The sequence below is a fragment of the Aptenodytes patagonicus genome, chromosome 8 (assembly GCF_965638725.1).
Source record: "Aptenodytes patagonicus chromosome 8, bAptPat1.pri.cur, whole genome shotgun sequence".
In the NCBI taxonomy this organism is placed as follows: domain Eukaryota; kingdom Metazoa; phylum Chordata; class Aves; order Sphenisciformes; family Spheniscidae; genus Aptenodytes; species Aptenodytes patagonicus.
This window is the reverse complement of record NC_134956.1, coordinates 23,010,528-23,082,616: the sequence shown is the minus strand read 5'-3', so window position 1 is coordinate 23,082,616 and position 72,089 is coordinate 23,010,528. Positions and strand designations below refer to the sequence as shown.

Genomic DNA, 72,089 nt, shown 5'->3' with positions numbered 1-72,089 from the left:
GCTTTCTTGCTGTTAGTGCAGCAAATTCTGCTTTTATTTCAAGGTTGCAAACACACACTTAAGTATGTTACTTAGTAGGGGTCCTAAGTTATATTCAAATGCATGAACTGTGCCTTACACCTGCATGTGTTACCTAACTGTTCAGACTTTGGTCATCAAATTTATTGCACAGATACCTAAAAAACCTGATGTACAACTGCTCTGTATTGTTAACTAGAGAAAAAGTAGTTGTGTTCAGGGAGGATTTTTGAGGAAACGGAAAAATTATGCTGCTTTGGTACAAACTTGTTGAGCCACAATTTGTAGCCTGTTAGTGTGAGGATAAAATTTAGGAAAGAAAATCTAAGTGCTCTGTAAAACAAGTTAAGACTAATTTCTTACTCTGAATTGGAATAACGCACTTAATACTATATAAGTATTTCTAACTAAATGAAAGATTTTATAGAGCATTAAAAATTCATAGCACATCAACTGCCTTAAAAATGCATTTCCTTTCTTTCTACTCCTGTGCATTTTAGTCAGCTTGTCATTGACTGTGACTGGTTTATTATGGCCCTCTTATTTCTGAGCAGTCATTACAAACACCCTTAAGTTTAAGTGAATGCATTTGTGATGGTTGCTGTGTGATGACTGTTTTACTCTGTAAATAGACTATAAATTATGTATGGAGAATTTATGAATTAATCTATAGTATATATCTCATACTCATAAATATTGTACAGTACCTTGCAGGCTCTTTATAACTTGTTGGTGGAGATCTTTAAGTGCAAGGTTTTTCATGCTGTTCTCTTGTACCAGAAATAAGTGGTTTTGATTTTCTGCAATACTATTTTCGTTCATCTTTCAGTACTGCACTTTGCAGTGTGCAGAGCAAAATTGTCAAATGTGTATAATGGAGCAAGGGATGTGCCTTGCTTCACCTTTTTGTTTTGGAAGGGAGATAAATCATGAGTTTCATACCTGTGGAGCTATTTTTTCTTTCACCAGGGTCCTCTGAATAATACACATTTTCCCCAGGCAGCTAATTATGGGGTGAGATTAATACGGTAGCAGATTGTAACCACGACTGAAGATCTCAGTAACTAGCTATTAAAACACTCTACATGTCTGTTGAGTGCAGCACTAAAACCTTCTGTTCACTGAAAATAAGACTTGGATGCAGTGGTATACATGAAGGAGTATTACAGGTAGGTTGGTGATACTTCAAAAAAACCCCACTAGCCAGTGTTTAGCTAGCCTCTGCGTCAATTAATTTTCTCTTCAGTTAATTGGGCTAAGATAGTTGTAGACTGTAACCTTTTAGGAAGCAATTTAGGAGAAATTAGTGATATCCAGAATGAATTTCCATGCAACATTCAATGCAGTATCTGCCTTGATAACACCCTGTGTAAGTTACAGGTCTGCTGTGGTTTATAGTCATTGCTGAGGTGAAAGTCGGTAGCTGGGCTGGAAACTGTTATTCAAATACCCTGAAAAAAAACCAGCAAGAAAATACTTTCCCTGTGACATTTTCAGGTTTGTGTGATGTGATGCTGGTCCTGCCGTCTGTTCTGTTCCAGAGCCGAGGCTCAGTTTGGGAAGTGGTATTTGCAGTGATTTGGTGATTGGTACGTCACACTCAGCACTTTCCCCTGCAGCAAGTTGAGGCTCAGATAGCTGGGGAAATAGGTGCGACGCCTTCCTTTGCACAGATGAGAAACTGAAGCAGAAAGATTGAGAGAGCTTTGAGAAAATCTGTGGAAGAGCCAAGAACAGAATTTTAGTTTCGTGATACCTAGCCCTGTGCTTTGGCTAAAAGGTGAAGCTTCCACTCAGAATATTGCAATTCGCAAGCTCCACCACTGAGTTCTTTTAGTAAGACTTCCTTTATCATACACCTTTAGTAAGACTATTTTAATTAGAGGAAAATATTGAATAAATATGCTCATAGAAATACATTCTAGTCAAAACTGAAGGAAAATATTGGAAAAATCAACTTTCTTGTCATTTGTGGTGTTCAGTCCCTTTATGATTGGTGTTGCATCTTGGAAATACCTCGTTAGTCCCTTTCTGTTCTCGTCCTCCATCGGACAGACACCAATATTTCTGTGCACACACACCACCACCCCCCCCCCCCAATGTTCTGGATCACAGATCACCACAGCATTGCACTCTATACTTGTGTGTGACTCCAACCACTGATGGTGGTAATAGTGATCTCAGATACATAGTGGGGAATACCATGAAATCACCCATAAATAAGCCCAGTTCTCTGAATGAGACTGGTAGTTGTTCTCTGTTCTTTCTGCTCCAAAGGTTGACTCTGTGAAAGCAGCAGTGAAAAGTACATGGTTTATTATAGAATTGTGTGTTAATGGTGATGCTTTGTGGTGATTTTATTTTCTGGTGAATTACTGTTAGAAAAATAGTGGATAGACCTCAATTCACTTTCTTTGCTGCGAATACGGTAACTCTCTAGGTAGTTTCTGTGACTTTATGCTCGTGTCTGAGAGTAAAATCCAAGCTATACTGACAAATATGGAAAGGATATTATTTATCCTGTATGAAAGTATTGCATATTGAGGTATGTCAGAAAAACAACTTATTTGGGGAATGTGGAAACAGCAAATGTTTGAAATAAAGCTAGAAGGAACACAAGATACTTTCAGACTTTTGTTGGGTGGGCACACTTTGTTAAGGCTTCTTCGGCTGGTCTGCCAAGTTGGAAACTAGGACCAAAGGTACGTGGCTCTGCAAGAACAGAACAATACTTTGTTGGTATTTTCTCTTATTCATCTCAGTAGTGGTACAAAAAATGAGTGATTTGGTGATATTCCCACGATGGATGGTTAGAGCTCATTGGATGTGTTTCTCACACTCCATCTCTTCCTGACAACCTGTATTTTCCTATCTGTTTCTTTTGTTGGCTGTGTAATCTCCAGCTCTGTGGGGCTTTCCTAATTCTTCATACTCCAGAGTTTGTCATCAGTCTGGCAGTTCTTAGTTAGAAGATATTTCATTTATCCCATGTAGCAAAAATGCTGTACGCTCCGCAGGGACACTGCTGCGCCAGTTAGTCTGTGGAGGGAGAGCAGGGTCGTGCAGAGCTCTGCAGGGAGGCTGCTGGGGAGTTGTGCCCGCCCGAGGCAGGACGGGTCACCCCAGCATCCAGCAAGTGCAGGAGCTCTCCTGTGCATCAGTACAAGAAATTGGAGGGCATGAGGCACGCTTTTTGGGGGGAGCTGTATACACGAGAACCGTAATGTGGACGTCACTGTACTCTTCCCATCATCACAGTAATGTACAAAATCCCCCCAGGCATGCATATTGGAGTAAGTGTATTGATGCATGCCAGGTTACATATTCATGAGTAGCACCGTAAAGATTTGTCATACCCATGATTTACTCAGAAAGTTCGTTGTTGAAAATGGAGCAAGGCAAATATTAGTAATACCATTGTTCTGGGGGGTTTTTTTTGCAGCACTGGTAACTAAGCATCTTAGAGGGATGTGGTTTGGTGAGGGTGTTAGCAATGACTGTGTATTCAAGTCCATATACTTCCAGTATAAATTTCTTGAACATACAGAATGGTGGGGTTTTCTTCTGGTAGACGGTGTAGTCTTTTGAATTTGGGACTTCTTTAAATCAAGCTCCTCATTCTGCAGTAATGCCTTGAATAGAGTGATTGTTCTTCATACTCTTTTCAATTCCAACTGTAAAATTGATCTTTAAGTAGTGCTTTTCTCAGGGTGGTGAATTAACCATTAGTGCATAATGGAGGAAAATGCTTCTTGAAATACGGGGGGGGGGGTGTTTATGGCCATTAAGCAAGAAAAAGTGCAAAAGGCAATTTTTGTGCCTTGGGGATAGATCTTCAGTTCTGTTCAAGAAAGATGGCTTTTGGTAGGACCTAAGGCTATTGTCAGGAGACCCTATTATTCTGGCTGTGCAAATAAACTGTGATGTGCCTTTGTGAGATTCACACTAGGACTCGAGTAAACTTTCATATAAATGTAACTGAGGCAAATTTGTCTATTTTGCTTTCAGCTTACTGAACAAATCCTTTGGTTGTTTGCAGAAAGCAGTAATTTTGCTTCCAGCGTGTCTGTTTACTGAGAAATAATAAACACTTCTGGGTAGGTTTATCTTGCCATACGATTCTCCAGGTGCCAATTTTTTCATATAATTGTGATCTTCTGATACCTTTACTTAATTTCTAAAATCTTTCTATTTATGTATCCTGAAAAATAAATGCCTATCTGCAAGTTCTGCAGTGGACAGATTTAATCACCAGTGAGAAGTGGTAAGAAATGGCAAATCAGTGCTTATTTTAACCAGACTCAGGAGGAGAGGCTGGGTGCATCCAAGACAGATTTTCCCTGTTAGTCACTGAATCTGTTGGTGCACAAAGATGAATGTACCCATACCAGACCCAAAGGAGTGCCGTTAGAAGGCAATACAGAGCAATCGGTCTTCATACTGCAGAACAAATGGGAGCAGCAGTGATAGACAGAGAGGAGTGAGGATCCGTTTTCAGCTCTGTGCCTCAAGACATTTGGGGGGAAGGATGGCTGGATAAATGCATAACCTCAAGCTAAAACACGGTTCTCCATTAATTCCTTCAATCGAGCTTTAAACTACATTTCCAACCTACAAGATAAAACCCATTTCAGCTTTTTTTAATACTTTAAATAAATACTCTAAAAATTAAACATCTCCTTAGAGACCCATGGAGAATAAAAATCAGCAGTTCATTTTCAAATAATGTGTTAGCTTCTAGTTTTAAAATTCTTACTGATTCTAATTGAACTATAGCTATTTTCCAGAGTACAAGTCAAAACAGGGCCATCAACTCCATGTATTGATAATAGAGACAGGTTAAAATGGTAGAGTAGAAGATAAAGATTAGATAGAGAGCATGAACCTAGATTTCTATCTTGTGGCTAAGAATTTTCAGAAATTCTTTCACTGTTAGAAAAAGCCAGGGGATTAAAAGGGTCCATACATACTGCATGAGAATTTATCCACTGGGATTAGCGCACGTAACTTTGGACATGAGCCAATATCATGTATTTGGAAATCAGTCTGTTACTGGTCTATGGGAAAAATGACTGCTCAACCCTGAAACAACGTTTGAGGAATCTTGAAGCATGTTGAGTAAAGAAAGCAAAAAAATTTCTTAGTCTAGTATTGATGAAATACTGCATTTTTACTCTATTTTTTTCTAAAACTTACAATAATGGTCCAAAGCCATGCTGTATACAAAATAGCATTTCTAGCAAAAAGGTGTGTTGGGCTGTGCTCAGAGACCACTGTAGTATGTTATCAGAGCCACCTTGATCGTACAGAACACTTTTGCATAATAAGCATTTTAGCTCTGCTGTTTCCATCGTGATTTTGCTGGCATCTTCAGAAGACAATCTTAGAGGAAAAACCTTTCAACAAGCTGCAGTTCAGAAAGAGAATAAATAGCTTGCTCTTGTTACATGCTGGCTTTTTTCAGTCTCCCTGTTGCCCTGCAGCTGGAGAAAGCTTGAAGGTTGGAATTAAAGAACAGGTGCATGTTGAGTGAATATGGCTTGGGAAAATAGGAAATAGGACGTTCTCAGGGTCTTTCCTGACCCCAGACAGAAGCAAAAGAAGCAATAAAACACAATTAAATCATGTATTGATTTGTGTATCAGAGAGGAGTTTTGTCTTGAACTACAAGCATGATTTCAGACTCATTTCTCTTGTAATTCAACATAGACTAAAAGAGACAGATGCTTTTATAAAACTGTGGCATTCTGGTTTTAATGCAATCATACTTTTAAAATGTTATTTCATTAAATGGCACTTTGACTTTTAATAATAATGTCATGAATAATTTAAAAAGAGAGTATTTCTCATTTTCAGGGAGTATGAAGGAGAGGTTATTCTTGTCCTAGGCTTTTGTTAAAACGGAGTGAATTACTCTATGGGTGACAAATTCCAGACAGCCTGGAAGGCTGAAGGTCTCTCTGTATTTATAGAACAAATGCATCAACGCAGAGGGGTTCGAGCTTCCCCACAAGGTCCCATCAGTGTCCCCAGGGGTGTCACGGAGGAAAGCGAGTCAGTCTCTGATGTGTCTGCTGAGAGACAGCAGGAGCCCCTCACAGTGCCAGGGTGCTCCGGTGCCTTTGAGATGGGGGTGCTCACCACATGGGGGGCTGAGCCCATCCTTCAATTTCGCAGATGATGAGATACGAAACTGCAAATTTCAGTTAGTCCTAATAACAAAGGAATATGGTGCTTAAACTATTTCCCTGTCCAATTAACCAGCTGTTAGATCATCCATCACCAAGTGCTTGCTTTTAATAGCAGCGGTAGTTGATCAACTGCCAAACAACTTGGGAAGAAAATGAACTGCCTGAGCTGCAAGAACTATTTCTGGAGGTGAAACCTAATACCAAACTCAGTGCCAATTCTGGTGATGAAATCAAATGACTTCTGCTGGCCTCAGTGCATTTTGTGTCAGGCTACAGTATCTGGAGATGTTACAGGAAGGAATAGCGCTAGTGGGTGATTCCTGGCCATGCTCCTGTGCGTGATTAGTACTGGTGGCGGCTGCAAAACTGGAAACCCAGCCTGCAGTGGAACAGTGTTTGACTCTTCTGTGAATGGTAGTTAATGGCCAGTCTTACACTCTTTGTCCTGGGGTAATATAATGTAGTGTTGAGCGCACAGCTTGTGTTTATGTCCTGCATAAACACGGCTGCACTGAAGCTGGATGTGGTGCTGGAAACACATCCACCTAATCTGTGCTTTCCAGAGACAGATAAGATTGTAAGACAGCTGGACATAAGGCAACTCCTTTTTCTTCTGATAAAGCTTTTGAAAAAAGTTATCTTATTGTGGAGAGATTTATACTGTATTGCTGAGGAAGAGGCAGTGCTAAGTTTAATCATGTTTTCCCAATTACACAGAAATTTAAACTGCACGATCTTTCCTTGCTGCAAAACCGTTGGGAAGCTGGTGTTGGTCTGGTGACCGTCTCAGAGTCATGGTCACCTTTTCTGAAGGCAGTGATGCATCACTGATGCAATTCAAGTCACTGCAACAGAAGATGAGAGAAATTACCCCGTTCAATATCAGAGCACTAATAACAATTTGGAGAAATGTAGGATGCTTGAATGAGGGCCTGGGGCTGGGAGGTAAAAGTCTTCCCATAATCAGAGGATCTAAAGAAATACAATTTTCCTAACTTTGAAGTTGTTTTGTCCCATAGTGTCTTGCCATGCATACTAGGGAGGAATACAAGGCGAGGTGTGGAGAATGATGGGCTTTCCATTGCTGCAGATGAAATACTTCAAAGTTGACGTACGGTTTGGCAATGTGAATGCTTTCCTCTTGGTCTGTTTCTTATCCGTAGCACATTCATTTAATGCAGCCTACACATCGCTTTCTCTTTTTGAACTTGAGAGTTGGGACAAATTCAGCCCAATCTATCTTTGGCATTAGAATATGAATTCCCAGATGATAAAAGTTTTCCCAAATGAAACCATGGTTCCCTTGGCCTAAATCCAACCAGTAACACAGCCAGGATAGCTATCCGTGGAGGAAAGACGCCAATGGACCAGGCTTCCCCTCAGCATGACGTGCCCTGGGCGTCTGCCGAGCTGCAGCTTACAGCCTGCCCGGTCCTCCCCGGCGGCTCTGCGACCCACCGTCAGGCCTGGGCTGGGCCAGCGCGCCTGCGCTGTGCCGGCAGGGAAGGAGCACGTCTCTCCCGTACCCTGCCGCAGCACAGACCCCAGCCACCCAGACCCTCTATTTGGCCCTGCCGTTCCATAACACGCACAGCGCTCTGCTTGGCAGCACGAAAAACAGAGTATCAGTAATGAGTGCATATTTTTTAGCCTGCATTTAGACCTCTTTTGCTTTGAAGGACATCAGTGTAATGAGGCTTAATGTGTTTACCCTATGATGGGAGGGTTTGTTTTATAATCTTTAAAATGAAGACTCTTTGAGGTATACTTTTAATCCAACATCACTCTACTCCGGGGAGAGAAATCTAACGTGATTTTACCACCAGACTTCTTGCTATTTAGCATACTATTTTCTGCAGCTCAAAAACTAAAAGCTGAAGGTGGCAGACAGAGAGATTGAAGCATATGGTATACCAAATAAAATACTATTTCAGGTTAGTCTGAAACAGATAAGACAGACAGTTATCTTGGGATTCTAGCAATCCTCTGTATTGGAAATTCTATAAAAACCTTCCCTTGTAGAGGAATATAAAATAAAAGTTGATGACACAGGAATTTCTTTGTGCATATTTTTATATATAACTTACACATACAAATGACTTTTATTGAATATAAAAATAAGGATTTGTAGGATATTTGCATGTCTTACCCAGCGTTGGCCAAGAAGTGCTGGTGGTCTGCACTAGTCCAGAAAAGGTATATTGATGGCATGGAAACACTTGAATTTAAAATATTTTTACTTCTTGAAAACTTTAGTCAGTTTATAATACCACATTAAATTCTAGCCATACTTGTGTTTCTAATCACTCTTAATGAAACTTGATAATAGAAAAGTTCTCCACTATGGTGTTGTTGAAAGTATAAAAAAAAAAACCAAAAAACCTTGTTCCCTCTTACGTTATGATTTAAAAGTCACTCCTGTCTAGTCCACAAGCTTTGTCTTTACTAAGTTATGTCAGGAAATTTTTGCTGCAGGTGCTACTGGTTTGGGCTTCTGTCTGCTTCAGCCTCTTACATTTCTTAAATAATAAGTAAATCATTATTAGTTAATAGTTAAATTGAGTAGCGTCGTTGAGAGAAGTAACATGCAAATCACATCATCTGTCTCTGAACTGAGCTGCAGTCTGTGCAGTGATGCTGTTGCTCCAAATGCCACATCCCCAAGTGTTTAGCTTATCATATGTGATGGTAAATTATTCCACTCGCACAATTGCAGGTGCCTCCAGGGAGTAACAATGATAGGGTGAGCGGCTGCTCATACAGATAATACTGAAATTATGAAAAATATTAAATGCCTATGATAAAATCTTGGTGCCTACTCCTTGAGATAAAAGCAGCCAGTATAGTGATGAGGATATTCTTTTTCTTCACAACCCATTTTTATTGTCAAAAAGGAAATGCAATAATAAAATTTAGATTCCACTTGTATTTATTTAGGAATGTTACATTGTTGTACTCTCTTCTTCTAACATTTTCTATCTGCTTATTCAAGAAATCTTTTTCTCTGTGATCTATAGAGTAACCTACTTATGTTTCTCAGCTTTATTAACTATGTTTCGCCTAGGATCTTATCTAGAAAAATTATTCTCTTGTTTTGTATTTCAGTCTCTTCCATGCTTTCTTTATGCTTTATATTAACTGTAACTTACTATAAAATATTTGCAGATTGCTTTGTGTGAAAGATGCCGCTCAAAATAACTGCTTCATTCGTGCTTTTATGAGGGTGATGCTGAAGTTAAATTCAAAGTCAGGTTGGACAGGGCTTTGTGCAACCTGATACAGTGAAAGATGTCCCTGCCCATGGCAGGGGGTTGGACTAGATGATCTTTAAAGGTCCCTTCCAACCCCAGCGTTTCCATGATTTCGTGATTTAATGGCTGGTTTGGAGTATGTTTCCCTTCAGTGGCATAGGAGCCCAGCTCCAGTAATACAGGCTGTTCGCTCCTCTCCTCACCCACATATTCACGCAGCAGCACAACTTGGCTCTTTCTAGAATAACTGATTTTGCTTCATCTCATTGGCTTAACCCATTGTCTGACCTCTGAACCGTCATAATTAACTGGAAACCTTATAATCTTTGATCAAGATCTCGATCTATACTTTGCAAGCATATTTTTGATGCAGAAGTTCTTTTTTGCCCCCTTTTTGATTAAATATACTTTTCACTTCTTTTTGCTGGCCTGCTGTATGTTGGAGGAAGATTAAGCCTCCAGTCTCTGTCATGACATTTAACCTTTACTCATGCTAATTCCATCAACTTTAACAAAATTATCGTATTTTCCCCCATGCTGATAGACAGTGGAGGCACTTCAAATTATTTAAAAAAAAAAAAAAAAGAAAAAAAAATTATGACCTTCAATTAACTTTATTCTGCTAAATTTTACGTTTAAAATGATTCATGTATACCACAGGATTTCACTTGCTATAGATGTGGAAACTAGCCGCTGTTAAATGTATTTCTACATCATCAAACAAAGCAACTTGAATAGATAAAATAAAGCTGAGATTCTAGCTGAGTCCCAAGGATATTATAATGAAAGTATGTCTTATTTCCTGGTTCATTTTCTATATGTGTAAATACATTAATAGTTTTGTTATAAATGTACAAGATCATTAAAAGATGGAAATGTTGCTGTTCAACCTAGCAGAGGAATGGTAAATGAATGTTTTGTGGAAGATCAGAGAGAGATGGAATAGCAACAGAGAGTAGAAAAACAGAATGGATGCATTTTACCGGTGGAATTGGTTGCTCTGCTGAGATGGGAAGAGAGCACTGGGGAGCTCAGTGCAGGGCTTGTCCATGGGGCTGGCGTGCAGGATGGACTAGTAATACTGTGCACCATTAACTTGAACGAAGAAACAACTTCTGTGAAAACATTGCTTTTTGTTAATTAAGCTGCTTTGTACCCAAGGAACGGTGAATTGTTAGCTGCTCATATTCCCCCGAGAACGCTGTTTGTGATCTCTGGAGATGCTGGAGATGAAGAGCTGTTTATTTTCCAGGGTTAGATTCATCCGATTATTTCAAGTAAATGTAAAAAGATTAAAAAATGGTGAACAGGCTCTGAAGTCAAATAGAAAAGGAAGCAGTTGTATTGTCTGTAGTATCCTTCTGTCATAATGAGTAGGATTAAATTTACACAGACCCTTCTCTAGGCTTTCATTTTCATGATGGCCAGATGCTCCCAGTGTTACAAGCTTTGTTATGACCAGCAGAGTCTAAAAACTTGCCATATGTATTGCTGGGTATTATGTACCTAGTTTTGATGATTGACTTTCAGCCATTTCTCTAGCTCATTTGCTTGTAGCTCAAGTCAGCCTTCAGCGTGTTGTAGACAATGCAGAAAACTTCAGAGCAAAAACCATTACAGTTGTAAACATTTAAATGCTTAGTTTCACAGTTCACTGATCTCAGGCAACCAGCTGCTCGTTTTCATCTGCCTTTTTCTTTTGTTCTGTATTTGCTCTGTATTGGGAGTGACTTTCGTATTGATTGCATCAGATCAGGTGGAATTTTTACTTTAAATCCTAACTAAAAGTTTAAGATGACTTCACTATTTTTTAATGGGATTCTTGTCAATTATACTGAATTATTTATAGAACAGTTCAGACTAAAAAGAATTCCCTCTGGGAATTTCTAGTGTTTTAAGCAGATTTCCAATCTGCTGTTTCATTAAGCCATAGATCCAGTGGACAAACAAAAGGTTGTTGCTCCTTCCTTAGGAAGCCACATGTTTAACAAAGCCTTGCATTCATTTACTACGGCCTGTTTTACCAGGGCCCAAACTTGACAAGCCAGTGAATGAATACCAAGTTCCGTATCTTCTTTCTCCTATAGGCCTTTGCTGTCATTAATCCCTAAAAGTCAATTGACTTTGAGCATAATCCTCACTTGATCTGAAAACAGATCCGGGCCTCCTTCCCAAACAGCCTGATCCTGTAAGGTTGTGAGCTACAGAGAAGATAATAAAATCTGTAATAAAAAATACCTAAACTGTGCCACGTCTTCCATGCCTGCGCATGTTGGAGGCTGAATGTGGGAGACACCATGCTGTCCCTCAGCACTGCAGGCCAGCTCAGGACTCACTGGTGTGACACCCAGTCCCAGCTCTTACTGGGAGGGAAGTTTTTGTTCAGCCTGGAGCTGTTGTTAAAACTCCTGGGAGGGGAGGCATGGAAAAGCGTGAGAAATACAGCTTTGGAGGAAGGATCCTGCCTTTAGGCTTCAGATTTCTTGCTGCCCTTTGGCAAGTCTGTACCTGCAGGACCTAAGGGGCCTCCTGTTGGGTTCTGCATAGTGGTAATATAATAATATACAGCCAGAAATGCTGTTCTTCGCAGTGAAGTTACAGGGGAGGCGCTGCACCTGGACCTGGAGGTTGCAGTGGCTGCGCCTGCTCCAGGGCAGTGGTGAAGGAAATTCTCTATTAAATGTGCAGCAAGATTATACAAAAAAAAAAAAGTAATTTTGTGAAAATGGCATACTACTTCTGTTAGATGCACCTAGCTTTAAGCAAAGCTCTTCCTCTTCCTCCTGTCCCATGACCTTTCTCTGTTTTCAGTTTTTTTTAATAACCATTGGGATGTAGCGATGTCTCTTAATTGCAGTGATTTTGCAGTTTTGAAGATCTGTGGAGCTTATGGGTCAAGATAGGGCTCCTTTGAAATGTCAGTGCAGCAGAATTATAAAATCAGTCCAGTAATGCAACCTGCATGCCTGTATCTATCATGTATTATTACCTCTAAGGTGCTGTCATGGTTTAACCCCAGCCGGTAGCTAGGCCCCACCCAGCCGCTCGCTCACTCCCCATGGTGGGATGGGGGAGAGAATGGGAAGGGTAAAAGTGAGAAAACTCACGGGTTGAGATAAAGACAATTTAACAGGTAAAGCAAAAGCAGTGCACGCAAGCAAAGCAGAACAAGGAATTCATTCACTCCTTCCCATGGGCAGGCAGGTGTTCAGCCATCCCCAGGAAAGCAGGGCTCCATCACGCGTAACGGTGACTTGGGAAGACAAACGCCATCACTCCCAATGTCCCCCCCTTCCTCCTCCTTCCCCCAGCTTTATATGCTGAGCATGACGCCATATGGTGTGGGATATCCCTTTGGTCAGTTGGGGTCAGCTGTCCCAGCTGTGTCCCCTCCTGACCTCTTGTGCCCCCCCAGCCTGCTCGCTGGTGGGGTGGGGTGAGGAGCAGAAAAGGCCTTGACTGTGTGTCAGCACTGCTCAGCAGTAACGAAAACATCCCTGTGTTATCAACACTGTTTTCAGCACAAATCCAAAGCATCGCCCCATACTAGCTACTGGGAAGAAAATTAAGTCTACCCCAGCCAAAACCAGCACAGGTGCAAAAGAATGAGGCCTGAAGGACCTGTCAGTATGCGCATGCCTTTAATTAGAAAGTTAGCCCAGCATTTGTTCCTGCAATGTGCCAAGCCCGACTCCCACACGTTAAACAAACAGTGACGTGAGTGTAAGGTGCCTTTCCCCTGCAAATTCCATGCATGGAAACAAGTAATGTATTGTCCCGATTCACAACCACAGCAGGGAAACCTGCCTGTTGTTATACAAACAGAAGATGAATGCCATTATAAATGAAATAGTGGTAGTGACACAAAAATAAATGTTTGTTCTGTTGGATAGTTTCTGATCTTTATGATGCACAAACTTCCCGTCACTATTGGAAGAGCCAAAATGAGAAGGCACCAAAAATAGGATGTAGATGTGAGACCTTGAAAAACACCACGTAAACATCCTCTGAGTGTTTTGACAACAGAGTTTTGATTTTACTTTGCAGGTAACAGATCCTGTCTGGTTTTGACCCATCCCATTTTAGCTTTGTTATTGGATTGTTATTAATGACAGAGCCGGGTTACTGGTCCTTTTAGCTGGCTGGGAAGACACTGGACGGGCACCAGCGTACAGCTGAATGGGCAGCTCTTGTTGATGCTGGTGCAAGTGAGCTCTCCGATCTGTAACATGGTAGCTTTGTTGTAGTGTGTTTGCAGGACAGAAATTACATATGTTATAATTACTTTTTTCTGTGTGACCGGGTGGCATATGGTATCTGTACACCACCATCTTCACCGTCATTCAAAAGTTTGTAAGCAGCATCCAGGGAGCTTGGCGTAATTGCTTCGGAATTCAGTAAGCTTTGAAGCAGCTGCCTTCTGTTAACTGCTGAACCCTTGTCCTGTAACAAGTGGTGGTTTAGTTTGAGGGTTAGCTGAGCCCGTGCCTTCAATGCCAAGGACCGGTGATGGGCAGCACTTGTGTTTGTGCATCATATGGATTGTGTACGGGAGGTCTGTGCATCCGCGTGCCACCACCTTGCGTGTATATTGTATATTTGTGCACTGAGGCTATTAATTGTTTTCTCCTTTGGCAAAAACCACTCGATTCTTGATGGATAGGACATACAAATCCTTAATATATGATAAGGTTTATTTGTTTATGGTGTTACAATAGTGCATGCTTTTTTGTCAGTCCACTCGTGGTGCTGTGAAGGGCACGTTTACAGATAAAAGAAAGGAAATGGGGTTTCTCTACTCAACTTTCAGTTAGGGTTTTTTTGGCGGTTACGTAATGTTGGGGGCTGTGAAAGGCTGTATTCCTTTTATACATCTCTTCTTTCAGACTCCTTTGAGCTCTGTACCACTTAAATACAACAGAGAGGGGCCAACTGCCCGCACAGCAGTGAGAGAGGTGGAATTCAGGAGCACGTGTGAGGTTTTGTTGGGAGCTTGGCAGTTCTCCAGAACAGCAAGCGTGAGTCTTTTCCCCCTTTACATTTGTTGGTAACTAAAAGAGCTTTGGCAAGAAACGCTGAGCAACAGTAGTTCCAAATCTCCAACTGGTTAACTGTTATTTTATTGATCAGATGAAAAGTTCCAATAAGTATGCAAAAAAAATCTTACAGAAAACAGGATGAAGACAGAAATCCAAGTTATTTGCTGCTGCATCCATGTAAAGCAATTGAATTTTAAGTGGAATTTCTCACTCTCTTACCAAATATCTGCAGCATCCATTTTTTTATGAAAAGGAGGTAAATACCAACCTATTTCAGATGGAAAAAAGAAAGTTCAAAAGATGCTGCACACGTATGTGTATTGGGAACTGCAGCATTCTGAGCAAGCGAAGTGAGTAACCTTGGCTTCAGGACAGTGGAGTGGGCAAGGGAGAGGGAATGCCGAGGGCTGGTACTGCAGCAGCGGGCAGGGGAGGAGGGTGGGAGCCTGGCAGCAAGGAAGGAGAGAGGCAGCAGTGGATTTGGCAGCCTGCCTGGATGGGCGAGAGATGGGGAGATAGTCCTCACAGCTGCTCAGAAAGTCAGCTCCTGCTCTCTCTAAAACTGCTGCAATTAAACCACACTCTGCAGTGCTGCTACAAAAGCGCTCTGAGTGCCGAAGTTTTGCTGTTCAGGACTCCCATTCTGAATAGACTATTTTGGTAATTAAAACCAGCTCTGACATGGATATATTTTTGAGTTGATACATCTGCATTAGCATTGCAATTTGGAGCAGGAGTGTGCTTCTGGAATGAATCTCAGTGCTCGCTGCTGCTCTGGTGGGTGTGCAGGAGGCGTCAGGAGCGCATTGACCAAGCTCCTTTCGGATGGAGCTGAATGGGATCTTTGCTCCAGGAGCACGGCTCGTGCTGTAACCACTTATGGCCATTCAGTCTGCAGGTCAAAGGTAGCACTAGTCTGAAGAAAAATCCTTTTGAAATGTCTGTGTGTGTTACGGATGGCAGGACCTCAGCACCAACTGTACTGCTGTACAAATCTCCTGATCTGCGCTGCCGGCTACTATAGACAAAAGCCAGTGATGTGCATGGGTGAACTGACCATTTTTCTCTCCAGAGTGTCAAGGCTTTGCAAGGGCAAAGCCTGAAGGCAGATGCAGTTTAAATGATCAGGAGCACTTGAATTCAAAGCCAGCTTTGCCAGCATCATTTGGGGCTGGGGCAGGAGGGTTGGGCTGAGGCTGTGGCCCTGCCTCTTGTCTGCTCTGCCCCAGAAGGCTGCCTTGCAGGAGAGGAGCTTTGCTGGGATCTCATTGTGTGCTGTTACGACTTTTATATTCAGCAGTAAATGGAAACAGAGCTTGATATTGAGTACCAAGGAAATGATCTTCAAAGAACTTTCTTGATTAATGTCCTATTTGTGTATCAATATCCCTCTGCAACCTCCTCCTTTTTCCTGAGATTCCCAATTACTTGGGCTGTGCCTTGAAATATTTTTCATAAATTATAGTCAAACACAAAAACAAGTTAAGAAAAATATCCTCAGCGTTCATTTGTTGTCACTGTAATCTAAGAATAGAGCAATGCAACAATCTGATCAGATCGAAAAAGTTTGTCTCAGTTTTGGATTCGAGTTAATCAAGCCAATACGAGAATATAAATCTTCATAACACTAGCGAAGATCCTCAGGAGGTGGCTGTCAGTTTGATAGTAAACCACAGCCAAATAATGTTACCACGTGGCACAAAACTCATATAAAAATAGCTGATTGCTAGAGCTTGTTTTCACCAATCCTTTCACATTTACGATCATCAGGATTAAAAATAAACTTGACTATTTTATGACTGATATCATCGTTCTCCTAAACAAGATGAGTTGTTATCTTTCTATTTTGGAAAAAGGACATAAGGGAGTAGCTGTTTTCTGGAATCCTCATCTTGATACAGGAGTGCTACTTCAATATTTTTCAATATGAAACCCATTTAGGTATGAGTATAAACTGCTGCACATTGTGCAGGCCTTCTTTATTTTTATATTTAAATATTTTGAAAAGAAATTTAATTTGGAAGTGGTGAGTCTATTTAATCAATACTGTTACAGATAGCTGCAGTTGTGTGTAAAATGTGTATAATTTTAAGTTCTTCACTCAAAGTGACACTGTTTATTTTTTCCCCGCTAAGTAAATCTACACATAATATCGCTTCCTATTATTAAGCTTTAAGAAAGCCCCAAACCCCTAGTAATTGCTGAAAGGTAGCAGGAAATTAATTAGGCTGCCATAGACCACTTTCCCCCGTCATTTGTGTTACTAATATGAACAACTGAGGATGATGTGCTTTCATTTCGTAACGCTCTTTCATGTTATGTTACTTAATTCATACATTTCTTGGCTGCAAAACTCTGTGTGGAATAATAAATAATACGGTAAGAATATGTAAATAGAGTGATGAAAGCGAACAGATGAAGCCAATGATAGCATCATGGTGCAAGGTCATGTCTCTGAGGTGTAAGATAGTGTGGAAAGATCTGAAATACAAAAGAATTTGGAGGCTGAAGGAGAGAAAAAGCATCAGCCCTTGCTAATGTGCAGACTTAGAGCATGGGAACAAAAAGCTTGTGTATATTTGTAATCTGAAGATGAAAGGAGGTGGGACAGATGCTCACCTGGGGAGATGGAAGGTGGGCAAAAAAATACCCTGTAGAGAAAGTGGTGGTGAATATGGACCAGAGCTCCCAGGACCCCAGCTGGCTTTTCTGTAGTCCCTGTGGATGGTACACCCAAGCCAAGTCTTTAAGAGTGATTTAAGGACAATGATACAGGTCTGCAGACAGTGATGGAAAGCAGTATGAGAGAGAAAGCACAAAGGTGCTTCTGATAAAGGAAATCAAAGTGTTCCTTTTCTGCAGGAATTTTGGGATTTGATTTTCCCCCTTATTCTGAATTCCAGCAGACTCTCGAAAACAGTAGTCCCAGCAGACCTGCTGACATCTCTCCAAAACCAAAGCACAAGTCTTATACAGTGCTATAGTATTAAGTATTTGATTGAGATAAGGGTGGCTTGATATCTGGCAGGGTTCCTGCTCAGCCTGTCTGAATGATAATTCTTGGGCATATCATTATAGCTACCTTTTAATGATTTTCATGAAGGTGTAGGCTTAATTTATCTCATACTGGGCTTTTCTGAACTACTACTCTTTGTGCAACTTCTGTAAATTACTAATGATATTTTCTTTAGCACAGGAATGTCAATGAACTAATCATTCAAAACAGTGTGATTAGGAATAGCTTTTTGGGCAAAATATGTATTCTGCAGGGCTACAAGAAATACCATGTCTCAGTTTGATTGGCTTCATGGAAGCAATGAATAGTCAGAATTTTTTATTAATTTGGATATTAAGTGGTGCAGGAATCTGACACAGAAGTGAAGCTGTACATCATAATAATCAAAATGTGGGTGTATGTGTTGGGTCTTCTAGAAATTTTGCTAAAATAGTGGCTAGGCTGTATCTTCAAAATAAACAAGTGAAATCTTAGATGCCTGAGCATTTCGATTTTATTTTTCCCTTTCCTATACTGTAGGCTGTAAAGTACATGTTGTTGCAGGTATTTCCATAGGTTATGAAATGTAAAACCTTTGTTTTCCTTGCGCAACACGTGAGACATGGGAAGATTTCCCTCTTGTTGCAGGCTATTTAAAGGACCAAGCTTCAGGCTGCGACACAAATACACGTGTGCTTCATGTTTGTGAGCTCTCCAGGCTGCACCCCATCCCGGTGGGAAGGGCAGTGGGCATCGGTGCAGGCTAGCTCTGGAAAACCCGCATCCATGTGCTCGGCTGCATTTGTCACGGCATGCTGGGGGTCTGAAGCAGAGACTCTGTCCTCCAGGATCCCAGGCTTTGGGATGTGGTGAGTCGTGAGTGGCTCATTGCAGAGGGTTCAGGGAGTGAAATTAAGCAAAAGCCTGAAACCTGTTAAGGGTAAAGAAATTTGGGTAGGCTCTGCCTGCTCCACGCGTCACTGAGGGCAGGGGCTGCTTGGTCCTGCATGTGTGCTGGGAACCGTGGGCACCGCGCCGGGAGCTGCTCTCCAGCCCCAGCTTTGGTGTAAGGCTTGGATTCATGCCGGGCAGAACTTCTGCAATTAACAGCTGCTGATATTGCTCTGCTTTTCCCTCATGTTTCTCTGTTTTTCATTGTTTCCCATTTTGGCTATGACTTGGGGAAAAATTTTTGGCAGGTCAGATCAGAGCCCAGTGGTGTCTCCTGTGAGGGCACAGCTCAGGCTGCCCCCGATAACAGCTCAATGCCAGGCATTAGGGTTCTGCCTCAAAGCGGCCAAAGCTTGTCAGGAGAGGCTTCGTAATACTCATACTTGAACAGTGGGTTAGTTGTGTCAAGGTCTTTTGTTTTTTTTCCAGCTCTTGCTATAATCCCGTAGTGGATTAAGCCCTTTCAGGAGTGGTATGTAATATTTAGTATTTATGAATATTTTTAAGAGCCCCCAGTTCCAAGGGGCTGTTTTTCTTACGCAGATGATCTTCTGCTGGGATAGGTCCGGATGATTTCTGCAATGTTATTTCTTACTTTAAAACGTCTGGAAAAATTGAGGCCAACATATGCTGGGATTTGCATTTTTTTCCTGCTTGTATTATTGCTTCACTAGACTAAGAAAATAGTATCTATAAATCCTTTTCTTTCATGAAAAGCAATGTACAGAATAGCTTTGGTACAGATGGGGAATGAAGGAGGAGGTGAAATATTGAAGTCCTGATAGATTTTGCTGTTGTATTTATCTTTTTTAAAAAACAATTTAACAAAAATCCTGTTTTTCCAGGATTAATCACCACTTGTCTTCAAATGGGGCTTGAAACGGAGATAATCCTGTTCTACTCCCAAGACAATAATACTGTGGACCCTAAAATGCAAAATGTAATGGGACTTTCAAAAATATACTCTTATTGATTGACTTGCATGAACAAGATGTGCTTCCTTAGTCTGAAAAAGAATTTGTCTTGTCACTGGAAGTTTTTCTTTGTGGTAGGTCATGCTTCTGCTAAGTTTTTATTAGAGAGATTACATTACTTTAGGCAAAAGTGTCCGAGTGAGTTGCCAGCACCTTTCCAGTGATTTTTGAAACTTGGGATCTTGAATTGGCTTTGAAAAAGAAATCTGAACAATTACTTAGATACCGAGAAACTGAGAAAATGTTGGCAAATAACTGTTCTTATCATCTCCCTTGTTCATGTAGCTTTTTCTGAAGGCAAATGCTGAAATGGAAATTATGCCTCTCCTCTTAAATAAGGCTTCGCTGCCTCAGCTGTGGCATTTCTCTGCTCACTCTAATCTTATCTGAGCTTGCAGAGTTTTTCCAACGTGTTTGTATGGAAGGGCCTGGTCAGTAAATGTGGCCCTTGCCTTCCCCTCTGTTCCTTGTCTTTTACTCCATCGCTCAGATTACACCCACTGCCTGGGGTCTCTTTTGAGCTGGCTGAGTCTAAATTAGTTCTTTTACCTGTCTTTCCTGTTCTTTTTCTGTTTTTCTCCTACATCTGCTCACTGTTCACTTTAACTTATTCTTCTGTCTCATCTTTCCTCTTCCTTTGCTGCATGTCACTGGTGGGGAAAAAAAATGAGGGAAGAGCACCCTCCAGGAGATCTGTGATCATCCCAGTGTCGTCTGGCGATGAGTTTCACGGCCTGTTCCAGAAGAAACAGATTTGTGGTCTTATAAGCTTCAGCCTTGAAGTTCATAGCTATGTATTTGTGAGGAGAGGTGTTTTGAAAGCAGACTGGGCCATGTAAGGCTGCTGTCTTTAAAAAAAACAGGAAAAAAGTAAGGGAGAGGCTGCTGTGCATGCACAGATCAGTGTGAGTTTGCTAGGTAAGTCTAATGTGTCTGGGACCCATCCAGTGAAATTCTCCAGGCTGGTTTCTGGATGATTTTCAACCCTGATGTCAGAGGTTCTTTGCCTTGCCTGGGGTCTGTCCTTCTGTAGAATAAACTTCCAACCCTTCAGTTTCTTGCAGCGTCCTGCAGAAAACTAGTTCAGTGATTAGAGCACCAAGTGATACATGATCTATGGACACTGCTGCTGGGGTGTTAATGTAAATTGTTTTATTTGATTGGACTATGCTTCACTTCTCAGTAACTGGCTTTTTTGTCCCAAATAAATTAGAAACTGTGCGATATTAAATATATTGGTTGCATCTTCTGCTATATCAAAGTTCCCTTGTTATAAAAAAAGTTGTATTTAAATTAAAAATTTATTTGGGCTTTAAAATAACATATATACTTTGGTTATCATCATTTAAATTATTTTTATATACAAAATAAGATTCTTACAAAAAGATATTACTTAAAAAGAATTGGTGCATGTGCCAAGCTTAACTGGGGTGAATGGGAATGTGCATGGTAACCTGAGTTCAGCGGGTGTAAAGTTGTTCTTGGACTTTATTGTCACACCAGAGGGAAGAATTTACCTTGCGTTCAGGAATGCTGTGTTGCTAAAGTTAGCAATGTCTCCTTAGATACTCATGTAATGCATTTTATCTTACAGCTGATTATTATAACCCCTTTTATTTTTTTTATACCTTGAAGAGCCCTTCTGACAGTTGCAGTTACGTGGGATGCCCCAGAGAGCAGTGCAAACGGCTCATCTCTGCCCCTGCCTTGCACACAGCCTTCGCAGCTCCTGCCCACCGCCTCCGCTTGTGTCGGTTGTGCGAGGGTGAGCTCTGCATCCTCCTGCCTCCCACCGCTCTTGCTGATCGCAGGACCCCACTCCTGACTCCATCCCGAGTTGAAAGCGTTTGCCCCACACATACATGTCCCAGTCATAATCTCTTAACACTTGCTTCTCTTCTGTAGCAGTCATACAGGCTCCAGAACACTGGATCAGTAAACCAGCATATCTTGTCCAAAGTCTTGCTGCTCTGTTTTGAAGCTTTTTAATTTTTTTTTCCCTTACCTTGAACCTACAAAGACTCATTAAATGCAAAATAACCTTTAGAGGCAGCAAGGGAGTATATATCAGGCATCCAAACCCTGTACATTTATTCAGTCGGAGGCTAAGTTTTCCAAATGATTATAACCCATGCTAGTCAGTTTTATTCCCCATTACTGCCAAAAAAATCTATTTATAGGATGGTTGCTCCCAATCAAGGAAGAGATGAAACGTCAGAGAATGTAAAGAGTGGAGGAGAACAGTCAAGATACATTGATAATTAATGCCTGAAGGGAAAGCAATTCACTTTGCATGGTATTCTCATTCAGTCAACTGCATTTCAACAAATTTAACAAATATGTGTACTGTATACTGACTGCAACTACAAAGCAGAAGCTAATGTCATTTTGCAGTTACTTTTTTTTAAAGCAAGATTGTACAAAGATTGTCCCACATAAGTTCAGGCTGTTACTACAATATATGTCTTGTGAAAATACCATAAAAGGTTTGGTATCATAGAGACTGCTCAACTAGTGAGCATAAGCTTTAAGGTGTTGTAACTGTGAAAAAGAGAATATAACACTAGGTTTCTACAGGTAAAAGCACACAAAAGAAGGAAATGCAGTTGCTTATACACCAAAAGCACTATTGACTTGGCGGTGCTGAACACAGTGTATATTTTATATTATGCACAACTTATGATGTAAGCTACAGTATACTGAGGCATATTTAATTGGGAGAAAAATGGAAAAATAGTACTGGTGATGTTCATGTTTATTATGCTTTCTGCCCTGCTGTGGTTTTATCTTGGCATCAGTAAGTTTCCTGACTCTGCTTATTTACAAGAAATGGGGAAGGTCTGTGCCATTTGTTCGCACTTCTCTTATATCCCAGTTAGATTCACTTTCTCTTACTTGAAGCTAATTAGTAATTTGAAGTCCTTGAAGTCTGGAGATAGTTTTGCAGAACCTCAGTTTGCAGGATACCACCTTATCCGTTTGTACTGTCCTGAAAACATTTTTCCCATTCCACCCCCCACCCCCAAGATTAAATAAAAATACATATTTGAGCTAAGCAAGTACTATGTCCCATTTATATTCAATACAAAGTTTCATTTAGATGTTCAAAAATGATTCAGGGGAGATTGAAAATGCGTCAGCTTGACTGCAGAGAGCAGCAGGATTTTATTGTATTGTCCCAAGAGCAGCTCAGTGAAAGAGCGGTAAATTGCACCCTGTTTCGCTTGCTGTTTTTCTTGCTCTGCATTCAAACCCACCCTCCCAATCCCCCCCAAACCACGGTCGTTCTTGTCTCCAGAAGCAAATTGTTTCCGTGTCTACTGCAGTAGATGCATTACATTTAAGCCCTTACCCTTTCTCCTGTCAGCTGCCTTTAGGGAGGGCTGCAGGGAGTCCCACCCTCCTGCAGGAGCACCGGTCATGATCTGTGGGGAGGAAAGAGGCCACAGTCCTTCCATCTGTCCTGCCCGGCTGAATACAGCGTGAGACTTTTATAAGCCATGGAAAAGATGGGAGAATTTTTTTCAGCACTTAACTGCAGCAGACCTGTGATACCCTGGGCTCCTGAAACCAGGGCTGGGTGCTGGTGTGACACCCATGGGGAACGCTGCAGCCGTCTCCTCCCAGCGCAGTGTCTGCTGGAGCATTTGCTGGTGCATCAGTGTGTCCACAGATATTACATGAGCTTTATGTCAACAACAGTGTACAAATATGTTACATAAAACATGGGGAGAAAGTAAATATTTCTCTTTTATTCAACCTTACTGGATATCTTTAGTGACTTCGTAATCTAAGTTTCTACGTAGTTTTGTCTTTTATATTCTTATTTTTGTGTTGACCCAGGTGCCATCATTTCCTCCCTCCTTTTTACTTCTCTCAGTCTGGGCTATGAAATGTGTTTTCAGATATTCATAAATAGTATCCTACTTTTCTAAATCTGGAATATTTGAAAACTATTAGAAAGCACCAGACAGACCTACAATTTCACCAGGGCTTGTACTATGCTGGAGTCTTTGTTTCCTTGATGAAGCAGGTAACATAGCCACCCAAGTTTTATTTATGACTTTTAACTTGTATTTATTATATTGCTGCTTAACGTGTGGGGCACTTAGAGGTTCTACCTTACAGAAACTCCTTCCATTCGAGGCAGAGTCAGAAAAGTGGAGTTTATGCAATAGCAGCCAGCGTTTTCTCATACAGATGCGGTGCAGCAAACACACATGCCCCCCATGCCCCCTTTGCTATATATAGGAAAGTGATACCTGGTGAAAGTCGGTTTAAGTACCCAAAAAAGCAGTCCTGTGTCCTGTGCAGGCTGCCCTGCTGGGTTTCAGAGCAGGCTCGCTTAGTCCCTGGCCGTCCAGAGCCAGCAAGTGGCAGGCAGTCTGAAGGCTGCAAACCCCGGCCAGCAGCACGGCAGGGAAGGGTGCAGAGAGTCCCACGAGTTTTGGAGGAATTAGCAGTAAATTGTTCAGATGCATCTGGAATATTCTTTTCCCCTTATTTTCTGTGTGAAAACTCATAAACCTGAGAAGAGACTAAATATATGTTTTTCATAGTGGGAATAGTGGCCTAAGTGGCCTGGCCTGTTGTTCCTGCGTGTTATCACTGAAACCAATGAATGTTGGCGTACAACGGTCTCTGAACTGATGCAGTTTTACATGCTGTTTGCCTTTGGCTTAGCATCACTGTATATGACTTAAATCAGGTCTATATATTTGCAGGATTGAGGCCATGATGCTGAGGGTCTCCCAAGTACCTCAGCTTGGTGGGAGCGAAGAGGCAGTCGTACCTTGTCGACCAGGTGGGCAGGGACCTGCTCACAGCCAAAGGGGTCTGGGGGCTGGTTCCCCCTCCCTCCCAGCAGCGCCCTCCCCGTCCTCAGGGTGACCCGCTGCTCACAGCGCCCAGGCACTGCCTTGTGCAGCTCTATGGATTTATGTCTTCTGTCACAAAATAAACTTTACGTTTGCACATTAAATTGCAGTTACACCTAGGGAGACCTGAAACTGTAATGCTTAACGTCAGTTGTTTGTGTCCTGTATTGTACCTTCGCTCTTTATGGAAGAGATGAAAGCTTTTATCTCAACTTACGTGGAGCAGTAATAATAATCTGCGGTAAGCCTGGCTGACCCAAGTGCCACTGTTAGCTCAGGAAGACGAGATAAAGGTATAAATCCGCCCCCCTGAGTTTTTAGAGGAAATGTTGTTTTGATTTCCTCCCTAACTTTCCTCCTCCTGCATGTTGGCATTTTTCTAATTAATGCCTGTCATCTTTTACATTTTTTTTTTATCTAACTGATACAGTTTTGATAACTGGAGGCTTACGGAAATTCTTACTTAGTTTAAAACCATGTCCTTTCAGAGCAGGGCAATGTGACTTCTGGTGCGGGTATGTTGCGTTCAAATTCCACCTGTTTATAATCACAGAATTGCTACGTGTGTTTTGTTCATGCTGTAACCAGTTTCCAAAAATAGTTCTGCTGGTTTGTGTGGTACCATGTCAGAAAAACAGCAATTCAAATTATTTTTTACAATGTTATGAGCAAGTCAATTAGTCAAGGGTATTCAATAGTATTTTGTAATACCTAGAGTAAAACCACAATCCAACAGAAGGACAAGAGCTTCTTACTTCATTATGAAGCCTTTATTATCCTTTTTTTGGAAGTAATTCCTGTAGTGTGTACTCATAAGCTGTGGGTTTTATAGGTCAGCATGGCTTGTCCCTCAGCTACCTAAGGGTAATTAATTGCTATCTGAAACACAAAGTCTGTTCTGTCAACACCGTGAAGTACAATCACTGTGTAAATTTTCTGCAGATGTTGAGTAGTGCTGTTGGCACTCAGAGGGCTCTACAGCGTCCGAGTTGGTGTTCCTTGCCTTTCTCGTTCCATGATTTGTTTGCATCCTGTCTGCTGCGGTGCCTATCATATGGGCTTCCTCAATTGGTTAGACTTTACATCTGGGAACACGGAAATGCAGTGAGTCGTTGTACTGTCCTTTCACTGGGTTTTGCATTTTCTCACTCAAAACTAAGTGCAAATTTTGTTGTCCGTTGAGTATATCTACGTTAAATCCATCGATGGGCTTGAGGTGCCAGTGGCCAGCTTTGGACCATAGTGGGCAGCAGCTTCTGCCTTACTGGAGCTCAGCTGTGCAACTGGAGGGTCAATATGTGGCATCACCTACACAGCCTTCGCCAGCACCGTGGGAGAAAGAAAGCATATGGAAAATCGGGGTGGTTTATCATTAAAAAGCAAGAAGTGTTTTGTTAAATTGTTCCTGACAGGGTGACTGTTCTGGTGCAGTGATGGTTCTGATGATAGCAGATATTTTTTCACTGAGACTCCCCCCGGGAGGGGATGCCAGGGGATAGATAATTGGACATACCAGAACCACTTAGAAACTTTTATATCGTTTTATATTTATTGAAAAGATAATGACTGTCTTGAAGTGACCTAAAAAATATAGAAAAGCAATATGCAAAAGTACGTTAAAGTTGGGTCCTGTCCGCCTCCTGTGTGAGCTGATAGACGTTTGTCAGAGGTTTCCATATAAATTTGGTATAAATTTAAATGTACTCCTAGTTGCATACTAATTTTGTGTATTAATGCCTGTGACAGCCCAGATTGCATGCAGAATGAAAGCTTATTCTTTATATTTTGAACAGGAGCGTTGCATTTCACCAAAAACGTAATTTTTTTTTTTTAATTAAAAAAAACCAAAACAGTTGATATCTGGAGTGGCTTGAGAGCGAGCCAGAGCCTCGGTCACTGGCAAGACCTGCTCTCCCTGGGCACATGGACCTGTGATACAGGACAGTATTGAATATCCTGACTTTGTCACTGGACTGCATCAAAACAGTCACCCCCTTTCTCGCAGCTGTGTTAATTTTAGTCTTGTCTCCTCCTTTCTGGTTGCAGTTAGTGAATTAAGAGTTATTTGCAATCTGGTACATTTTTAATTCACTTTCTCATAGTGTTAATATTTTTAGTAGCCAGAAGCACAATGATTTTTCTTTTGTCAATGAGACGTGAAAGGTAAGAAGAAGAACGTGCTGCAGAAGATGGGGATGCTGTGGAAGTGAGATCTGAGGAGATCTGCTCCAACACATTTGATACAATTACTTGCTTTGCTTTGTCTGCAGATCTGTGGACAAATGCCATTTCAGGCAGCGACTGGTTTGCTGGCATTAACCTAGCCTCAAGTGAATATTTTTTCTGTATCTCTAAAATGACATTTTCTTGGAAATGGCAAGGGCTGATTTGTGCAAGACTGTGGCTGAGATGGCAGACAGCTCTGCAAATCAAAATTCAGGCTCATTAGGCATAGGGTGCCCTTGAATTACGCCTGTTATTTTGGTCGCCAGGCACCGTAGCGCTTGTGCCTGGCAGCAGGTTGAGTTATTGTCCCGACTTCTATAAATGCAAGAAATCCACCAGATTGCAAATCTGTCTGTGAAATTTTCCTTGAAGATCCATCACGATCAAAATGTACTGGCTTCGTACCTCAGTCAATTGAAAAATCTTACCATCACTGTGTGTATATAAATCCCAATTTAGGCTGTGTTTCCAGAACCGTGCAGCTCCGCTAATTCCTTTGTGTAAGTGTGGTATTCCTAATGTTGGTGTTCAGCAGGAATTTTTGTACTTTTTTTTATTTATCTCTAGGGTTTCTTCTACTTACACGTTTATAGGATGAAAATGTTTTTCATTTATGGTGTAGTTAAATCTCTTGTAAGTGGTATAATGAAGCTTTATCACTCCCTTCAGCTGGGGGGTTTACCGGTCATTTGTCTCCAGGAGATGTTAATTGCTGATGTGATTTTTCGGTTAAGTAAGATCCTGTCTATTATGTGTCTCAGTTCCAGTGTAGGCTCATTTTTGTTCCCTATTTTCCTGAGTAATTGCAATGAATTTTCTTCATAAAAAGTCATTTTGTACCTAGGGCACTGAAGCTTAATGATATTTATACATTCTAGCTCTTTTTGTTAAAACGCCAACTCAATATATAATGTTTAGTTCTTTTTGTGATTTTTAGATGTTACTTAATAGAAAATCTGATACAAATATTGCGTAGAAAGCTTGTATAGGAACAGCAATATGTTCTTGATTTTTTTTGTGTGATAGTGTATATACACACAGATAAATATACGTGTATATAAAGAGTTGTTTGTCTTCTCAGATTGTGAATTTTTTTACCCGTTGATCATTAAACATTTGAAGATACCATTGCATCTGCTTGTCTCCTAGTATGTGCCTCTTCTTTGGTGACTGCTATGTCTTTGCCCAAGCTATCGATTAAATTAGACTGTAGTAATACCCTGATTATATATTCTGTAGCACTATATACTGTGTAGTGTAAGTATATAGTACTATATATAGTGTGTGTATATAGTACTAAGCTGTATATATTATATATAAAAATACACGTGGTGTATCATCTACATTACTGTGTTCTGCAGTGTGTATACCATAAACTTTAGTAACTTGTCACTCTGCACACATATACAAATAACAGCACACTGAGTAGGAAATCTGCCTGAGCCTCTTCAAAACCTTGTGGCAGAGACTGGGGATGATGCGATCACATGAAATAAAATGAGGTAATGGACTGAAGACAGCAACCAGGAGTGTATCACAGGGTGTGGAGAGACTTTCCTTCTGCATAGATTTAGCTGAAAGTAGAGACCTTTGTAGCTGATTTAAAAAAAGCTATGACAAAGGTAATTTTTTCTTCCTCTGGAGAGAGATTTAAAAGGAAAGAAATTTTATGGAAGATGTGTGGATAATGTCAGTGCATGTCTTTACAAAATGTTATGGAGCCCCTGTAAATAGTTCTGTCAGGGCTTCACAGAAAAATGTGGCGCTCGACATTTCTAAAACGCTTTATAGGACCAGATTACTTTGCTATGGGAGAATTGGCTCGTGATCCATCCAGCATCCTGCCTTCAACGGTGGTCAGTCCTGATACAGCAACTGCTTCAGTAACGCATGGGTTTGGGCAGCCATTTAGAGGTCAGGGAACTACACAAGCAATTGGGAGCGACTGGTGACAGTAAGTCAGGTTCCCTCCGCTTCTCTGATGTCATTATTATTTCTTCCTCCTCCTCCATGTTTGTATGCTTTAGTATACAGGAAGGATATTGTTAGAAATTCATTCAACTATTTTTTTGTAATTATTTTGTTAAGTTTTTTGTAACTGAATTCACCTTTGTTTTGGGATGTTGGTTTCCAGTTTTGTTTCCGCCTTGTTTGACTGTGCCGGTATTTCCCTCTCCAGCTCTTCGGGGCATAGACTACGGCTGTCTGTGCCTTGCTTAGCATATGGCAGATACAGGGCTGTGTCTCTTCACTTAGGTTTCCGTCATTATGTGAATAGAAAGGTAGGATGAATAAGTCTACAAATGTGAAGGAATGAATGCTTATTAATTTCTGTATATCAGCTGGTGGCTAATGCTATCATTCTCATTTCTGCAAGTGCTGTTTAATAAGCAAACATGCTAACTTTCTCCATTTTTCGCTTCCATTCTGTCATAGTGTAAGTGGCACATACAAGAGAGGAGAGGAAGAAAAATATGCAAAGTCAAACCAGTATTATTGTACTGAGAGCACTTTTCCTCCTACCTCACATGACAGGAATACATATATGTGATTTATTGCTGTTTTGCATGGAAGAACACCATCTTCCTGTGTAGAATTGCAATTAAAGTAGAAAGAATCTCATGAGTCATCCAGCCATGTTTCCATGACATGTACAACTTGCATGTCAAACACTGAAATCTTTATTTAAGCAAAATTGTCCTTTGTCACAGTGCAAATTGTGTATGAGTAAGGAGTTAATTGCACAGTTGCTAATTCTAATGGGGTGCCATATTAGGGTAGACGCTGTCACAGTAGGACTGGCATCAGCATGATTTTATATTTTGGTGGGTGTTTGTTCAAGTTGTAGCAAACACGTTGGTATTCTGCACATGCAGGTATGTAGCCCATTCCACCATGGGTTTGTCACAGTGAATTTGTATTAATAAAAGTCTGAACATTGGAAAAACTTAGGAAAATTCAAATTATGAATGAGATTTGTTACTCATGGACATTAAAAAAAAATACATGACTGGAGCTGCTTCGGCAAGGACACTAGCGTTTGTGTATCGCATGTACTTTCTAATTCAGATTGCATGTCTTTCTAAAGTTTCTTCAAGCCTTGCTTAATTGCACTTATTTGAACTTAATACAGTGGCTGAAATGCATGCCTGCTGCTGTGTGGGAAGACAGACAAGAAGGTCCTAGCCCTTCTGGCCCTAACTTCCAGTATATATTAATCTGTTCTTCAGTTTGCTGTTGATGTCCAGAATAAATGATACTTATTCCTCACTTATGTTGTTACTCTTAGTACTGAACAATAGCTAACCCAGCCCGACTTGAATGTCTTTGGCCTGAATATGTTCCCTTTTCCTTGGTCTTTCTTTCTAATGGTATTCTCTAGTCCTTTGCTTGTTTTGATTCCTTTTCTTTACAAGAAAGAGGTTCAAATTGGTTTATGTATTTTTTGCTTGGGGGATCAAAACTGTGGAGGACTCCAGGTACATATGCAGGGATAGATATGGGTTGCTGAAATTTAACATCCTCCTGAGAGCTCCTGCTGGCTTTTTTTATTCACCGTCACCTGCGGTTCTTTTTCCATGACTGCTTTTGTCTCTGAAGTTCCTTGTATCGAATACATAGCATTTTGTAGCAGTCTTTCCCAAATGCTCTGGTATTTTCAAGATATATCAGGGTATGATATTTTCAAGACATATCTTTTTCAAGACATATCAAGACATACCATATAGACGCTACGTTTTGTTTTGCCTTAAATAATACTAATATATGACTGGGATTTGAAGAGCTTTTGGATGTCTTAATTCTGTTGGCTATGAATGCAAGGGGACAGGAATTAGGCCAGTGGTTCATTCTTGAGACCACTCTTGTGAGACGCCCCATAATCCTCACGTGTGATAAATTCCAGGACCGCAGGATCAGTAAACACAGTTTTGATAATTCCTGAGCTTTTTGTTGTTCTATTCGTCTTTATAGCCCTTACTGTGACATGCCAAGCCACCGGTGCAAGTGCTCTTTATTATGTACCTTAGTCACAGGAATGTGTGTTCCTCCCCTTGTGCTCTGTATAGACAGGTGTCTACAGGCAAGTGTCGAGACTTGAGCCAGTATCTGTATTTAATTTTCTTTGTGATCCTATTTCTAATAGATGTGGCATGTGCTGAATCTTCAAGGAATTACGCTGTTTAGAGATGTAGTTTCTGCTCATTCAGAATTTAGCTACAGGAAATGTTGTCTCATCAGTAGCTATATTATTCTTGAATGGTAAATGGTTCAGGCAGAAATACCCTCCTGTTTACGTATTCATTGGTAGATAAACAAGGAGATTGTTTTCCTTGTGTATTGACCAATTTGGGTAGCATTACCAAACCCTGGGTCAGTAGTAATTGGGTTTGCTGTAGAGCATGTCACGTTGTATAAACCTTGCCATGAAAAGACAATGTTTTCTCCCAAAACTCTGTCTGCATAGATGTGGCAAATCCTCAGTAGAAAACAACTGAAATCAGCTTTGTCTTTTTGTTTGTGTGCCAACTGCTTATCTGGAGAGATTAAAGAAAAGAAAGAGGCGAGCACTGGGGAAGCAAAACTATTGAAGAATACAATCTGTCTAATTTAACAAAAAGATCAAGGTGCGATTCGATTGCAGTATATGACTGTCTGCACAGGAGAGAGTATTGGATACTAAAGGGCTCTTTAATCTAGAGGAGAGAAGTCTAAATCAGTATACAGAGTGGCTGCAGTTAAAGCCGCTATAATTTAACCAAGACACAAGGTTTAATGGTGGAATGATTAATAACTGAAACAAATTACCAAGGAACGTGGGAAGTTCTCCATTTCTTGATATCTTCTGGTCAAGCCTGGATACTTTCAATGACATAGTTCAAACAAAAATGAGTTAGAGCTATTGGCACAAGGGAGATGAGTAGAAGGTTAAGTATGGTGCTACTGTGTGTCAGGTTAGAAGGTCCAAAGGTCTCTTTTTCCTTTCTGCCTATGGATCAGGGAATCTTCCCATTAATACTTCTCCAGGACATAGCCCGCAAAAGGTCTCCGTTCAGCCTAACACCTTCTCCCGAACAACATGCTGTTCGTTCAGCTGGCGTTGCCCAAACAGCCAAGTGTCTCTTGCCCGGCATCCTCGCAGCCTGAGCCGGGGGCTGTGGGTTGTTGCTGAAGGCACCTGCAGAGAGGGAGGGAAGAAGACCCTGAAAGAGCTTGTCACACACCCTGCTGTTTTATACTTGGGGTGTGAGATGGAAGAAAAGGGCACACCAGAGCCTGCTTTGGGATTTCAAGCACAAGGGAGCAGTGATGCAATCACTTTACATCCACAGGGATAGGGATAAAGCCCATTGTCCAAGATGCTTAAACACAAGCATTGTCATTTTTCCATGTCACAGTGGTTATTGACTCTTTCCTATATTTAATCCGTCTGGAAATTGTCACTAATTTTTCATAAGAAGATGCAACTTTGCTCCCTGATAGCAGCCTGACTCCTCTCTTTTCATCCACACTGAGCCTATTTGTGTTGTGTGCTTGGAAGACTCAGTTTCTGCTAAATGGAAAGGTAGTTGTTGTTGTTATGAGACAGCCATGGTTCTTCACCAGGAGAACTTTAGATCACTAATAATACAAGCTCATGCCCCCCATCTATCAATCAGTTAGCTTTTCAAATAAAATGATAAGAAACCTGTTTAGCTCAATGTAGCTGGAGTAAGTCAGGGACATGTATGCACTTGCTGAAGATTGAGAGGCTGGAGGTTTTCCAGACTTCATCTTCTGGATGAATTGTTGAGGGTTTATTTGGTCTTTTATTTCTTGACAGCTATTGCTTTCATTCATGGCAGAGGTTAGAACAATTGCACAGAACCGTTTGAAAAATATTAAGATTAATGGTTTTATGTGTAAACTATTTTTCCCCACTCAGAACATTAAGGGATAAGAAAACGAAGAAGCTCTTCTCTTTGAGGAAATGAGACCTCGGAGGTCTTGCCTGTCTCTCTTCAAAAGAAGAATGGAGATGGTTTCTAGAAGAACTGAGGGTCTGCATCAGCCTGTGCTCTGAGAATTTTAAATGGTCGTGGTTTAGGAGCTTCAGAAGGACAAGAAGCTCACATGCTTGCCTCTGGGGTCACAGAAAAGTACGTGCAGCAGAAGAAAGTAAAGAAACACTTTGGCTTAAAGGTGTTGGAGAATATTAGGGCTCTTTAGATGAGGAGACCTGAAATATTATTAACCCTTTAATACCATTTATTCAGTGGCTTCTGCCACCGGAGCCTGATAGTTTCTATGCAGACTTCGATATATAGATAAGGAAACTCGATATTAAATACTAGAGTAGTCTTGTTTTGCATATGATTTGAATTATTAAATAGCTTTTTGATGGTTTGCTGTAGGCAAAATAGTCAAAGTATGTATTTTATCTGTGATGACTGTTTGACCTGTGTTATTGGGCTTCTGTTTGCTTACTGAATAAATGTGAGTGTAGAATCAAGTGAAAGATTTGCGAAGCTGCTCTGTCTTCGATGTGTCAGAAGAGAAAAAGGCTCCTTGCCTTTATTGACATAAGGTCATGTTCTTTATGCCGGGATAACTAGAGTGTTTGTCTTGCTGCGGATCTTTAATAGAGACAGGTACCAGTCCTTTTTACCACAACAGAGCAAGGAAGGACAGAGCTGTGCCTTTAGCCTGATGCTCACCAGTACTGGGTTTACTTTGAAGTAGAATTATGTGCTGTCTTTTACAGGGAATCAGAGTCAGTGTGCAGTAGCTGTCCAGTAGTCAAAATATATTTTGAGCAAACACAGTAAACGGGGCAATGAACAGAATTAGGGAATGATACAAAGAATTTGTTCACGCAACCTTTGTCTGAGACTTATATTCAGAATGCTTTTATAGAATTTCTTTGCTCAGACTATGAATTTTTATTGTAATTACATTAAAAAAAAGGCTATCGGCATGAGTGAAGTATGGATAATGTTTTCATTTAGCTTTTTGTTTCTACTTGCTAGCCAAAGATCAGCTTAGGCCTTGGCAGGACAAAAATAGGCAGTGGTTCATCCCAGGAAAAATAGAATAAATAAAGTTGGTTTTTTTTAATTTTGAAAAGGAAAGAAAGAAACAGGAGAGGAGAACAGGAAATTATTAGAAAGAAATAATGTGCACTTGTACATGGCTTGTAATGTCTTTTTTTGTTACATCTTCTGCTGCGTTTTTCCTAGTCTCTATCAAGGCAGTCTCCTATATAAATTCTCAAAGACAGTTCAAGAAAGCTGTGGAAACGAACTATTACCTATAGAAGTAGTACAGTTCTTACTGACTTTAAGAAGATAAGGATCTGAGACCTTGTGTAAGTTCAATTCATACAATTACGTGAAGGAGAATGAATCACTGGGGAAAGCAAACTAACTGAAAACTCTTTCGAGATGGGATTGTCAAATTGTTCCGAAGGAAATTAGGTGTCCAGAGTCCATTAAAATGTAACTGAAGCTGGAGCATAACTCTCCCAGTCTTTTCTGATAAACTTAGTTCAGAAAAAGTTCATTGAGGTTGATAACCTTGAATGTTCATAGTTCCACTGTCAGCTTCAGCCTTGACATGAAAGAACTTGGAAGCCACGGAAACCACTTCTCTAACATTAGTCCCATGTGATGTGTGACAGCAAAACTTCACACTAGGGGAGGATAGGGAGCAGTACAATAACTGCTAACGACATCATTTTCCACAAAACCAATTTTAAGCTGCTGTTTAGGGACTTGCAAATGGCCTTAAATAGCTCTTGCCATTGAAGAAGCTCATTGGAAGTGCTGTTCAGCAACGCACTTAAACATCTGCACCTTCATTTAATTGTTCTCCAAGATATGTTTAGGTCAATCTTGAAAAGTTGCTGTCTCTAATGTTTCTGCTCCCCCCTTCAGTAGTAGAGGAGGAATAGGGGGAGGAACAGCTGTGTACTCTCCCAGGCTTCACTCTCAGGCTAAGCGTTGTTCAATAATTGTACAAATACGAGGCTGTGCAGATGCTCATACTGTGATTTTCCTCTTTTCTTGTGTATTTTTATCAGCAGAATATCAGGCTATGGTTTAGTCTGCAGTTTATATAGATTATGACACAGCCTCCTGGAACATAGTACTGGGGTTCAACTCTGTTTCCTACAAAAACTGGCAGAAGTTTGCTAAACTGATGATATGAGTCAAACCAGTGAGCTGATATTGTCAGTAATAAATTTATTAATGCCTTTTTCTACAAAGCCATGTCAAAACAACCACGTTTTTGTTTCAGCAAAGGAGGGAGAAGCAGTAAAATTTATGATGATCTGCTGTATGTACGTACTTCATCCTGGGGAGATAGAAACAAGTAAGGCAGAGTGGAAGTAGAGATGTATCCCCACATGCTTTTTGTTTTTCCTGCCAGTGACTACATGGTGAAAGACATCCCTGTTGCCATCTTTGTACATTTTTTAGTTTCTGCTCATTTCCATCAGAATGAATTCTTGCCTACACAGGCAAAGATATCCTCATAAATCCTGAGGGGCTTTATACAGTAGTTACAACCCAGCGTTACATCTGTGTGTCACAAATGGCTATGGTGTACCAGGGTATTGCTGTAGATACTGTTTTGGTTTAGGACCAGCTCCTTGAACAGAAGTTAACTCTTTCCCTTAACAAACCTACTGGAAATATCTAGAGTATCTTTCTAGAAATTGGGGAAGATTTCTTGTAGACACATTTTCTTCCTAGAAATCGGGAGCATTTTGTTATTCCATTTATGAAACATTAAATGTTAGGTCCACATTTTGTGACCTTAATCTTCAGCTTATTCCCATGCTTACTAGCTTACGACTTGTGGTGCAGGAGCTGCATCCTTCTGGCTAGCTCATCAACAGGGTAATGTTAGCAGTATTCCCATCCCACCCTCATTTAAACAAGAGAAATATTTCTGTTGCTGTGGATCATCCTAGAGAGAGAGTGCCTAGTGTACAGGAGGGAGGACAGAGAAGGGGAAACCGTGAACGGTGGACTTGGATGAAAAGCAACGGGCTGGGTAAGGAGACTGGACCTGGCTGCTGGGTGTGGTGGACTGTGGCTTGGAGTGTTATGAGAGAAAACCAGGAAGGGCGCAGAAAGGACAGGACTGGACTGTGGCCAGGGTGGGAGAGTATGTAAAAGTGGTCCCTAAAGCATACTTGTGAAGTCCAGAACCTAGCATTGCTGCATGTTGCTGGTTTTCTGCCATTTTTGTCTGTGAAACGTGCTGACCATCTCTCTTCAGTGCTTGTCTGGTGTTAGCAGGTACTGCATCAGCTTTCATACAAGCGTGGATGTCTCAGTTCTGCTGTGATTCCTGGCAGTACTGATATGGATGGAAAGTCTGTTTTGCAATTTTTTACAAGCCATTGTGTGTATATTGTATATAAACCATGTAGTACACAGAAATCAAACAAAAAAGAATAATTATTAAATTATCAAAGCTGCACTGGAAGAAAATGCTAGTGGCAGTCTGTGTAAGCATCGTTTTTCCACTGTTTGCTAATGCATGCGTGTTGTATGTGATCATCCCATTACGGCATTGCATCACAACTTTTTCAAATGGGTTCGTTCCCAGTAGGCCTGCCCGAGGTATAAATCGGGTCTGCATGGAAAAGGGGGCTGCTCTCATGTCAGCTGGGCCTCCGCTTCGTGTCTCAAAGCTGAAAGGCATGCAGGGAGTGAGGCTGGAAAGTGCAGGACAAGGGTGTTGTGAAGTTTCAGGCAGGTGAATGCTGCTCTCTAGAAATGGATCCTGACCTCCCACCTCCTCTCAGATGTGAGACAAGTCAGAAAAACTTGGTCTTTATTATGAATTATATCCTCCTCATTGGCTACATAGAGGTGTCATGGCAGCTGCATTTGAATATAAAATACTCTGGAAAACTCAGGGTCCAGAGAAATGAAATTAAGCACCCAAACCTCTTGGCCTTAATCTACTTATATAGTTCTCCTTTACCTGCTGTAATATTTTGAAGCTGAACTCAGTTGCATGTTTTAATAGTGTACACTGAAGAGCACCAGCCCCCTGAGGGATGATTTGCTGCAAATGAGGCACTGGAGAGCTCTGCGCAGCAGCAAGGAGAGAACAAAATACTGAGCAGTTGACTCCTGAAGTGAACCGGAGCTCCCCAGCATGGGGAGGGAGCGCTTGTCCTCTGGAAGATGGCAGCTAAGGACTGCCGGTGCATGGATGCAGCAGGTACATCCAGGTTTATTGAAGGCCAAGGGGATGCCACACCAAGGACATATGTGACCAGAGCCACTCCCCTCCCCCCCCCCAACTCAACATCGTGCCGTATGTGGAGTGAGATGCTGTGCAGCCTTTGCTGTTAGCAAAGTTATTCACAGGGGACTGTCTAGCTCTACTAGTGTGCTCCTGATCAAATTCAGAGGAAATTGGGTAATTCTTCTGTTTTGGTGATATGACAACAAAGGCAAAGGCTGAGGATGTTTGTGTTGCTCTGTTAGGAGCAAGGTCTCTTTCCTTCCATGGGAATGCTCAGAGTTGAGGCACTGCTTTGCATGACTGCTTAATTTTAAGCCACTGTGATTTTTAGCAGTTACCAGAGTATTTGGCATCTGGGCACAGCACAGATCTCTAAGAGCCAACCCAACAAAAACTGCTGTACCTTTTGACAGAAATAGGTGACAACGTGTTTATTTTTTAGCAAAAGGGTAACATACATCCATAATCTGTTACTGGTTACGGACTGTGACTTCCAGAGGTGCATGGCATGGCAGCCTCAATATGTAGCCATGTGAATGATGTGTCGCCATTTAAACCTCAAATGCGTGGATTGGGGTTGTTTCTTCCTAGCCTCGCTGAAAGCATTCATTCCAGGCTGCAGCAGCTGGCTGTACATCTTCTGTATTCTCTGGGTGTGCTTTGATTTGCAGTGAAAGACAAACATGTAATTGAGTAGAGGGTGTAGAATCCTTTTTTTATTATTATAGAGAACTCTTCAAATGGAATATGAAGGATAAAAGTGTAATTTCATACCTGAAACCAAAAACATTAGTTATGAACACTTTCTCTTGTTCAAGTTTTAGAGCAATGGGTTTGTAAATGACCTGCATTATTAGGTTGCACATAGTCCTTAAACACACTGCAGAGTCTTTGGGGTTGTTCACATTAAATGATCTTGTTCAAAACTGAAAGTAGTCAATACTCCAGTATTGACTGGAGTCATTAATTCTTGCTTGGAATCAAGTCCAGCAGAATAGGCTGCAGTAGGAAAAGCTACTGTTTAAAAAATCTGCCAAGAACTTTTACTCCAATTGTGAGCAGAAACCTGGAACTGCAGTTTTTAAAGATGTAGACCTTCCTTAGATCACTGCAAATCAGTAACTCTACTGAGGATGACAGGATTTAAATCCCATCCCCCAACCCCCATAACTGAGATCAAAATTACGGTTTCAAGTGATTTTTGAAAAAAATCCATGTTATAAAATTCCACAGAAAATGTTTCACAGCTGCTCAGAATTTAAGGAAAGTTAATACTTCCAGATGCACTTGAGAAAAATCTCATTTACCTGATTTTGCACCTAACGTACCGCTGAAGTTAATGAGATGTAAGCTCTTAAGTCATTTAGTTGCTTTTGAAAATTTTACTTAATAATCAGTTCCAGCTTTTCTAAAGTATTTATTTTCATGTATTTAAAAAACTGTTGTTATGACTCTTTTATTATGATTCAGCATTCCTTTGGTCTACTTGACATAAATATACAATAGTACAAATTTTATGGTAAATCTCCTTTACGTTACTAGAAAGAAAAATTAGTCTTTTGTTGCTTTCATACCAGTAGAAAACATAACAGAGCGTCATAATGTGCTCACAAATAAGGGCAGATAGAGAACTGGAGCAGAGAGACATGGGAAGACATTTAGGGTTTTTGCTAAGTGGAAGTGAAAGTTCTGTGCATTAGCAGTAAATGGGGAGGCGGCAGGGTAGCACGGAAACGCTGCCTGCTGGAAGCGCATCCTTGATCTGACTCTTACCGACAGTCAACAGCAATTGAGGTCTCCAAACGGAAACGGCTGAAAGAAAAACAGGGTAAGAATTAGGTGAAGGGAGAAAGGTTGGCGGAGGAAACAAGTAGCTGCAAAGTTGAAATTAAAAGTCCTTTAGTGTAATCTCTTGAGATCTCGTGATGACAGAGGCTGTAAAGGATTTGCCCTTGAATGGCAGAAGGGCGTGGGGCAGGATGAGACCAGGGAAAGGCTGACTACAGAGCAAACGAATGAGAGAGTGGGTGGATAAAAGTTCTGAAATGTAAAAAATTGCAATAGTTGGAAAGAGCAGAAAAGGAGAAGATTAAAAGGTTGACAGTTCAGGGAAAACACAAAACACTCGCTTCTGTATGACACTGCAAAGAAATGTTATCTAGGGGTTTTGGTAGCGGTAGTATCATTTTTTTGCAGGGATACAGTGCCGGTATTTTAACAAGGGCTATGTGTAACAGCGTTTGATATCTCCAGCTCAGGCACTCTGGGTTTTCCTGAAGAAAGAAGTTCAATGGTAGCACGTTCACCTTGCCCTTCAGTCTTGGGGTTTCCGTAGCTGCAGGCACTGGGGCTGCAGCGGTTGTGCTGTCAGCACAGTGAGCGTGAGAAGGCAAATTCCCGTGGCAGCAGAAATTCATGGCATTCATTTCGGTGGTGGGTCACGGAACAGGATCACAGTGTAACAGCTACTCCTAGCGTGTTGGGTGGATTGTGAAACAGCTCCTTCTGGCACCGGTCCCATATGCCTGTGTGCTTTTCCACCACGACTCACCCATTGTGCACATGTCCATCATGATGCTTTGCAGGATGGTGAGATGATTAGAAAGAGATATGCCCCAAGTGAATTGTCCTGTTCCCATACAGGGTGCATCGGCTGTGGCGGAGATGTTGCAGAAGTAGCCCCCAGCTGCTTATCCCACTTATTTCGGGAATTTCATTGCAGTGGCTTGTCCTCAGCCTTGTTTTCAAGGTTGCCAGCACAAAGCAAAAGGAGTTGCCTAATTTGAACTCAAAGAGATGTTCCTTTTATCACTTAACGTCCCATCTTGTCAGTGGCATTAGGGCAAGTTCATGCACTTCTCACTGGATCTCAGATTTGCTGACCTATTTCCAGTTTTAACCCATTTATGAAACTAGTGGTCCAAACTGTTGGCCTTTTCTCTTCATAACCTTCTTTTAGTAACTAAATGGGTACATATTCATGAGGCAGGGCTGGAGGGCAGATCGTAGCTCTATGAAAGTATCGGTGTATTTATGCACTTTATTCCAAGACCACGTCCAGTATGAGTCTTGGTTCATGGGTGAAAATATCCTCTCTCGATCCAATAGGATATTATGATTTACATGAGAAAATGAAAAGTGGATTTAGCTGGAATACTGCATACCACACTTGAGTGAGCTATTTACTCTTCAGGGGACTGAAATACTTTATTATTGGGCAACCAAGTGGAAGTAACACTGCAGAAGTTTAGTTGGGTATGAAATATCTACTCTTACACAGCATTTCTAAACTGTTAGCCAAATGAAAGATAATAATGTTTTTTCCCATACTGTTTTTAAAGTGGCCAGTCTTAATCCCTGATTCTGAGCAAACTGGGGGTGTTTTTTTGTCTTCAGTGAATAGTAGATGCAAATACATTTTGAAGGCAATTAGGCAGAGTATTTTTATTTTTGCTCACAGTAAACTGCAAGCACAAAATTGCTAGCACAAGGTTGAAGGTTATTTACTAAGATTATATGCCACATGTGATTAATCTCTTACCCACTTTTTTCCTTTTATTAGCAAAATTTTAAATTTCCAGGGGATCTGTACAGAATTCTAAGGGGTCAAATTACAAGGCTGATAATACTTATCACTGGTGGCTGTGTGTGCAGAATATACTGCATTAACTAGGTGCTTCTTGCTGCTCAGCTGCTCTCAGGTAACCTGCATCTCTCTCCTGGAGTCCCAGCAACATCAGCTACCCTGAAACACTGCAGATCAGCACATCCTGGAGAAGTGTATGGCTGTCATAAGGCCATTTTCTCCTGCTGTTCTTCAACAGCATTGCTCTGAAAAGATAACAAATGACATAAAACTGCCAAATAGGTCTGCAGGGAACAAAAGGCCCATTATTTCCCCAGTGGAAAGGAACATGTTAAACATTGCTTTACTTCCCGTAACCCCCCAGCTCCTGTTGGCGATTGCTGATCAAACTGTTGAGTGCTGCTTTGTCCTGCTCCGTGGCCACATGTTCCTGCCACCTTCCTTTTTGCCAGTCATTGTGTTTCTGAAACTGCCCAAACTGCAGAAGATAGCCAGGTGAAAACAAATCCAGCCACACACACACAGAGCAAAGTTCTCAGTGTGGTCTGTCTCCACCAACAGGGACTGGTCAATATGAGAAGGCAAGTAGATCCCAAAGTTGTGTGTAATCGAGGATGGGAGGTGGGGACAGGGAGGAGGAAGAGCAGGATCTTTGTTTTGGAGGGCAGCCCCATGCTTAGGTTAGTTTACGGTGACTGATGAACCAACACCTTGGACCCAAAGTGATGTATTCTTCCACAAGTTCAATAGGAGGCTCAGGTAGAGCACCGTGGGCTTTGCGTGATCTTCATTACTATTTATGGTATTGCTGTTCAAGTGCTGCTGGAAGCTGAGGAGGTGGTGGAGAAAGGGGCTTGCTCTGCACCATCTGACACGTGTTCAATTAATTATTTTCTAAAGACAATTTTATGATGTCATGCAAGTTGGAAGCCATAATTTTGCTGTCAACCTTGTCCTCACTGTGTCCTTTTCTCTGGAAAAAAATAGTGTGAATCTTCACTGCAAAAAAGATCTCAGTTTTAATTCATCATGCCTGCTATAATAATAGAGGCAGTTTTAAGGTTAGAATAGCGTATAGACAAGATGATAATTATTGCTCTGAAGCTTTTCTGGAGAAGAAGGCAAGAGGAAATTTTCCATTAACATTAGAAACCAATACAGGAGAAGGTGACAAATAAGTGCTTCCACCATGCTACTTCTCCACGATCAAAAGACACTTGCCTAATCCCAACATCAAATTGTCACATGATTAAAAATGTATGTGATCTCATGAACATATAAAAGATTGTGTATAGCAGCATAAGTACTTGATTTAAATGCAGAATTAATAGCTTCACTCAGCTTTACGTTGAAATGCAAGATCAACAAGGCATGTATCCAAGAGACGTACTTTAGTTTTTGCACCAAGGCAGCTTATTAGTGAAACTATACTGATAATTTTTTCATTTTTAGACAGTTGGCTGAAGGGGAAAAAGAAGTTTGAAGTGATTTGTAAATTTTGGGAGGGGTCTGATACATTTGAGAAGCTAGTGAGTTAAAAAACTTCAAACAACCTCAAAACCCAGGCACATCCATTATTTTAACAATTAACTTTTACTTACCAAGAACGTATTTGGTATGTAAAAATATGTAAAAAGTTGCACATTGATAGTGGTCATAAAGTGTAGAAAATTCTGTGCTTGTTGATTAGGTATCTGTTATCACTGTAACCATGTACTTCACCAGAAACCCATCCTGCTTGTGACTCGTGTGCAGTCCCTGCGGAGAACTTCCATGGATTCAGAAAAGACAACGTACAAAGCTTCTGTAGGTTCAGCTGTAAATTATGCATTTATATTATACCCAGTGCACACATAGAAACACCACTTTCTGAGTTTTTGCACTTCTAATGTATTAATTCAGTGAAATACTTAGAGTACTGGTTAATTTTAAGCCTGTAAAAAATACAGTTCAGTATTGGACCCAAACATATTACTGTCTTGTTAGTTTTAGCTATCTTAATTTCTGCTTTTGAAGGAACATTAATCTAATTCATTTTTTTTTTTTTTAAGTATATGTCAGGATTCAACTGTTTTATTTCAGTTTGGTAGCACTGAGTTGTTTTTTTTTGTCCTAACTGATCATAATGACAGCTAAATGTCAGCTTCATTTGTATCTTAGCTCAAATTATAAACAGAAAAGTATACAAAAAGGAAGATGTTTTGTTACACATTCGGTGAATTATTTTTGCTGTATACCTTATGCCAAACAGTTTTGATTCTGCATGTGACTTACAGTCCGAAAGGCGTATCCATACATTTTCATGATTAAATTATTTTCAGTATTTTGCATCTAGTGCAGAGAAAACACTGCTATTAAAATAAATGCATTAAAAAAAAATGGAACTTTGTTGAAACATAATTCCATCGAGAAAAAAACCACAATATTTTTATATATCATTTTGGATATATTTTATGTCAAAACATGATCACCAGTCAAACTAGTGACATCTAAACCCAATACATTATTGTGACTTCTAAAATAAAAAATCAGAACAAAACTAAATCACCATGTGTTGGTGATTTAAACACAACAAAACTCTAGTATTCTTCAAAAGTGTCTACTAAATATAATAAAAAGAATAAGAGAACAATTAACATTTAGTCTGTTACATTAAAAAATTGGATGTACATATTTCTATTGCCTGTTAGCTTTACCTAAGCCTTCTCAACTACTACAAAAATAAAAAGAAAAAAGAAAACTCATTGTTCAAAGTCAAAAACATTCAAATCAGTTGATACAACATTACAGTACAGTCAACTAACATCATTCAAGGTCTCCTTTTCTCAGTGTACGAGTCCTTAGACCAGTGTTACAAACCTAGTTCAATGCAGTTTCAAAACTGTATGTTAGCTTTGCAAGATACTGTACTCTACTGATGGCTTCAGAAGAATGGGGTTGTGCTACTTTTGAATCACAGGGTAACCCCAGCCTCATTAATTTTATTCAGCACTGTAGTTAGAACAGCATTAAGTTTAGCACAATAACTAAAAAAAGGAAAAAAAAAAAAGAATTGGAAGCTAGGTGAAGCTGCCATTTGTGTCAAACAATTGCGATACGCTATACTAAAAAATTCTGAAATATCCACCTGTCCTCACCGCTCTGCCACAAACTAGCAAAGTCAAAAATACAAAAGTCTTCAACGTCTCATTTTTGCAGAATAAAGCAAAAAAGTCTTTGTGCTCCTTACTACCAGAAGCAAAATATCCTCTGAGTTACCACATGTAATAGCTTCTGGATGTGTCGACTTGGGTTGGCTTGGTCTCTGCAGAACCATCCTTGTCTTTTTCACTGTCACCTTCCCAGAGATTAATAAGTGGAGGGTAGAGCTCATTCAGTGGGATTGAAGAGGTCTTTTGCATATATTTTTTCAATGAGTGGTGGTAGTTTTTTCTCTTAAATCTTTTTGCAATATAAACAGAAATGGAGGCGAGGCTAATGACAGCAAACATGGATCCCATTACTGCTGCGAGGGCAGTGCTGGTTTCTTGGTCTGAAATATCTAGCGCAAAAGCTGCGTTTTTTGTTGTAACATTAACACAGGACTTCTGTGTTTGCTGATGGATATTTGACACCGTTAGACACACTTCATAATCTGTAGATGGTTGTAAGTGCGTGAGATTATATTCATGTACATCAACTGGGACCCTAGCAGTGTACGTAATGTGAGGGTTGTCAATCTTCATAGTGGCCGATGACCATTTTAAATTGGAAGTCATGACGTTGGAATTAACTTTCCAAGAAACTAAGATAGAATGCGATTCAGCTTGCTTAACGTAGATTTTCAGAACCTGGGTACCATCCAAAAGCGTTCCATTCACCCGGATAGTAGCGACCCTCGTGTCAGCCCCTTCTATGTTTTGAGCAACACAGGTGTACCTCCCAGAGTCTTCAACCTGGATGTTAGAGATTTCCAATGTGCCTTCACTACTCAGCTTGTATTTGTCAGAGAGACTTTCGACAGTTACTTTATTGCCGAGAGGAGTGACCCAGTAAATTTCTGGCTCAGGTTCTGCCATGGCCCTGCAATCTAAAAACACCGTCATGCCGATGTCCAAGTTTAAGTGATTTGGAAAGGTCTCATGAGAGATCATTGGAAGACATTGTTCATTTGAATCCTGTATTAACACTTCCTTCACCTGCTGTCCTCTGTATTCTGGAGGCATAGCACAAAACATGGATAGAGGTTCCATGAAACGGATATTGGTTTTGTTTGAGTTGATCCAGTGAATGACACAGTCGCACCTGAGCGGGTTACTGTGGATACTGATCTCACGCAAGTTTGGAAGGGATTCCACAGTCTTTTGGTAGACTGCATTCAAGGCATTGTTGTTCAGCATCAAGCTCTCCAGGGCAGGAACATTGCGAAATGCCAAACGATGTATGTAAGACAGCTTTGGATTGTTGGTGGCTTCAAGCTTTGTAAGTTCAGGCAGGTTGTCCAGCGCATACCTATCAACAGAAACGAGCTCTCCCATATTGTTGATTCCAAGCTCTTTCAATCTGAGCATGTTTTTAAAATCACCTTCTTGAATTTTATGAATCGGATTTTTGTTGAGATCCAGGAATTTTAAATTTGGAACTTTCTCAAGTGCAAGCTGAGGAACTTTTACCAATTTGTTGTCATAGAAGGAAAGACTTTCAAGACTATCCAAGCCTACCAAGGCATTGCCAGGAATGTCTGTGAGATACATACCTGCCAAAACTAGACTCCTTAAATTTGAGAGTGGTTTGAAATTCATATCTAGTATTCCAATCACTGGATTTTCTCCAATCATGAGAATCTCTAAGTTAGGAGTAGAATCAAACCAACGGCTGTCAATAACCTTTAATTTGTTGGAGTTCAGATGTAATCTCAGAAGATTCTTCAGGCCAGAGAATGCATTTGCAGAAATGCTGCTGATCTGGTTGTGATTTATATATAGCTCCTGAAGATTGCAAAGGTCTTGCAAGCAGTAGTCAGTCATCTCCGTTATCTGGTTTTCCTCCAGGTGCAAAGTAGTAAGTTGAGTGAGATTTGAGAGCCCCACATCTTTGATACTTGTGAAGTTATTTTGTGAAAAATCCAATTCTGTTAAATTGAACAGCTGTTGGAGTTCATCTGTGGTCTTTGCAATGTTGTTGCTTTGTAACAGAAGGACTTGAGTGTCACTGGAAAGATTGCTGGGGATTTTTGTTAATCGAAGGTCATTGCAGTCAACTGTTGTGGCTTCCCTGTACGTTGACTGTGGTGTAAACCATGGCCTGATTTCACATACACAAAGCTGTGGACATTCGTTACTCTGTATGGAAGACTCAGTTAATGAATTCATTAACAATTCTAGCACCAACTGGCAAACAGTTAAAACAACTCTAACCTTCGCCATGCTGGTCAGATAGTGAGTTCAGCACCCCAGCCCCTTAAAATAACAACAGATTGAGAGGGTGGTTTGTTATCAGGCAGAAAATGTAAAGCTTAGAGTTTAAGGTGAAAGGCTTGGACATCCAGAAGGTGAAAGATGATTTTCTGAGTTTAGAGAAGACAAGAAATGGTCTGAAGAGTCGCAGCTGCTCCTCTGTCTTCCAGAATCTTCTGCAAATCAGTGTCTGAAGATGTTCCTGAAAACAGATTAGGGTATATGTTATGCTCATCTCATATACAGTTCAAATATTATCCAATTTCTTCATCCTTTAAAGAAAAATATCTGAAAAAAATCATTATTTTAACATTCATCTCTCTCATAAAAATCCTGATCTGGTATAGTTAAGTTATGTAGGGTTTGGAACTCTCTTCCACTTGGGATTTATATGAGAAAACTCTCTGATAGTTCCCAAGTGCGTGGCTGCAACAGTATATGCAGTCATCCGAAAATAAAACTTTTGGATACCTTTCAGTTTTACTCTGCAATATTTGTTTGAATGGCTTGAGAAATGCTAAAGATCAAGGATATGTTTGCAAGTGCAGCTAGGTCTCAAATGAGTGTTCAGAGCATAATCCCAATGGGAGTCAAGGTGCCAGAGCTGTCCCCAAGGCTCGGATTTCAGGTGTGTGGAATTAAGGCTCAGGAAGATGTTGGTTTATAAGTTTCAAGCTAAATGCATATGAACTTTGCCAAAACTCATCCGAGTTAATCAAATCGGTTCCAGATAACAGCTTAGATTTAATCCAGCTAAGCACCAAACAATAACGGTAAATTTGATTAAATGAATGTACTGTCCTTATTTCAGCTGTTTGTACTGCATTGTGCATCATATGTGAATTGTTACCACAATTCCAAATTACTGTGTAAACCACACAATTTATATCCTTTTAGCCTGAAGTTACTCATGCAAGAGTATGTTTAAATTAACCCAACAGTGTCCAGTGTACCTCAGAAAATCTGTTGTGTTGTGGGTCTTCAAACACATATTCAAGGAAAATCTGAGCTCTTAGTAAAATCTTTCTTATTCTCACTGTATTGAAAAAGTAAGCTTCGGGAAACAGTACGTTATCTGCAAGCCTATGTATTACTGCTGCTGTAAAAAGCATGGATACAGTTTTGAGAGATTCTGTATGTGTATGTGTAAAAATGTGCAATTCGGGGCCTGTGGTGTTAAATACAACAGCTGCCTATCTTCCTGTTCAGAAGTATGTTGCTTCAGTGACGGTGATGCTGCATGAACTGGTTTTCTCCCAACTAGTGCTAGTGTGGTGATTTCATATGCCTAGTGGTATTCCTCTTGGCTTGTTGTGTACATCAACATTGGCAGATAAAGTACACCTTTACAGTATTTCACAGTGAAGGTTAAACAGGTTAGTGCATGTGTTCAACAAGCTTTGAGTTAAATACAAAGCATATGCGAGCAAGGCATGTGACAAATCTGAATAAGGATTTAAAGAGCAGACCTCCTGAAATTCGAGGTGACACTGTAAATCTCATGCTCTAATGATTGCAGTTGAGACTTCTCAGACAAAAGTTTTGTCTTTTTATGGAACTAAAATAATCAAGTTGTGCTATATCTGAGACAGAGTACATAACAATGATAAAATGTAATAGCAGAAAGCAGGAAATAGCATCTTTTTCAATTAGAACGTAGTAAAGCCTCAACCTAGTCAAAGCCCACAAAAGATATTACTATATAAAATAATAAAACTAAATACAGCTTTTAAAAATAGTTTTAAAATAGTAATATAGATAGTGGTGACAGGAGTGCCATTTATGCAATGCTTTTACTTCAAAATCAGGTCAGCATATTAAATAATGAAATGACAATGTCTTATTTCGGATTATGATATAATGCTATAAGTGGAACACACCAAATAGCATTTTTATTTTGGCATGCTGTTATTTGTTGTGTGGTTGTATTTTGGAGGAAGGGAAACAGGAATGTTAGCCAGAAAGCATTTGACCCTGTTGAGTTAGATTTTCTCTCTGGTAGCTGAGACTTGAATGAAAGATGAGAAGACCGTGCTGGAGGGGGAAAAGCCAGATGTAGAACAAACATTCCTTCTCAAATAACTTTCAACTGATGGAAGAATTGAGTAAGACACTAACTGCATTAACAAGAATAAATCCTAATGGCACCGTAATAGTAAGGAATATATTAACATAGAGTGATGAGGAGGCTGGCACGAACTGAGTTACGCTGACTTTAATGGATGCTTCTCTCAATAACAATCCATTCGTAGCTGACCCAAACTAGACAGTTCTAGGAATACTGATGATGTCAGAAGTTTAATTAATTCCAGATTTTTCAAATTATAGTATTTGCCAGTTAATAATGCAGGCAGTGATTTCATCTGGTAACAATTCTAGAGAGGTACCGGAGGTGCTTTGAGCTGCCATTACACACAGGCTGTTCCCTTGCACAGGGAGACGTCTCTGGTCCAGTTTTGCAGCCTTGGCTCAGTGAGGCACGAAAGGGAGCGGCATGACCAGGGGCAACAGCCTGCACCAATCCAGATGCCGCTATAAGAGGCAATATTGCTCCAACCATTCATGCCTTCAGAGTCCCTCCTGTAACTTTTTTCTAAGTAGATGAAGAGAAAGAAGTCCATGCCTTATAAAGCTGTGGGCCCTAATGATGTTTTGGCTCTGATGTAGTTATACGAATCATGTGATACTTTAAAAATGAAACTGCACGGAAAAGACTTCAAAGCTTCTTTTAAAATATGTCGGAGCACATCTAGATTTTGAAAAAAATTTTAATTTGATCCTTCCTTTGTTGAATATTTATATCCTCTTACTTGCACATTACATTTATTGTTCATCCTTGGTAAGAAGGCATTTCTGGTTTTATTGAAGAGAGTTCTCGGTTTGTGATCACTGTAGACATATGATTTTACAAGTTACTAGTGACACTTTCTCTTCTCTAGCTATTTTCTACTGCAAATGGATTTAATTTTCTTTAACTGGAAAATGTTCTTTAGAAATGACCTGCACATTACTGTCTCCAATCTCCCCCAGCCCAGGGCAGCTTGGATGAAGCTATAAATGAAAATCCAGTGTAATCAAAAAGTAAATTCTGATCAGCTCCACATGCCCCAGTCCATTTTAGTGCTGTGCTTATGTGAATGGCAGCCCAGAGAGGCCACAGCATGAGGGAAAAGCCAAGTCATGGACTTTTGCTTTAGCTGCCACTTATGCTATAAAACCCCATCCGTTGCTCTGATAAAAACTAAAGAGGCAGCCATTATCAGTGAAAAAGTGCACTGCAGTTTTTTGTGTAACTGAATAGCAATGGCTGCTTTTGTTCTGCCATTTTATATCTATATATGATATGCTTGACCATCTCAGCTCTCATGTTTGCAGGAGGAAGCTGCCAGCTCTCTGAGCAGTCACCGACAGCCGTCCCTTTGCCCCTGGATGTCTCAGCTTTCCAGTCTTCGCAGTGTTGGCAGGACTGGTCCCAGTCACCTCTGTGACACTTAGTGTCCAAAGGAATAAAATAACACTATGTTTTTCGCTGGAAGGCTATGTTTCTCAAATGTTGGACTCTTTCAGGTTCTGAAGTCCTATCTGGAATTATAATTACATCTTTCCAAATAAAAACAAGACAAGATATGCATGTAGGAAATCTTTCATTTTTTTGTGGAAAAGCTGGAGGACAACCAGGTTTTGAAATCAAAATCTGTGATAGTATGCGGTTCCAAATAGCCACCAACAAATAATCACCAAGCCCATGTGGATAAACCAGGGATGGCTGCTGGGAAAGTTCCCAACTCTCACTGGAATCAGTGAGACTGAATTGAGAAGAATTTGAGTGTTAGTATGTGCCCCTCTCCTGCTAGAAATCTCAGCATTTTGCTGAGCGAGATCCTTTTTGTATTAACTTGTTCTTTTTTTCATATAAAACAAATACAGTGTGTCCCTAGTAGCCAAGTGCAGTCCAAGCCAAAGACAAGTCAGGGGATCGGGGTCAGAAGATTTTGGATTTGAAGGCCAGGGAATGTTTCTTAAAGAAACACCAGTTCCAGAGCAGGGGCAGAGCAGTGGCTCCGGGCTTTTTGGATTAAGGGAAAATATCAGTCCTCCTTAGGACAGAGTCATATCACAAAATCTTTTTTTTTTCCTGAAAATGGTATTTAATATGGGTCATGTGATTGATGGCACTTCTTTTAATTCTGTGTTAAAAATTTCTTTTAAAAATACTGGGTGGGGAAACTTCCCCTAAACGGTAAGGGGGTATTATACCTTTCTTTTGGGAGGTACTGAGCTTGTAAAGGATAGCTTTTAGCAGTCTCTGCCTTCCCCCTCATTTATTAAATTCGTATTTTCTAGTGTACTAAACCACTACAACAGTCATAACAGCTGTTAACTTGATATCAACAGAAATAATAGTTAATTTTACGGGAGAGATATGGAGGGAAATATTTTACTAGGGGCTAAATAAATACATTTTCCATAGTACCTCTCAGTACCCAGTGCATTAAACCACATTTCTGTCAGCAAGCAAACCCACTGTCTGGGGATATTAGCTTGTACATGTTTCTTGTGGGTGGAAAACATGAGCATCATTCCTGTGTCTCCCGTCCTGGAAATGCAGCGGGGAGGGTTTGTGTAGGGCTTCCCTTTCCAGCTAGGTTGCAAAAACTGCTTAATGGTGAGAATTTGTTTGGCCCAAGAAATAGTAATGAGGGAGGATTTGGTCATGGAGCAGAAGATCCTTCATTTCAGCATTCCAGTGGGGTGGAAAGAGAAGTGTGCTGGCAGCCGTAGCCTTGCTGACGGCTGTTAGTTTGTCTAGTTGTTCAGGTGATCCAAAGAAAAAGTACATTTAAGTCCACAATGCAGCAAGAGGAAACTATGAAGGGACAATCGTGAAATAAACTGTTCATAAAAAGTGTTCATAGTTAAACTTGCTAACTAGAAAAAACAGATTTAAACATTTTTTTCTTGGTACTAGAAAGACAAAGCATTGTCACTTGCATGACAACTGTATTAATGGTCACTATTAAAAATTGCTGAAAAAAGAAACAATGTAGTTTGCACATGGATATTTGGATGTCTGTTTTGAAACAGCAATACTACCACAGAAAATCTTCTCTCTCCACAGTTAAGTGGTTCATTCCTGCAAAATTTCTTTTATATTGCAAGTAGCATCAGCACAGGTTTTGGTTGGCAGCCATATAGACTAAATGCACCTAGGTAAAAGTCTGGGGGATCAGATAAATGAAGAAAATTACCTCGGGCTAAGACAAGCAATTTCTTTTGCACTTGCTGTGAGCCAGAAGCACATACTGATCCACAGTACCTACCCATCTCTCCACAGAAACATTTTCATATATTGAGCCTAAGTAATGTAGCTAGTCTCTCAGAAAATTGTCTGTTGTGCTAATGTTCTGCTAACGACTTCTGCAGCTTTCTTGTTTCCCCATCATCATTTGTGAAACTACTGCCATATAAACTGACCCTCCGTCATCAGTCAGTTTGGGAAAACTTGTCCTGGGCTGCTGCATCCTGGATTCAGGTGGGTCATTAGGAAAATGCACGTTAGACAGCCCAGCACCCGTGCCCAGGGATCCGGAGCGTACGGTAATGACCAAGGCATAAGAACTGGTGAAGTTTCAGCTAGAACATGGTGATCAAGAAAACTGAATTCAGACCGGGATCAATACAAAGTGTTACTCCATAGTCAGGGAAAGGAAGAGCCTGCTTAGACAGCGGACACTGAAAGATGTTGGCTTGGTTGGTCTGGCAAAGATCTAGCCTGAAGAACTACTTAGGCTAGAAGCAACACTGGAGATGAACTGGCCCACAATGAACTCAGCTTGAGTTCATTGCAGTCAGGTTAAGACAGTTTGACAAGTTTAAGGAAAGGGTATTGTGTGTATGTTGGAGGTAAAAAGTGACTTGCCTTGCTTTGAGCTTTGGTAGGGCCTTTGCAGTTCTATATCCACCCATTTTCTATAGAGAAAAACTGAGGTATTAGTGCCATACTACAGGTGAACAACCACCTTCGATAATGCTTTAGGGGAGCGAGAGGCATTTAAGTACTGCCACATGAATATGTACGTGCACCCACTAAATCACACAAGTAAGCACAACACAAAACCTGGTCTAAAATGTTGTGTTACTAAGATCAGGGCTTACTCCGGTCAAGAACATCAGTGACCTTGTATATCCTAGAGAAAGAGGCTGGACTTGGACTTTGAGTTTAATAACCAGGATATTTACAGCTAACCCTTGGAATGGGCTCCTTTCCCAGGAATCAAATTTACAAGTGCAATCCTGTCTATTTAGAAAAATATTGAGATATCATGCCTGATAGTAAGCCTTTTATATTGAGGTTTTTAAAGTCTCCAATGTCATCAGGAAATAAGCTATTTGTAAGCCTGAATTGTGTAAAATACAGAAAAGTCAAGCTGAAAATGAGGCGAGTCAGTTGAAAGAGCATACCAAAATCTGAAAATGGGAGCTTGTTATTAAAAGCAAAGACAAAAACAAGGGCCTATAGGACATGTTGATAATGGTATAAAGCTTCAAAACACATCTCAGGGATTCATAATATTTAAGGTTTGGGGTTTTTTTCCCTGCAAATAATGCCTACTTTTTCTTCTTGTCTGTATACACATTCCATCAAAATAAAGTCAGTGTTTAATTTTAGGGAAAGCTCTGTTGAGAAGGCGATCTGCTGTATTTCAAGACAACCTTAGTATGCTTTATCTCTGTTCTTTTGAAAAAATACTAGTCTTATCGCCACAGAAGAAATGCAAAGAGCATCCTATTCATAATGTCTGCACTGCAGAAACAGCATATTAAATCTTAAAATTTGTAACTTACTGGGGTTTATTCTTAAGACTTGCATCTGATACAATGTTTTTCATTAAAATATTGTAGTAAATTTGCAGGAGAGAGAAAAATTACTTTCATTCATATACTGGTCTCGAGTACAAAGGTCTAGATACCATGCAGAGTACAGCTACTGTATATTGATGGCCCATCAAATCAACCATGGAACTGCAACCCAGCTTCTGTCATCTGTTTGAAAATCTCTTACAAATTACCATTAACAAGTCATATTAGAAACATCAGGAATAATAAATGTTTTCCAAACAGTGCGTTGTCAAATTATATAGTCTGTTTTTTCTTTAGGAAAGAAAAAACTCAAAGCCATTTAAAAGTCTTGAAAGCCTGAAAGGCAAGATACATTTGTTCAGTAGTAATATTCTTACATTAGAAATCCAACTTGTTATATACTTTCTTACTATGTTTATTTTCATAAAATAGATGAATCTTGGGACAATACGGGCTGTTTGTTTATTGCCCATGACTCTAGTTTTTGTGTCCCACTACACAGGGTCTGCCCACATTCAATATGAAGGCAGTAGTAAAACTTTTATTTCATTTGATGGCGAAGAGTCACGTCTGTGATGATTATCCTCATTCCACATAATTACCAGATAAAATTATTTGACTAGATCAGCTTTCCTGACAGCCAACCAAATAACTTCCACTGTCAGGTTAAAAGCCAGTTTCCTGAGACCTGCCTTGCAGCTCTTCCCTTGTGCACTGAAACGCAGGACAGCTACCTGCAGTTGATGGAGGACAGACCGCTGGGGAAATTCTTTCATTTCCACCCGTACATGCTGTCGTGCACTCATAGCCTAATTGGTTTTAGCTTCTAGTGTGTCTAAAATTTAGGGAGCATAACTAATTTTGGAAGACTTGTTCCAACTATTTTTTGCATGTAGTGGATCTGCTGGCTGAAGAATGAAAGAGGACCAAGACTAGAGAAATACTGCTTCGTCTTCTAATCATATTTAAAGAATAGAAATGGAATTCAGTCTTGGCGTACTTGGGATCTCAGAACCACATGGAAGGATCTGAACATCTTGTTATCCATGGGGGCACCTACCTCACGAGGGTTTCATACTAGAACAACTCAGATAATCTCTGCTTCTTACTATCTATCAAAATCAGTACAGTTCAAATAAAAGTTAAAAAAAAAAAAAAAAAAAAAGAGAAATAGCTCTAAAAGAGGAACAGGAGCATTAAGAGATTGGGTTGGATTTTGGAGCAGAATTTCCTTTTCGTTTTTGACTACTCTGAGAGCCAAGGCAGCTTGACTAGTAGAAGTGAAGTGTTAATAATAATGAAATAAGAAGCACATGAGAAATATTTTTAACCACAAGAATATGGATGCCAGAACTCCACAGGATTTTCACGAAGCAACAGAAAGTCCTCTTCCTCTCTTTTTGCTGACTGGCTTTCTGGCAGTGTGATTATTTTGCTTCCTACACAGTTCTAGATCAAACTCCAGTTTTATGAGTCATTCAGGATCCCCCACAGTTGGGAAAGACCCCAGCATGTAAGTAGTTGTTACTACTTTCAAGGATGCCAAAAAATCCTGTGCTAGAAATGGTAGCCAATAAATAAAAACTGAAATGAGTCAGTATCTCAGTATGTATTTATAAAATCAACATAATAGCGCTGGCTGTAGGAAATGAATAAGACTTGTTATTAAAAAATTATATGTACGCATGTGTGCGTATGTATATGTAATAAGCCAGCCATTTATAGCTTCAATTGTTTATCTTCAAGCAAGAAAAAAAGAGAGTTCTTTTTCTGGTCGTTGTTACACTGTACTTTGATAATTCCGTTTCCTGTGGCTGTACTATGTGTTTAGTTTTCAATTATTAGTGATTAAGTATTAAACTGTATTTTACTGTTAGCCTACATCTATAGCTACGCAGTTTATACACGTAGTGTGCTTACACAGACTTCAGCCCTTAGAATAAAATAGACTTTTATTGATTTTTTTTTTCTAGGAGTTATATGCTTGCGAGATCAAATTCTGTATTTCTGAGCTATATTTCCATATCAATGTTAATAAAACCATATATTGAATTGACTGATATGGAGACACCTTACTGTTCACTCAAGACTGTGAACATACCAATAACAAAATAAATGGATTTATCATGGGAGGTGCTGAGATCTAATATAAAGGCCGTTAGCACCAAGACAAAGATTTGGAACTCAACCAAGTCGAGATGGGATAGAAGTAATTCCATTAAGCGGCCACAGATTTGGTTTTTGTACTACTCTGAACTAAGGCTTTACTCTGATATTAAAAAAAAAAGTTATTTTCTCTCCAGTTAGATAGCTGTATTACATGGCCCTCCCCTACCCCTTTTCACAAGTCTTTCCACACTTTTGAATGGGCTTCTATGTGAAGTTTTTTCATTTTTCTGAAGACCTCCTTCTATTCACAACCGATAACCCAACGTACCACTACACTGTACTGAGAAAATACATGTTTTATGGAGTATATGTTTTCCATCATTATTTCATTCCATAATTGTTTAAGTAGTATTGCTTGGAACATAGAGCAGGTCATCTGCCATGTCATCAGGAAAGGAAGGCTCATTCAACTGAGAACGGTGAAAATGTTAATAACCTATATTTAGATATTTCTCTTTATCTCAAGTATCACCTAAATTTTGAGACTAACTTTGTTTCATGCAGAAAACAGATCACAATCTTGCTTTAAGAAGTTCATGAGATGAATAGAGAGAGAGAAAATACATCATATTTAATGTATTTGTATGTTTAAGAATAGACCTATAAATTGTTCCTTTAGCTTTAACCCTCAGTCTTGTCATGACAAAGTCAGCAGATTTTCCACAGGTGGGTTTATTTCATAAGCACTTGCAAAATACAGAGGTACTAAAATTGCTGCCTATTGCAGAAAACATAGAAGTTATTTCTCTCAAAATTTTAAGTTATTGATGCTTTATAGATAAAGCCTTTACCTAATTAGGGCAATTCGTTCAGGCACAGTAATGTTTAATTTGTATATACTAGACTTGTTTCACTTAAAGGAGGCAGAAAGGTAAAGGAAAACATATTTGCCAATGAATTTATAAAGAATACTTATCTGGTTTTACTCGGTGCCTTATACTATGACGACACCATTTTAAAGACCTGTTTTCAAGCAGCTATTTAAAAAACTTTTCTTTTTGCAACTGGTTCACTTAACTGGTTATTCATCTACAGGTAAAATAAGTTATTTTTGCAATGCATTTACAAGTCACTGCAATGTCTATTATGAGTGGTGGATCTCCGTAACTATCAATATTTACTCTGTTTCTGTTAGAGTGATGGATCATTTGTAATTTAAAAATTTAGCAAGGCCAATCAGTAGCTCATCTGCATCCTAGTAATTATATGCAGCACATTAGCAAGGTATGCATTTACTAGGTATTTTTGGACTCGCTTAATCAGATAAATCGTATGATGCATGAACTATCAGAAAATGTAGGATTCATTATATCGATGATAAACACTTCAAATTACAAAAAGACAATCCAAGCTTTGATTGATATTTTGAAAAAGAAAAAAAAAAAAAGAAAAAAGCTATTCTACCAAGTTTTGGACAAGCTCAATAATTCTCTCCGAATAACTTTTATGTGTTTCTTAAAAGTTGCTTAGCCTGATTCTTCACCATGTTGCTGACCAACATCTGAAAACTACAGAAAACCTGGCCTTGGCCCAAGTGGATCAAGTCTTTTGGACCATATGCAAACACGGGAGTTTTGACTGCCCGGGGAGCTGAGCTGGCATCGTGGTGCACGTCCTGGAAGGGGAGGTACCCTGTGCAGTGCTCGTCGTGCTGCTGCAGTTGGGGGTTAGTGAGGAGTTTAGTGCGAATCCCATTTTTTTTTTTACATAAAGACAAACTCCAAAGATTGCATTTTGCTTGATGACTCAAATTACATTTGCCTGTATAAAAGTAGTTATAAATCAAATAAAATTAGGCATTGAGTAGTATGTGATATGAGGAGTATATGATATCAGACTCCAGTATGGAGGAGAAACCCAGGGAACATTTCCCATGAACTGAAACAGCCTCTAGTCTTCTCCAAACCATTAATGTTATCTTTTACCTGACTCTGGTAAAATAAGGACTAGTGACCTCTGGTGACATACTCCAGTGAAAGGGACGAAGATGGCAGTTACAGAGATGGAGATCTGGGTTAATTGCATTGTCAGTGGTGGGGTTTCTCCAGTTTTGAAAGGTATTCACTGAACACAGGGGAATCCGGTTTTGGTCTCAGCCTTAACCTTACCATGTCTTTGGTATTGAATATGTGTATATGAAACCAGAACTTGGTATTTCTGGAGGAAAATATTCAGTACACACATAAGGAGCATCAAATGGACGTACCAGACACATCCTTACAGAAGTCTCCTCTGTCCCAGTGTCAGCTACGTCATTTTTCAGTCCTGCACTTGACTTTCAGACCTCCTGCTTGTGTACAAAATGGAGCAAGTGACTCCCAGCTGACAATGCTGATCTCAGAAGTGGGACGTGCCCAGCCAGGCCCGGTGGCCTTTGGGACCTCCCCGCTGGTAGTCCCCAGGGAAATGGGGCTGCACCGTCCAGCTGGGATGCAGGCTGCCAGCGGGACAGGGCAGCTGTGGCTCCCACCCACAGCGGAGGAGAAACAAGCTGGTGGGTAGATCCTGCTCTAGTCCTGCTCCTGGAGCGTCGTGGCATGAAGAGCACCACCCACCCTGAGACCTGCCTGGGGTTTTGCTCCCTACCAATGCGAGAAGAGCCCCCTCCACACAAGCCGCCCACACGTTACCCACCCCTGCCTCCTCCCCTGCCTCGCGGGACATCGCTGGATGCAGGCGAGGGGCTGCACCTCACCAAGACTCGCTGAGCCGTTGGTGGGAGCGGCCGCACGGGCCCCCGCAGAGGTGAGCGCTGCCGCCCCGGCACTTGCTAATGCTGGAGCAACCAGCGAGAGGCAAACCCTGCCAAATACCTTGAGGGGGGGCTTGGCTTCAAAAAGCAGTTGGGACTCCTGCTCTAATCAAAACTGACAGATGCATAAATTGCTGGAATCACCAGAGTTTGTTAAATTAAATACCTGGAAATGAGATGCTGACAATCTCTAAAATTTCTAAATAAAACCCGTAAGTAATCTTTGCCTCCGGTGTTAAATGGACCGCTTCGGTTTGTGAAGTGGCTGGGGAAAATACTGTCCTGTGTTACCACAGAGGAGTAAAGGGCAGCACCTGAGGAGAGAGAATTATGTAGCAAGACTACTGTACCCAATAAAATAAGGGAAAGAGCTGTTTCTCTATGACACTTTTATAACTTCTGTGCATTCTCAATACAGCATCCTGTTAAATATTTCAAGACCTTTACTTACAATTGCTCTGCCCTGTCGTTCTTTAAGTTAAAAAGAAAAGAAAAAAGCAATAGGGATCTACTCCATCTCAAATACTTGATCGTTAGAAACTGTGCTCCAGGTAAAAAAACAGGTCCCGTTCTTCTGACAATTCAGCCAGCCGGGAAGTCAAGAAAATGGTGGCTTGTATCACAAAATTAAGATCTTACAAACTAGAAGGTGAAGTTATAAAAACATTTTGCAGTAGAATTTAAGAGCAGAGACTAATGCTCTTCCCACTGATGCCAAAGACTTCTGCTGTCTTCAACAGGAGGAGAATTAGGCCAATACAAAATAGGCCAATCCAGTATTTTCCTTCAGTGCCATACGTAGAAAAATGAAAGATAACCTCTAAATAGCAAAACAAAATTTGAATAAAGTTGCAGGGTTTTAAGCAGCAATGAATAAGAGAATGTAGTTTAGAATAACTTAAACCTGGGTACCTCTTAAACCTGTACGGAGGCATGTTCTGTTCCTGACCTTACAAAGTCCATTAATGGAGGACTTAATTACTCAGCTACAGGAAAAGAATGAAACTGGAAAAATCATTGACTAACTCAAGCACATCCCTGGTAGACTGTTTCTCAAAGTAGTCCTTTGATTTCTCTTTGCAGAATTTAAGCTCTCCCGAGTCTTAGAGAAACACCATTATTTACTAGTTTTATGACATACCAACAAAATCAGTTTCTAAGCCAACTCCACGATTTTTTTAACTCTCGCCCATCTTTCTTCCCATAGTGGGTACACATTAATTGTAGAGACAAAACTGAGTACGGGAATATTTTTCAGTGCGCTTTCTTGGATTTCTGCAGATGCTCCTGACAGAGCAGGCACGGGGGGGCTGGCTCCTTCCTGCCTCTCTGCTCCCCCAGGAACCCAACAGGCATTGCCAACCTGTGTAACACCACCGGGAAAAAAACTGTTTAAACTCAAAAGTTCTGTTTTGTGTAGACCTCGCTGCACTGCAAGTTATTTTTAAGAAAAATTTGTATTTGCCATAGCATTTAAGGCCTGATCCTGCTACTTACTTAACTGCTCTTGACTGGAGCCTGGAATTTACGATTCCCGAGAGCATTGTGCATCTCCCATGATGGCATTCCCAACTGGAAGAAGACACAAAGATCAGCTGTCGTGAGGCTGAAATGCAGGTTCCCTGTCAATTAGCATTATATAAACAGATAGGAGGAGAAATGGATTTATGTGCTTCCAAAAACTTTACATAGATTTTCTTCGGTTCTGTGTCTACAAAATGTCTGCCAGGAAAAAAATCTGGAGCTTGGCAGGATGAAGCCTCACACGTGTATTGTTCGTGTAACTATGGTAACCTACAAATGCCACCAGTGTTTCCATTTCATACACAAATGAGGGGACAGCTGTGGAGACCACATGTCTGCCAAGGGAATAATATATGTGAACTAGGATGGCTTGGTCAGAAAATTACAACTCATTTATATTAATCAGGGCTTCAAAGAACAGTCACCTCCGTAGTTGCAAAGTGCGCAGTAAAAGAAAGTGATTTTTATTTCTGAAAATATTTGGCTCTTCAGTAAACATTTTCGGCGTCTTGCTACTTTGCTGGTTGGGGAAAAAAAAAAAATGCTGTTAACAACCAGTGCTCTTCTATAAATGTCACTTAACTTTTTTTCTTTGGTTTTGTCTTTTTCTGATGCCTGATCCTAGTCTGAGCCTGACACAAAGCCCAACCTGGGACCAGGCGTGCTCCAAGGCGTTCGCCTGGGGAAGCGGCAGTTCCAAAAGAGGCAGAAATAATGTGGCATAGAGCTCTAACCCATCTGACAAAGTGAAAAAACCTTTTTTTACTCATTGATATCATTAACAGAAATAAAAGCTTCCAAACAATTCATCCAAGAAATTAAAAGAATAATCAGAAATTACTGTTTAAGTGAACTTGGAGTTTATATCATCCCTAGCAACAACCACAAAAAAAATCCGTAGACTCAATAATGCGAATAAATTACCTTTTCAGTAAATACTAAACTATGCAAGCTGCAGTACCAGTAATACTTGACTGGGGTAGTGATTCATCCAAGGTGCTTTAAGTGTCCCTACAAGAAAATAATCAAGAGCTGGTAGCTGCCGCCTGCCTTGGCAGCGGCAGCCTGCTGACAGACGGATGCAGCAGGAATACCGCACGCCGATTAGCAAAAGTTTTCCCTGGCTTCTGCAGTGCCACGATACTGTATCGAAGTAAAACAAAAGGCTGCAGCATTACCTCTGCGTGGGCTGCCTCCTCTGCCACTGAGGCACCCCGCTTCACATCCCCGCGGCAATTAGCAGTTCTTCAAATACCGAGGGGTACTTAGTGTTTATTTATGATACGATGATGAAAGCTTTAATTAATGCTTATTTAAATGAGCACATTTTCTCCACGAGTTGGAATCAAATGTGCATACGACTGGTTTTAAACCAGGGCTTCCTAGCCTCCGAGCCGGATCTGTGCCTACACAGTTATCTGAGCCCTGGTAAATCAGGCTGAACAGAAGTTTCTTTTTGCAGAGTAAGTTTGGATGCGCTCAGCGTTATTCACGCCAATTAAAAAAGATCTTTCACAGTTAACGTTAAAAAGTTTTTATCATCTATACAACTTGATACAAGACCCCATTTGCTTTAATAATCAGTAGTATTATTCACGTCTGTTCTAGATAAATGGAAAATACTTTATAGTCATCACAGGAACCGGTCTATTAAAGTCCAAAATGCCTACCAGGATACATAATTTTATAGGGACTACATAAAATTTTATTCAGGTAACTTTTTAGCTGTCAAGGCAAGCGTTAAACTTCAGCTTTTGCATAGCCCAGGTTTCACTCTTTTCGGGCCACGGTAGGACACACTGCCGCAGCGCTGTGGGACGGGGAGGACGTCCGGGGCACGGCGCATTTGCCCTGCCTGAGGAGGTATACCAGGGGAAGAGCCCGAAGTCTGATCGGACGTCACAAATCCCGTACTCTTAACCACGTTGTCATCTAGGAAGCTTCGCGCATTGTTTTGTCTCCCTCTCGCTGTGTCCGTCTTTCCAATTGATCTAAATTCCAACTCGCAAGACTTTTGGACATACTTCGGTAGGACCCTTCAGACAACGGTCGGGACTGATGCAGTATGTGACTTTGGTCATTTGGAGCATCTGTGAGATCACCTCCTGTACATCTACATTATTCTCCGTAAAAGGTTTATAGTCTTGTTCAGAAATACCAAGTCCGTTCTACAGGGATCCTTTAAGTCTGCAGGGAAAAGACTTAAAGGCTCACAAACTAGTTTTTATCGAGGAGATTCACGACTTGGGAACTATCACGCAGCCCCAGGACAAAGATACAAGCATCCTGTGCGCGATCTCTTGCCTTTGGGCAAGATTATTTTCCACTTCGAGTTCGATTCTGTTACTTTTCCTTCCATCGCCTAGTGGGAAAAACGCACCGAACCAGCACTAAATAACTTCGGGAAAGATGTAAAATAGCAGGCCAACATCTGTTGTGTTCCCCCCCGGTAGGACAGAGCCCGCTGGCACAATGCGCGCTCTCTCTCCTCTCTCAAAGGGGCTTTACAAGGCGGGGGCGAGCCCCCGGCGCTCAATGGCCCCTTTGACAGCCGGCGGCCCCCAACAAAGGGGCGACGAGCGGGGCCGGCCGCCCTTTGTCCCGCTCCGCGGCCGCGCAGGGAGGGCCCCGCCGCCGCGCCGGGCTGCGCGGCCAGACCGCGGCCGCCCCCCGCCCCCCCGCCGCGTTTCTCCGCGCATCTTTTAGGCGAGCGACTTCCAACAGAACCACCAGCTCCCGGTGCAGAAGGGAGCCGGCTTCAGCTCCGGCAGAGAAACCCTCTCCCCGCCGCACGGCAGCCCTGCCGCACGCCCGGTTCCAAGTGCCGCCAAACCGCAGTAACACAGGTGCGAAGCGGCCGCTCCGCCAGCATCGCCCCGCGAACAATGACCCTGGCCCCGGGAGGAAGGTGGCGGAGCCGCCGGTCCCGGGCAGCCCCGCTCACACTGCGCCTTTATGCCATTTTCTTAAGGGCTATTGTCACACTGAAGGCTCCCTGTCTTTTCACGTTCCTCCGGGTGAATGGATGAGGCAAGACATCTGCCAGGATACACTCCCATTTGCATGCAAATCGGAGGTCGGGGACGCTGGCAGCCCTGCCGCACAGGCGGCACCAGCTCCGCTCCCCGCCCGCCTGACCGCGCTCCCCCCGCAGGTACGCGGCCGCCGCCGGGAAACCGGGCCACGCGGTCAGCAGAAAGCGGCGATTAACGGCAAAAACTAAACCGGGGGAAAGCAGAGCGCCCGGAGGGGAGGAGGGCGACGCGGCAGCCCCCGCCGTTCCGCGGGAACACCGCATCCGCCGTCCCCGGCGCCCGGAGGCGCGAGGCGAGGCGGCCTCCCCCCCCCCAAAAAAAAACCCCGGGGTGGTCCCGGCGCGGTAGGAAACCGCCGTCCGCACGGGGAGCCCTACCTGCCCGCTGGAACTTTCGCGGCAGCGGCAGGCAGAGGCCAGGGGTCGCCGGCTCCCCCGGGGGCGCGGCCGCTACCGCAAACTTTCCTCCCTCGCGGCCCCGTGCGGGCCGGGCCCCCGGGGACCTCCGCGGGGCTCCCGCGGGCCCGGCTCCCTCCCTCCCTTCCTCCCTCCCGCTCGGCGGAGGCACTTACCGGCGGCCGGGGATCGCTGCCCGCGCACCCGCGGCTCTCCCCCGGGGCTGCCCGCGGCGGCCGCTGCGCGGTGGGCGGCACATCCGCTGCTGCCGCGGTCCCGCCGCGCCGAGCCGCGGAGCGATAAGCGGTTCGCAAAAGGTGGGCAGGAGGGTGGCGGGGTTTTCCCCTCTCTTCTCCTCTTCCCCCCTCCCCCTTACCTCCTGCGGGAAAGGGGGAGCGGCGGCGGGTGGCTGCGGAGCGCGGCGAAGCGGTGCCGCCGGTGCCCGCCGCCCGCTCTGTGCCGCCGCCGGCGCGCACCTGGGTAGGCGCCGCCGATCAGCTGATGGGCTGCGCCCCCATTGGCCGCCCCGGCGCGGCGCACCGTCTGCGCGGGGCGGGGCGAGGGCGGGGCGCGGGGAGGGCGGGGCGGGGGCGGGTCCCCGCCCCCGCCCCGCCCTCCCCGCGCCCCGCCCTCGCCCCGCCCCGCGGAGGGCGGGGCGGGGGCAGCTTGGTGGGTGAGCCCTGCTTCCTCGCCTCGGTGTCGGGTTCCTGCGTGGCTAATCGCTTCATCGTTAGGTTTCAGAGTTAACAGCCCCCGGAAAGACGATTGGCTCCCGTCCCCGCTTCCGGCGGCCGTTGAAAGTTCTTTAGGCGCTCCAGAAGGTGTGGCGTCGCTGACACACACGCTGCGGGCCGTTTCGGCTGACGGAACGAAGGAAACTGTCGCCGTCACGGTACAGAACGCTCAGGCAGCGCGCGGACCCATCGGGGAACGCTGCCAGGTAACTTTCCGCCTACCGCTTGAATCCGGCTTTTCGCCTTTTCCGCAGACTTCATTAGAAGTGACACAAAGGATCAAGGCGTAATGCCAAAGTGCTGTGCGTCGTAGCGGCCTTCCCGGGTTCAAACCGTTGACTTTCTGCCCTCCGCAGAGGGGCGAACCTCCAGCCGTGGAGACGCGGCAGTGCCGTGCCGCTCGCAATGGTAACCGCTGTGCTGCAATCACTCGCTGTGCCCCCGAGGCTAAGCGCAGGGCATTGCCAACCGAGGCGTTTAAAGATAGGGGATATTTTCCTATAGGTACGTAACGCAGCATTACTCGCTGAAATTACATTCGCGCACCCTCTATGGCTGCGGGAATAAGAGATTGATGAATTAGCTAGGAGAAAAATGGGCTATGACTTCAACCCTAAGAGTCATTTGAGCCTGAAATTCGAGGATTTAAAGCCATCTGTGTAAGCCCTTGGATATGCACAGCTTCCCGTTCACTCCCGGTTTTCTGTCTTGTCTCTTTTTTCAGTTATCTTAGTCTGGAATTACTGACTTGCACGTTTCCCTACGTTTCCTTGTCCTGACCTCGGTCTTTACCTGCTTCGCTGGCCGAGTTCCCCATGTACGCTGGGGGGGGTTCTGCAGCCGGGCATCAGAGTGCCATCTTTCCAGCCTAAAGCCTTCGGTGGTGACACAAGAAGCGATTCACTGTATTCAGTCAAAAACCTGCTCTTCTCTACTATCCCGGTGTAGAGGTCATACATAGGCAGGGCTGAGCGTGCAGGTTTCAGAGAGGTAGGCTCAACTCGGGTCGAAGAGTTGAATTTGCAATTCCGTATGAACAGGATGTGAAGTAGTTGTTTCTGTCTCGGGGAGAAGGCTTGGAGTCTCATCGTCTAACTCAAGGACCCGAATAGATCGACATTTCATTTTATGCAGTCTCAAGCATGTTTGAGATACAGTTCTCCTTTACCAGGATAATAAAATGATTACAAAAGGCCTTGCACAGAAAAACCTCTTATGGCACTCTGCAGAAATACCAAAATGAAGAGCTGCCTTGGATTTTACATGCGGCGGAGGACCTCTGTGGAAGAGGAGCGCCCTGACGATGTGTCGCGCACAGCTCTGCTGCTACAACGGCAGGGGACTGTCATTTCTAAAGGGGGGGTGGCAGTGACCAAGCTCAGGGGACCGGACAGAGGGTCACTGTGTTTGAATCCCAGACTAGTAGGTGGGGCATTAAAGGACTAGTGATATTGCCCGTGCTGTAAATACACACAGGGCTGATGTTATTCTTTGACTCCGGTTACTGCAATGGAGTCTGAGTTGCTTCTGGTTTACAGACATGAGAACACGTGCAACCCCTGTGCTCGTTCCAGCTCCCGTTAATGCCACTGACTGGGGTTTGCCAGGTCTGTCTGCAGCACCCCCATAGCAGAAATAACTTCTGGGTCGATTTCAGAACCTCTTGCAATACCAAACGACATAATTAAGTATTCCTTCCCACCTAGTTCAGCTGCTGCTTTCAGTATGCCCAGCTTAAAAACCATCTTCTTTCCCCCTTTTCTCCCCCCTAGTTCTCTATTGAGAATATTTCGGCCATGTCAAAGAATTCGGTATTTCTTTTTAAGTGTATTTTCTTCTGTGGCTTGTCTGTTGAAAACCTTCTTAGTGTGAAATTAACTTTGAAACTCATGGACCTGGTGAGGTATTGAACTGACATCTGTAGATCTAAAGACCTGCTCTAGTAGAGAGAAATCCCCAACGGGACGTTACTTGGCCAAAACGAAGATCTTCTTTTGCTCAATATTTCTGTGTATTAACATCTGAATATAGCATCTCAGTTACTGCTGGGGGGAGTGTGTTCCGATTCTGTGTGAAATAAATGAGAACACTCCGCAGTATGTAAACTGTAGGGGAACCCTTTAACTTTCAAGTGGGTAGTGATATAAAATCTTGGCTGTATGTTTGCTGCATAGTGGCGTATTTAAAAAAAAAATGAAAAACACCCTTTATTGCTTTCCATCTAGCTCTGAGAGAAAGGTTTCTATTCAGCCAAAGGGAGTTATTTGTGGTTGGTGCCCACACCGGTGCCCTGGGCAGAGGGTTGAGCTGGCGTGACGGCGGGTTAGCCGGTGCCCACGGGATGGAGCTGCGCAGAGGAGCTGGGTCTGTGCGAGTCGCGTGGGGAAGACTGAGCCCGGCGCCGCCTTCGCATCCTGCGGGGAGAAGTTGCACGTGTCTGCCTGGAACTTTTTAGTAAGACCGAGCACTCAGTCTGCTTGGAAAGCGTGAAGGTAAAGCAGGTCGCTTTATCCTTCGCACGTGTGGGGAAGGATCTGAAGCTGCTGTAAATTACAGGCTGCTTTTTACTTGATGAATCAGTGATCCACAACGAAAATCTTGTATTCATGGTCAACTGATACAATGGGAATTTTGGGACCTGTACACTATATTAATGAATTATGCTCTTGTGTGTGTGTTTGGGGGGTGGGCAGCATTCTTTTATAGCAGGTACAGTGATATTTCTACTTTTAATAGAAATAATCTTAATTTTAAATTCAGATATCATCTGGGTTTAATGTTAAAAGACCTGATTACCAGTATGGTGTAAGACTATATGTTCTTTATGACGAAAGGAGAAGAGAAAGATAGGTAGAAATAAAGACGCTGCATTGTTTTTGGTTAAGCATATGTTGATTAAACTAACTAAATCCCGGAGATTCAGCTTCCCCCAAAGCCAGACTGTGATTCTGAGGTGCCTGCAGAGAAAATCACTTATGTTTCAACCTTGCATGTCAAAATGAAAAGAGTGCTCCTGAGATGATGCTGGGAAAGGTGCTGTGGTTGCATCACTGCTCTGGAAACGATGCACAGGAAAGGCATATAGGTATGAAGTATAAAGCATATAAGGTATAAAAAAGGCCAGTAACAGCATTTCGTAGAAAATCTGCTGTCCTTTTGTAGGTGATAGATTTCCGTTGCCATTGCTGTGCTGCTTCCGTCTCCACGGCGGAGAGTTTCTCCCTTGTGAATACAAATGGGTGACAGTTTCTGGTGCTCACAGAGCGGAGCGGAGCGAAGGATGCTGCACCAAGGGTCACACGTGGCCACCTCATGCTCGGGCAAAGCAATGGCTGGTGTCCCAGGCTCCTGGGTTTGGTAACTGAGCAAAGGATGAACGCAGAGGAAGATGGCAGAGGAGTGACCTTGCAGCCTTCCTCTAGAGTTATGATTCAGGAGGCGTTGGTTCTGTGGCTGGGTCTATTACAGACGTGAGCATGGCGTCGGCCGAGCTGTTAAACTGTTCCTCTTCTGTGAAATGAGGATTTGCAGACTTCAAATTTCCCTCTCTCGTCTGCTGTGGTTGTAGTCCCCGCAGACTGGGAGAAAGCACAGAGAGTAGCCCGAGAACTGTATTTCGCGTGGCTTAGCCTGAACTGTAGCTCTATTAATACTAACATAAATATAATTTAAGTTCAGTTTGACCTTAAGTGGCAGCTGTGACAAAGCATGGCATGTTTGAGGTCTGGATACAATTATTTGGAATTGCTAAACACCATACTTCAGTCATGACCTTTAGATTGCACCGAAGCCAGAGGAGGTCCCTGATTTTAACTTCTGAACTGCAAATCACCCCGTTGGAAAGAGACTTCGGAAGCTATTATAATCACAGGGAATATTTTAACGTGTGTAGAAGCTATAAGCAAAATATTTATTTTACACACTTGTCTGCATTTAATCCATAAATCTGTCTACTACGATAGCATTTTACTGGTGTAGATGAGGCAAGTAAGCTGAGATCATAGCAGGCATGTCCTATAAGGCTTTACAGAAAATCATTGCTTTTTAATCCCTTTATCCCTGTTATTTCCTACCACTGTGAAAATCCAGTGGCAGGGAAAGCTGGCACAGTGTAGGACAGATGCATAATACGTAACGCTAAGCAGGCAAAAATCCTTCTGTTTGTATAATACTCCAAACACATTATAAATGTCAATGTTAGCGCTATGTGTCCTACATAAATAAAAATAACTTATCAATACTCAACAGAGTATTATACATCTTTGGGCTAACCTCCTTATACCTGCTGTCTTGATATCAATGACTGATCTTCCAATTAGAGTTAGCCAGGAAAGTTGAACCGGACTAGTTTACGACAAGCGGGTACCACCCACGTGGATACCTGGGTATAAAAATGAGTTGTGTACTGCGTGGTATATAGCACCTGATCTCAAGCCTTTAATTTTTTTTTTTTTTTTTTTTTTGCATTATTTTTTCCCCTGCATAAACACTGAAAACATGCTTAGACAGTAGAATTGAGCTCGAATGTCCGGAAGGCATCTAGAAATTTTCAGGTGCATGATCGCTTCCTTGATCTTCACATTAAAGCATCCTCCTGTCTGTAGTACAAATTTAATCAGCTGAGCCACATCCTCTTACGCTGAAAGGTCCGGGAGCCCTGGAAGTCGGCTGATCACGGCGCTGTTTGAGACTATTTGTACTACAAGGGTGAGAATGGATTTAGTTAAAGTGCACGAGAAGGGCTTACGGTGTTGCAACGTGCGTAGTGTTTGGGGAAGGGGGAATACTTCATAAGAATTTTGAAAGGGAACATTTAAAGATGAGCTTGGCAGTAGGTGCAGTGTTGTCTGTGAAAGATTTGCGTGAGTAGTAACAGCAACAGTTTTCTCCCAAAGTAAATCGTACTGATTTCAGGACATCCTGCCTGGCTGATACCGAGCAAGGGCAGAACCTCTGCAGAACACCCAACCACCTTTCCATTGCTTTAGGATGTGCGTAGAGCACACCGATTAGACGCCCCCAATCCTTTGAATCATAAAGCGTTGAATTACAAAGATCAAAAATCGTGTGTTTCTCTCCTGCTCTCTCACAAGGGAGGAAATTGGACTGATGGGATTTTCCGAGATGCTGAGCGTAATTCGGTTCCTGTGGGAATCAGAAGTTTTATCATCTACTCAATGCAAGTACCACAAGGCCTGAGCTTTGCTCGACTTGGTGCCTCACGGCCCATTACGTTTGCAGCGGGACAGCCTGGTCCTTGCCCCAGCATCCCCCCGGTCCATCCCCCTCTCTGCTGCAGGACACCAGCACACCGCGGACGCCCTGCCCTCCTGCTCCCCATCGCTCCTCTTTCTCACAGTAAGGTTGTTGCTATTTATTTATGCAGTTGAGGGCTGCAAATTTTAGCTAATTAATGCATGCACAACCTCTTCCCCATGTGAGGAGCAAAGCCTTCTGAACCTCATTCTTCCTTTCTCACCCTGTGAAAACGTTGTATGATTTTCACGGCAGCTTTGCCAGAGCAGCTCACAGGCTGGTCACAGGCTGGAGCACGGATCTTCCAAAATGCCAGCTGTAGGGACATAACCCCAAATGGATAAATTTGAATATATGTGATCTTGTAATCTAGGGCAAGAGAACATTTGGAGCATCAAGGCAGAGGCAATTTAAGATTTTGACAACAAAAATATAGGTTCTTTCAGCCATAATAATTTAGAACAATGGCTCATTTTTCTGCTGTTCCTGACAATCAGTAGAAATTGCAGGAGTGTGACAGGTTCTCGGGCTGTTCTCATCCGACTTTAAAAACATCTGCCTTAGGAAATGACTTTGTACCTAACCTATGAGCAGTTTTCCAATTATTTTACTAAATAAATACAAGTATTCTGTAAAAACATCTGCTACTCTTAGAAGATACTGTTCCATAAGGTAAAGTCAATCAAAGAGAATGTGCTGCTTGTAGATAAGTGTTCCAGGAATAAATGCAAAGAGCAGAGCTGAAGAGCTGCGATGCTGAAACCCAGGGCAGGAGGAGCCCTCCGAGCCGTGGCTTGCTGCGACGGGCCCCGGCTCTCCCTCTGCCCCCTGGCCAGCCGCAGCTCCTGCAGCGTCCTGTAGCCCCTCCAGCTGCTGCAGTTCTTAAAGTTTTATTTAAGTGGGGTTTTTTTTATTTATTTAAAGGGATAGAGACAATTTACACTCCATTGGTGACTCTGTTGTTTGCATTTCAGCATCCCACCATGCGCGTTAGAGGCAGAGGCTGTGATACTACCTGTTTTGTTTATGGAGAACAAACACCTCCAGAGCAGGGCATGTATTTGGCCAACATCAGATAAGAAGTTGGTGGCAGGGCTGAAAGTTGAACCCAAAGTTTTTGAGTGCCAATCCAGGACTGGTTAATCACCCGACCCTGCTAGTCTTCAAAATACATTTAAAGTTTTTTTCAGGTCTAAGACGGTACCGTGGAAGCGTACTGTTAATGCTCATGGTGACAGACAAACAGAGCTTGCTCTGTCTATACTGGCTGGCTGTCCATGGCTTCCACACGGAAACCTTATAAGCCCCGCAGAGACGGCTGCTGGCCAAAGCACACCGCTGTATTTGTGTGCTGTGCCGCGGGGGTGTGACTGCCTCTCATCCCGGGGAGAGTCAGCAGGCACCCGCGCATCAGGTACTCGTGTACTCGTCAAAATCCAGCCAAGTGCTGCACCAAACCCCCATACCTTTGTTTTGAAAATCCACGCAAGGACCCCGACAGCCTCCTGCAGACCTGCTTGCCCATGGGGGATGCCGGAGCACAGGCCAAGGTGAAATCCAATAGAATAGTAAAATACAAGTGAAAAGGCTGACTTTCCTGTGGATTTTTTAAGCTTTTAATAGAACTTAATAGGGTATTATCTCTCTCTCTAAGGAATGATAAGATGGCTGTAAGAGCGCTTCTCTAGACCCTGCGCCTATAAAATCTAATTGGTTTCATATCTGTTAAATTCTAAAGGCCTTTCTTTAAAGTTGTGGGGTTTTTTTTTTAAATCAAATAATAGATTTATTCTTGATGTCTTGGGCACATTATTGCAGTAACCTCATCCTTGGACCACAGCTTTGGCAGAACACACACATCCGTAATGAGGGACTATGTGTTCTGTAGAGTTTTTATTACAAAAGAAAATGAACAAGTATATTAGGAAGAAAGGGGGAAAATAGAGAAGACTACTTTTTTGGCAGAGCTTTGTATTACAGATCTCATTTCTCTGGTTGCAGCTGCCTTTAGGCACCCATTTCAGTGAGCTGCTATATTATGCTTAACTGTAGATGCTTCCCAAATTTGGTCTTTGGTGAAACAGGCATTTGTGCAGTTCCCCCATAAAAATGACTGATGTGGGTTTTACCAAGAGCTCTGGCACTTCTCCTTTATAAGAAAGGATTACATTTTTAGAGAGATTTATCGAAATGGGAGTGATGAAACAAACATTTTAAATGTCCAGTTTAATCCTCTCTCCTCCCTCAAACAAGCCTATATGGGCAGGATTTTTAGCCGTTCTGAAATGAAAGCTTCCTGAAAGAAATATATTTCCCTGTGGGACTACCCAGCTTTTAGTCCTGCTTCTGTGGGAAGGTAAGAGAGCTCTGTTTCCATTTACTATTTATGAGATGTGCATTCGTCTTGCCAAGTGACCATAGGATTCTGTGCTCTTAAGAATCTGCAAATGAGATGAAGCTCATTATTTTTTAATGCAAAAAGGATTATTGCGATCTTAGTGCAGGGATATGTAACCTCAGATACGTGTCTTGCTGTGGGATATATATTGAAGCTTTTGCTTTAGGAAGCCAGTAAAGTACACGCAGTATTTCCCAGTCATTCTGTTCAGCATATAAAAGCAGTATTTATTAGAAAGAACACTAAAGGGGATTTTTTCTTATAATTGCAGACCATGACTTGCAGGAAATTGCCCTCCTCTTTGCGTGCATTTTACTTTACAGTGTTAAGATAAATGCAGGGGCACGTTTTCAAAATAAGGCTTCTGCTTAATAAGAGAAGATTCATTATTATCCACTCCCGTCTCCACACACAAGAGCTGGTCTCACGGTCCTAAGGGAAAGCAAAGTCTGATAATCAAGTAATCTCTTGTTAATTTTTCCCTCAGTAAATTAGGATTTACTTTATAGGATCATGTTATTGGGTGTCAAGCCATGGCCCTGCTCTAACAGTGACGGGCACTTCGGTGTTTCTGCAGATGAAAGCATTTGCGTGTGTGTCTGGCTGCCTGGGAGTGGGAGTCTCTGATCTGGCAGACGGGGCGTAGTATCTGAGGAGGAAAACCGAGCGGTGAGAGAGCTGCAAAAAAGACATTAAATCTGCTTATTGCACCCACAGTTACAGTATGCAACACCAAAAGGAAACCCGTTCGCTGTGCCTTTGGTGTTTGCCCAGTGCTGAAGCCGTCAGTTGTGGTGCACTGGTTGCTCCCTCTGACGACGGCGGGTCTGGTGCTCGTCCCGTGCTGGCTGGACACTGTGCACGCACGCTCCTCCTCCCCGCGGGACGTTTATACTGCCAGTGCCGTTGTCCTTACGTCCTGCAGATGGGACGCTCTTGTCGTGGTTTAACCTCAGTCGGCAACTGAGCACCACGCAGCCGCTCGCTCACTCCCCCCACCCGGTGGGATGGGGGAGAGAATTGGAAGAGCACAAGTGAGAAAACTCGTGGGTTGAGATAAAAACAGTTTAATAATTGAAATAAAATGATGATAATAATATGATAATAATAATAATACACAAAGCAAGTGATGCACAGTACAATTGCTCACCACCCGCCGACCGATGCCCAG

The 72,089-nt window shown here is 41.9% G+C and overlaps 1 protein-coding gene across 1 annotated transcript; it reads right to left on the bottom strand.

Moving 5' to 3' along the window:
* Nucleotides 1-37,177: 37,177 nt before the first annotated feature.
* Nucleotides 37,178-62,752, bottom strand: LRRN1 (leucine rich repeat neuronal 1). Its single transcript, XM_076346697.1, has 2 exons — nucleotides 62,707-62,752; nucleotides 37,178-45,996 (listed from the first exon to the last, which is right to left on the bottom strand). Exon 2 carries the CDS (start codon nucleotides 45,762-45,764, stop codon nucleotides 43,614-43,616), a length of 2,151 nt encoding a protein of 716 aa, XP_076202812.1. The 5' UTR covers nucleotides 45,765-45,996; nucleotides 62,707-62,752; the 3' UTR covers nucleotides 37,178-43,613.
* Between the last annotated feature and the right edge of the window lie 9,337 nt (nucleotides 62,753-72,089).

What these genes read in the sequence shown, in the direction of transcription:
- LRRN1 (XM_076346697.1), bottom strand. Translation starts at nt 45,764, where the DNA reads ATGGCGAAGGTTAGAGTTGTTTTAACTGTTTGCCAGTTGGTGCTAGAA.